The sequence below is a fragment of the Taudactylus pleione genome, unplaced genomic scaffold, assembly GCF_031769625.1.
Source record: "Taudactylus pleione unplaced genomic scaffold, aTauple2 ptg000484l, whole genome shotgun sequence".
In the NCBI taxonomy this organism is placed as follows: Eukaryota; Metazoa; Chordata; class Amphibia; order Anura; family Myobatrachidae; genus Taudactylus; species Taudactylus pleione.
Window position 1 is genome coordinate 2290206 of NW_028284886.1, and position 71039 is coordinate 2361244.

The following is a 71039-nucleotide window of genomic DNA, read 5'->3' on the forward strand; positions in this document are numbered from 1 at the left end:
TTTTGGAATATTTGCATATCATAATGAAATATCTTGGGAATAGGATCCAAGTATACACACAGAATGCATTTATGTGTTATATACACCTTATACACAGCCTGCAGGTTATTTTATACAATATTTTCAATAATTTTGTGGTTCAAGCAAAGTTTGTGTACAGAAATGAAATTCATTAATGTTTCATATACACCTTATACACACAGCCTGAAGGTCATTTTATACAATATTTTTAATAATTTGTGCTTTAGACAAAGTTTGTGTACATTGAACCATCAAAAATCAAAGGTTTCATTATCTCAGTCATGCCAAAATTATTTCGTATTTCGGAATATTTGGATATGGGAGACTCAACCTGTACAAATAATTGTTGCATTAATTAAAAAGTTTAAGCTAAGGTATTGGACTACATAGGGTACTGATCATTTGGCTTTAGATGAGACACATGACAGAAGCTACAGTCCCATCTTCTGGTTGTTATTAAACCTGTTAAGCGGAGGACCCTGACTTTTATGGCTGAAGAGTGTTATATGGGGAATATTTTGACTAATAATTGCCTTATACTAATTGTTATCTAATAATCCTTCCGAAACTATTGAAAAAAAAAAAGGTGACAAATCTTTCTGCATATTTGGAAATGTATTATTATGAAGATATTTATTTTATGGGGACAGTGCAATCTGAAATACAGACACACACACTATATATACACACATATATATATATATATATATATATATATATATATATATATATATTTCATAAGGTTCACAAAAACAGGATAGGACCCCAGGTTGCTTGATTATAATGGGTTAGGGTGACCACCTGACCACCTCTGTATAGTATTAAATATGTAGATGAACAATTAAAGAATTATGCTCATTTGTATTTGATCCAGGTGATTTATCGACAGTGATTTCTGATATAGTGGGGCCACAAGATGAATTTTGGTTGATTTAGATGTTGAATGTCTATATCTTTCTATTTCTCATGAGATCCGCAGTAGAATTGTCTTTATATTTTTGAAAAATCAGGGGCTTGGTATGAACGTACAGAAGCTCAATCTTTTTCTCAAACAGAATTGTTTTTCCTTTGATGGTAAACATTTTCAACAGTAGCATGGCACAACCATGGGATCAACCTGTGCCCCTTTCTATGCCTGTCTGCATCTCGGTTGACTGGAGCAATTTGAGGTGTATCGTTTGGGAAATTGGGCCACATGCAGCCCTATGAATGCTACATTGACAACATTTTTATGATGTGGGCAAGCTGGTTGGTGCAGGGATCCTCTGTGCCATCGGCAAAGTTTCAACTTGCAGCCCCTCCTACCCCTATACCCACTTCCCCGCCCCTCACACACACTTGACTTTCATAAAACAAAAATAATAACTCTTACTTCCTCCTGTTGGCTTGCTGGGATGTGGTCCAGATTCACCAATGTCTGATGCAGACAATGAGTGTGATCAACGTTGTCCAGACTCCACTTCTGCCCACGGGCATGGGACTGCAGCAACACCAGTCCATTATTTAAAATTGGTTGCTGCTGTCATAATATGTAATGACCATAGTAGCCAACTTTTTAAAAAAATGTTTGGGAGTGCTCTCGTTACCCCCACCCAACATATTTGTGGAGCTCAAGAAACAAATCGGAGTTGTCCCCTAGGATTGTAATCCAAGCTATTATTACTATTTGTATCCATACAGTTCCTTTATATTGCAGTGCAGCTGGAAGCTTTAAAACATACAGATTTAGCCTTGCTTTTATATTTCTTCCCTACAGTAAAAGAAAATCAGCACAGCGGCTTTTTTTTTTTTTGACAATTTGTTTTTGGCTGTAATATGAAAATCTAATTTGTGAAGTCTGTAAGGAGCCCTGTTTTCAGCTTATCCTATGTGATTTGTATATATCCTGTACTTGTAGCAGATGAGCCACCATTCTCTCCAAGGCAGATGCAGTTACCAAATCAACAACAACAACAACAACATGCTCCTGAGACACACACAAATAGCAACGAACACGTTATATATAGAAAAACAATCTTTACTGCAGTGACGTGTAACACGACGGTTCAGAGTGCTGTTTGGGAGATGCAGTTATCGCAGGTACATATACATTATATTTATATATATTTACACAATCATTCTATACATTTTTTTGGTATTATTTTGTTTTTGTTTTTTTTTACAAAAATAGGACTTTTAACCACCTTAGGGCCGGAAGGCACTGGGTAGTGTTGCCCTGCAACACAGTCCGCCTCTTCCAGTCCTGAAGGGGTTAAATCTCTTTCGGCTGGCCTGGCTTCTCCGTATTAAGGTTCTGTGACGTTCGATGCAATATTTAGCACAAGTGATGCACTAAATGGTGGTGGAGAATACAAGGTACCATAAAAGGGGGTTTGGGAATGGTTTGTGGTCTGCTAAGCTCAGCATGGGAGTATCGGATCAAAGGGAGCTCAGGGATAGTAGATTGCAGCTGGTTACATGCAAAGGGACAAAGGTAGGAGACTCCAAGCTTGGGACCAGGCTGCTATTGTGGCTGAATGCCCCCCTGTACAGTGGCATGTTCATGCGATCAGCGTTTAGGTGCTGCAACCTCGCTCCCATCTGCCCTAATTCACTTTGGCATAAGTCTTGACTTTTTGGACTGTTGGTGGTGCAACATTTCTAGATATCCCTGTTTAAGTACAGCTATGTGACCTAGTAAGTGACTTTACTACAGAAGCCTAAAATGGTGCTGTAGCCAACGAGAGACAGGGTTCAGCAGTTTGACCTCCCTTCCAGGATTTGGTGCCTGTAGAGATGCACCTAGACCCTTCATCATTAGCAGGGAGACTCAAAGTCAGTATTAGGGATCCCTAGACCATCACTTTATTGACAGGTGCTCAGACTTAGTGATCCGGCTGAGGTCTACAGCGCCTCCGCACCTGGCTGGAAAGTGCTTTCGCTTTGACGTAAGGTTTATTCACCCTGTAAACACTTTGCAGGACAGTATTGTAATACGGCTCCCAAATAAGTTAAGGCAACGAATTCTTGCTGCGTGAAGATATCGACTAGAACCAAACACTTGGCGACCAGGGCTGGACATGGCCCGTTTGCTTCTCCTTTGAAGAACCTGCTTAAACTTTAAAATACAGAGAAATCTCAATCCAAGGAAGCCAGGCAAGGGATGCAGAAAATGTCACAAAGCACCTGGCGTGGAAGGGGTTAACATGCCCCGCCCCTTGGGACCTTATAGCAGTAGGAGGAAGTGGTGGTAGAGAGGGCGTAAGGTGCTGGCGGGGGAAGCTGAAAGCGTGGGTCACAGTTTCTTTACTGTCCGATACTGTGGGTGAGAGCCTCCTGGCCGGGGTCTGGTGTTCAAGATGTCTACGCTCTTGCGGCTGGAACAGATCACGTCGCGGATGAAGCTGGCACAGTCCGAACACACGTCCTTCAGAGCAGAACCCTGAGCGTAGATGTGGGGGAACTGACCCTCTACGTTCTTCCAGGATAGGCCGCTGCAGGATCTAGACAACAGAGTAAATAGGTCACAGTGTAACCAGCCAGCATGAAGTACCATAATAACAGAAGAAATAGTCAGTGGTCCATAAAGAGTTAAGGGAAGGTAGTGGCTTTACTGGGGTTGGTGTCACCCAGCGTGCCCTCACAGGGAAGGGGCATGGCCTTGCGACACGCCCCTGTTATCACTCTGGGAGCATAGCCAGCACTCCCTGATATGCCGGGCTGCCCCCAGAGACTCTTCCCGCACTGCCGGATCCTCCTAAGTTGCCGGGAGCCGGGGATGCACCATAACATCACATTGCAGTGCTCGGCTCCCGGTCACTGAGGAGGAGCTGGCATCTTGGTGTCCGGTCACCCCCCTCGGATGGTGACACCTGGTGCGGTCCGCCCCCCCCCCCCCTACCCCCCCTATAGTGACGCCACTGGAGAAAGGTGATTTGGATAAGATATGTTACATTGGGGTGGGATAGAGCAAGAGATCATTAGTTTTGCATAAACCATGCTTATTTATTATAGCATTAGAAGTAGATTACTGTATTGATACTATATGTAATATACACAGGTGCTATAGTTAATCTGATTCATTTATACACGGTATAACTAATTATATATTCCTCTGCTGCCAGTTCCTGTCCAGGGTCATTCATTTTATATTATCTTCATTGTTCAAAATGACTTCTGCATGGGGAAGAGCACATAAATCAGGGGTATTCAAAATGCAGTCTCCAGCTGCTGTGGAACTACACATCCCAGCATGCCCTGCCACAGTGTTAGCAATCCCACTTGTTGAATACCCCTGACATACATACGGTATTCTGCAACTTTATACAGGGTCTCGTATGGATGTCACAGTATTTCTATTAAATATGTTCATTTAAAATAAATAATATTGCCCAGTTGATAATAAAGATGATTTATGGGTGACATACAGATATAACCCCCAACAGGATCTCTGCAGATGAACGGCCAACTGTTCTCCAGAGTGTTAACACCATTGATTCAACCAACTAAAAGGGAGCAGTGGTCATAGATGCCCACCAGGTGGCGCTGCTGTGTAGGGGAGAACAAACTAATCTTGCAGACTAAAGTTATATTTTCAGATTCACTTGATACAATCATCTGATTTCTCAAACATAGAAGTAGTTATATCTACAACTGCTTCATTATAAGTATTACTGCCACTGCAAGTGTTGAAAATCAAATGAGGCGATAAATAGAAGAAAAAAACAAAAAAGTTAGGCGGATGGAGTTGCCTTTACACGCGGTTGGGTTGTAATACTCTCTAGCTATAGGATATTTCTTAAGGTGGCCATACATCTGCGACGGATCGTTGCGAACGGAAATTTGCAATCGCCCACCATCGATGTTCTGCTATCCATTGCCGGATCACAGACATTTGCCATGTTAAATGTCGGCGATTTGCCGATCGCGGTCATTTTTTGATCGCGATCGTCAAATCGCCAAAATCCAACATGTTGGATTTCTGCGATCCTGCGATGCCGGGTTGCAGCAACGTGGCAATCCATCGCAGACAGATGAGGCCCATTAGTGACGTTACCCAATGTATACTTACTGGAAGGTGTCTTTCTTTTTGTGGGAATTCCCACTTGTGCTGATTACTCCCAGGGGGTTTTCAAACCCCACACTGTAGACTGGAATGTGCCCCAACTTCTTAGCAGGAAGCTTCATCTGTTGTAAGAGAGATAACTGGTGAGTGTCACTGTGACTAATCTGGTCTCCTTGCCCTAAATATGCCACCTGGGCAGCAGTTTCTAAGCAGTTATTTAGCTTCTGACCAGTTTTGGGGAGCAGTGTACCCGCCCTATTCATTGCTGAGAACACAACTTAGTGCAATAAAAAAAATGCATATACTGTACATGTCATGGGATGTAGCCACAAGGTCGACAATGACACTACAATGTTGACATCTTATGTCGACAGTGTCAAAATGTTGACAGGCAACATGTTGACATGTGAAATGTCAACATTAGCATTAAGCTCCAGGGGGATGTTAGGGTTAGGCTGTGTGTTGGTGGAGGCAGGATTAGGCTGCGTGGGGAGGATTAGGGTTAGGCTGCGTGGGGAGGATTAGGGTTAGGCTGCGTGGGGAGGATTAGGGTTAGGCTGCGTGGGGAGGATTAGGGTTAGGCTGCGTGGGGAGGATTAGGGATAGGCTACGTGGGCGGGTTAGGCTGCGTGGGAAGGGTTAGGGTTAGGCTGCGTGGGAAGGGTTAGGCTGCGTGGGAAGGGTTAGGGTGCGTGGGAAGGGTTAGGGTTAGGCTGCGTGGGAAGGGTTATGGTTAGGCTGCGTGGAAGGGGGAGGGTTAGGCTACAGGCAGGTTTAGGCTGTGGGGTGAGGGGGGTTATGGTTAGGCTGTGCGAGGAGGTTAGGGTTAGGCTGTGTGTGGGTGGAGACAGGGTTAGGCTGTGTGTGGGTGGAGACAGGGTTAGGCTGCACACAGGAGGATTAGGCTGCAGGCAGGAGGTTAGGGTTAGGATACAGAGGGGTGGTTAGTGTTAGACTGCAGGCGGGAGGGTTAGGGTGAGGCTGAGGGGGGTAGGGTTAGGCTGTGTGTGGGTGGAGACAGGGTTAGGCTGCGTGGGGAGGGTTAGGCTGCACACAGGAGGATTAGGCTGCAGGCAGGAGGTTAGGGTTAGGATGCGGAGGGCTGGTTAGTGTTAGGCTTAGGCTGAGGAGGGTTAGGGTGTGGGGGGGGGAGTTAGGGTTACACACTAAAGGGAGAGTTAGGGGTACGGATAAGGAATAGCAGAAAAATACTTAACCCGGAAGTGATGGTCACATGACCATCGGGAACCGGAAGCCGTGCTGGGTCAGCGGAAGCAGACCTGCGCAGCTAAGTCACCGCTGGGGACGATATATTGACATGGTAACATGTCAACATTTTACCACTGTCTACATGATGACTGCCGACATGTCATAGCATTATGCCAAAATCAAAACATTTTATGTAGTGCTTCATTTCAGCAACAGACATTTAGGGATATGGTAACTTTCATCATGAAGCTACTACGACATTATATTACACACACACACACACACATTATATTATACACACACACACACTGACATTATATTACACACACACACACACACACATTATATTATACACACACACACACACACTGACATTATATTACACACACATTGACATATTATACACACACACACACACTGACATTATATTATACACGCACACACTGACATTATATTACACACACACACACACTGTATATACACATACACACACACACACAGTATATACACAGTATTCCCTGCAAATATACAGCATTTTGCCTATCACTGCAATTGTGGGCTGGCTACTTGAGGGACAATCATTTTATTTGATAAAACTAACCAAATAAATAATTACTTAAGAAGTAAAAGCCGGTGACTTTATAGTGGTGGCACACAGAGAATATTATTTATATTTTATAGGCATTCTATAGGGAGGGAAAGGCAAGGATAGGAAAGATACACATTATAATGACATTTTAACAGTTACTTTAATTCAGTTATTGTAAAGCAAGAAATATAAAGGTTTATCTTGTATCTTATAATGCTATTATATGGTCCATGAACATACAGTATATAAAGGTAACAGTGCGATGTGACTACACAAGCAATCCAGAGGATAGGAAGAGAAGAAAGGTATCACTTACACTAATGTTATTTGCACGGACATCCCATTACCATGGCAAACCTCCGTAGTAATAATACACCGTGATGCCTACCGGATGCCATCTGATATTAGTACGCATTTAATTACAGAAGTGAAATAGATTGAGATCTATACCAGAAATAAGCCACCTTTCTCGCTACAGCTGTGCATAAACTGCAAGCCTCAGGCCACTGGCTGGAATGGCATGCTGGGACTTGTAGTTCCATGACAGCTGTAGAGCCACAGGTTGCCTTGGATATGCACTAACATGTGAAATCTCACCTTGACACTGCAGGAGCCGCAAGCCGACCTATGAGCAAGCAAAACGAGATCAACATTAATTTTAGCTGAAGCTCCCCCATCTGACACGGATTGTGACCTAACAGGGATTATACATTTTTAGTGGGATGATCATTTCAGAGACTGCAGCAGACGGGAACATAATTATTCTGAGACCGCAACTGTGCTACCAAAATGTATATACAGAGGAGTCCTCATGCATCCAGCCTCAATACGCCACCGAGCGTGACATGCCTGGTGTGAGTGAGTCGCCAGGTTCTGTGCTAATCTGCTAGCATGGGGTGTCTTTTAGTGCAATGTGACTAGGACGGCACTGATTAATGTGATATGTGACACTTGTATATCTGGGTGCAATGGAGACTGTATAAAAAGCAACACGGAAGTTGTTGCGGAAAAAGGCCACGGCTGCTGAATCGTGGCACTTAGTATACAGACTCAGTCGCACACAGATATACAGGTATCACGATCAAATTAAGCAGCACAGTCTCCTGGTGCGTCCTAGTCTCACGGAACCTGGCGTGGGGCTGTTTACGGCCACTGCAGCAAAGATGTGTGAGAACACATCTGTAGAGCCCATATCCAGCCCACTTCATATGTTACTAGACGTAACGTGGCCAGTGAGTCGGAGCCAGGACTGATGTGGGGAAGCAGGGCCAGCCACTACTCTCACAGTCCCGTGAGATTTGTTAACGGTGGGATCAGCAGCTCGAGGACCCCGCAGGGATTTGTGGCCCTGGCAGCTGGGAGACAAATGAAGAGATATGGGGACATGATGCATCCCCTCTGCATCTTGGTGCCATTAGTTTAGGAAAGTTGTGTATTTACAGACATATTAGTTAATTATATGCATTGTGTATCTTTCTGGTAGATTCTATGTGTAGGTTTTATTTTACAGTGTTTATATGACGGTCTCTTATGATGTGTTGTATCATGGTATCTTCCTGGTCACAGTGTAGGTGGGTGGTTTTGGGGAGGGGGTTTTTGTGCTGGCATAACACTGTGGGTGAGTGAGTGTAAAGGGGAGGTCTCTGGCTTCATGGCAGACCTACGCCAGTCTCTCATCTCCATTACTGTAATTAAGGCTGCGGCCGTTTCTCCCCACATTCTGTGTTATGGAGCTACTGTGGTCTCAGATACCCGTTTTGCAGTCTCTAGCACCTTTGTAATGAGCTACACAATCTGGTGACCACGGAGGGTTAGTCCTTCTCACCTTTTACAGAACAGACAGGTAGCCGGCCAAGAGAAGAGAGGAAACTTTGTACGGCAACAGCAGCAAACCTAAGAAAGAGAACATGGGAGTCGTTGAGGTGTCTGTGTGACCTCGGTACTTGTCAGCTGAGACTCAGGGGGGGGGGGGGGGGGGATCTATTTACTAAGCATGTAGGTGATTCTGGCTGCAGGATTTGAAAGGGCAATTTAAAAGGTCACTCAGACTCTGCCTGTTCAGAGAAGCACCTCCCTCCTAACACGCTAGCCTAGTGCCACAGCAGGGCACTGATGCACCCTGGAATGGCCCTGCTGCCCCCTACACGTGACGTCATAACATCACAGACGTTTGGGCTGGGACCAGGAAGCTGGAGTTTCTGGATCACCAATAGGACCCTTAGATCAGTATTTTTGGGAACCCACTACCTCTCACATAGCTCTTGCGGGGTCTATGCCGAAAATGTACCCAATGCTGTGCTCATCCTGCAGAATAACAACACTTTACTGAAGATCTAGAAGAACGAAAGTCTGTTTCAATGGCCGATATTGGATTTATTCTTTATATCCTGATTTAAAATTATGATAAAGTAAATTCTGTCCTCTCTCTGCTGGGAAGCGTTTCCTTATCTCCGTACCTTTCCTTTTTTCATGTTGGTGTACAGCTCTTTGCTCTGCAGGAACTTCTCCATCTCAGCCTTCACCAGCACCTTGCGCACGTTTATAACCTCCTCTACTGTCAAAGCCAATGTGTCCACTGGGTGGCTGAACTCCTGCAAGACAGAATACTAATGAGATCACGTTGCCTTTCTGTGTATCTCCGACCTGTGTTCCTGGTTTCCGTAACACAAAATAGAAGTGAAGAAGTGGCACCAAAGGGACAAAGATAATATTATAACTGTGCTGGTGTCTCAGATGCCTAAACTGGGACTGATTAAAAGCATTTATTAAAGCATTGTTGATACTAAAATACTATTACTATGCTGTGGAAAAAAAATGCCTTTTACTATTTCAATAGAAATTGTACGACTTTGGAAATATAGGGGACTGGTCAGCTAATCTCCACCAATGGTCATTAAGGGGTCTATTTACTAAGCAGTGTTAGGAGATAACGTGAAAAGTGATAAGGTACCAGCCAATCAGCTCCTGTCATTTTTCAAACACAGCCTGTGAGATGACAGTTAGAAACTGATTGGTACCTTGTCTTATTTCACTTTGTCTCCTAACACTGCTTAGTAAATAGACCCCTTAATCTTACCCGTTTGGAAGTTATCAAGTGATAAACTCAAAATGTAAGTGAACAGTATGAAAGCAGTATATTAGATGTCTGCAGATATAACCTGCGGGTTGAGTACAGGATGATGGCATTCAGGATACCAACACCGGCATCCCGACAGACACGCAGTGGTAAGTACCCTAACACTACCCCTAAACTTAACCCTCCCCGCAGCCTAACCTAACCCTACCCACAACAGCCTAACCCTAAACCGCAGCCTAATCCTAACCCTCCCCCTAACCCCAAGACTTACCGTCGGAATGCTTACGCCTGGATTCTGATTGGTGTTGGGATTCCGGCGCTGGCAGTCTGCGCCCCCGCATACCGACCGCCGGGTTCTCAACTACATCCCTAACCTACTACCCCGGATTGTATCTTTGTATGTAGTGCCACTTTTATGGCATCATGGATCTAACTCAATTTCTGTGAATGGTATATTTTTCCTCTAGCTATTATATATAGGATAATGCACACCTTACTGTACATTATATGGATATGATAGGTCACAGAGGAGCTTTGTAGCCCTAGAAAGCACAAGGCTCTAGGCAGAGCTATACGTATCCAGGGAACCAAGGTACAGTATAGAGGGTGTTTTGTTCCTTACAACAGACACGGTTTTGTAATGAACAGTGCAGTGGTGACAATAGAACTCACTCTTTATACAGATATTATTTATAGACGTTTAGAAATATTAACATCACTTGTGTATAAGTTATAAAAACATTAGACCTACATTTTCTTATATTGTTTGGTTGGAATGGGTGGTGGGTTCCTTACAAAAAGAAAAACATATACGTAACACATTGTTTGAGACCTGGGAGAGTTTTATCGAAATTGTCATTTCCAATTAGAACTCAGATATACAAGTGTTACCGTACTGCGCCGTTTCGCGACGAGGTTACTTGTTCAGGGTGACCTGGTTCAACTCGTTTAGTTATGGGGTTTTATCTAGACTGATATTCGCTACTATTCAAAATTACGGTTGTCAACTATTGTAATTTGTTATGTTTCTTGTGTTCTGCCTCTGCCTGAATGACATAGAAAGCTTTCATAAGCTGAACGTTACCTTTATTGGTTTTATTCAGGTGTTTTATGTTACCTTGATATTTATATCTCTTGGATTTGCTTCTTTTTTGATGTTGTGCTTCATTCAATAAAATATGTTTAAAAAAAATAACACAAAAAGATAAGAGGACACTTACCAGCCACCGATGCCTGGAGCTGCTGTCCGCGGTGGTTCCTGGTTCTGCCCTCTCCTGCACGGAACTGAGGGAGCTACGGCTGGGAGAGGCACTGCCGGCACTGTCACATACTGAATGACCCACTATAGGGGAAAATGAGGTTATTGCCACTAGAGATTGCACAGGAGAACTGTATAGCAGGGGCGGGGGGTTAACGGACTCAGCACTCACTCAGGTTTCGGTTCAAAACTCTGTGCGGGATGTTCATGCTGCCAGAACGTGCTCGGGACTCCGGTTCCTCTGGTCTCTGAGGGGTCCCCCGTTGTGGCTTGTGCCCCATCTCACTCTGTAGCTGCGCCAAGTCCTGCTCCGAGAAGGAACGGTCGCGTTTCAGTGGTAACGGAGCACTTATCACTCTGCGCAGCTCAGAATTGGGGGAGTCATCTTCCTGCAATAAGACATCACTATACTGAGTGTGCAGCGCACACATAGTGCTCTTAGTCACATGACACAACTCTAGCAGTTAGAGTTACACTCGGAGTGCAACAGCCGGCAGGGGGGGCGCAACTAGGTTTCCTTTTACCACCAAACACAATACCAGCTTTCCGCCTATGCAACCTGAACTTTTCCTGCAAGCTTCCACTGTAAGGTTTCTGCCTCCCGCTGTCAGGCATAAATATCCATATACGGGACTACAGCAGACAGTGCACAGTGGGGGTGATTCAGTTGATCGCAGATTCCCGATGGGTGGGAATCTGTGCATGTGCCTGATCCGATGCTGCACGCGGTCCGGAAGCAGACAGTCAGTCATAGTCTGCTGACGATTTTAGGCAGGGAGGAGGCAACGACAGCCTCCGTTTCCCAAAAACGGAAGCGTGTCGCCGCCGTTGGAGTGGGAATGGAGAGGCCAGGATCTCCATCGGCTGACTTAGATTTCCTGCAGGAGATCTGACTGGTATCGGATGGATCTCTGCATACACTCGCCCCAGAAGAGCCCACAACTCTACACGCTTCTCCTACACGCAAACACCCCTTTACCACCCAGTAATGCAAGAAGCCGGTAATTGCTCTAAGTTGCGTATTAAGGCCACGACGCAAGTGCAGTTTGCTAAAAAAAATCACAAGATCCTTCTGCATCCGGAATTTCGTGCACATAGGCCTTGATTCAGAGCCGGACGCTCTTTCAGAGCGCTCGCTCTGAATCAGGGCGTTTTTTTTTTTTTTTTTTTAATCGAGCCGGCCTCCTGGCCGCTCGCTAAGCGGTGGGTGACCACCCACAGCTTTTGCGAGCGGCCAGGTGATTGTCGCGATGGTCGCAACCATCGTGGCTTGCGACGAGACCCTTGTGGTAGGGTCTCGTTCCCGCAAGCCCCAGTGAGCTTCCTGCTGCTCACCACTGACATCACTGGTGATGTCAGTGGTGCCTCCCACAAATGGCAGGTGTTCCTTCGGGAACGCCTCCATTTGTGTAGCCACCCCCCTGCCCGCCTATAAAACGGGGCGAGCTGTCAATCACAATTGACAGCTACCCCGTTTTGGTGCGAGACCCGTAGCTATGGAGCGCCCATCGCTGGCCAGGTCTTGCGCACGCCAGAGGTGGCGCATGCGCAGGGGCAAACATCGACCCGCTTGCGAGCGCATGGCGCTTGCAAGCAGGTCTGAATCAGCCCCATAGTCCGTACCACAGCTCACACTCTATTACAACATAGCAAAAGTAGGTTTCTCAGGTACTGCTATGCTCCTTGTGGTATATCGGCCTTATCCGGTACCTCGGATAGATTCATCTCCTCCATCTCTGCCAGCGTGGGGGCTTTGAGTAGTATACGAGGCCGTGGTCGGGAGGCTCCCGATTCTGGAACGGACAGGTTAATGCAAGATGTTGACTTCTTGTCACTGGAACAGGCATCCACGATACATGGGAGTGATCCAAAGCCTATTGAAGGGTAGAATATAATAAATTATTGGAAGGCAAGTAAGAATTAAACACCTGTTGCTTAATACACTTTGCAATCAGTCAGAACAAGAGATATAAAAGGAGTGCATGGAAATAGATGCATATATGTGCCCTTATAGGGAGTTATACACATCGTGCGGTGCGCCCTCCCCCTGACTTCATCATCAGTGCACCTACCCTATAGCTGGTGCCGAAGGCAGGCCTCCAAACAGGCACATTGATACCTTCGCCCAACTGCACAGCCCGCAGTGTCGTCAACGTACCCTCACCGCACTATACCTGCATGAGAACTCCCCGATAAAGCAAGAGGCGGGCTGTGCTCTATAAGTGTAAATGTGATTGGGATGCATGTAACCCTGCATTGCCCATACTTGTGTGCGCTCAGTTCCATAGCCTGCGCAGTGCGAAAAGGGGCAAGGTACGTTTCGCCAACAGGCTTGTGTTCAACTCTGCATCAGCCCGAATGAGTCCAATGTTCTGAGGACAGACATGCTGCTAGTGACACTTCCCCCCCGACCACATGAACGATCCTTACGTAATTGCGGTTTAGTGGTCACAGCCGCAATCCACCCCAGTCACACCCCTACACTGGTCCAATCTTCACATAAAGTGTCCAGATAGGGAGATCTCAGGATCTCTGGGGTCTGTCTTGGGCCAATATTAAGATGATCAAACAAATGTAACAATAACTGGCATGACAGAACACTCTGTGAGCGAGCAGACTGATGTACTGTGGGTTTTAGGTACAGATGTGTCCTTATACATCTTTGCTGCAGTCGCAGTAAAAAAGCTTCTCTTGGACCGCCATGTCCCGTGAGTCTGTGCTAACGCGGGCGTCTTTTTTAGCCGAAAATGCATCCAAGTCGTAATTTGATATGCGACACTTGTATATCTGCGTGCGACCGAGTCTCTGGATCTGTATAGGAAGTGCTACAATGTAGCGGCCGCAGCTTTTTTTTTCATTCCAAGTGCTTCATATACAGACTCAGTCGCACACAGATATACAAGTCTCGCATATCAAATGAATCAGTACAGTCTCCTGGTGTGTCCTAGTCGCATCACATAGCAACTTAGATTAATTTTCTACAAAAAGAAAGACGCCCAATGCTAGCAGAGTAGAACGGAACATGGCGGCTCACTCACGCCAAGCAAGTCGCGCTGTGTGGCGTATTGAGGCTAAATGTATGAGGTCACAACTGTGAGATTCTGAGAACTAATAAATTACAACTAACTGAAGCAGAAATCTGATTGTGGTGGTTACTTCTCCCCACCTGTCTTGTGCATGGGGACATTTGCATGTCCATGTGCCCCCCTTGTAATGGTGACCCCCTCCCAATACAAGTACCTTTCTGTCCTCTTCTCTGGGTCTCCACAGGGCGCAGTTTGGGCTCTTGTTTAATCCCCTCCAGAATCTTTTCGTGGAGCGTTTTCTGTGTGAGGGGCAGCGGAGGTAGATTCCTTTTGGAAACCTGCAATGAAAAGGGCTGGTTAATTATCGACATAGCTTTTATTTGGCTTGCACACCACCCCCTTGCTGGGTAAAATAGTAAAGTCTGCCTTACCGGCTTCAGGGGAGGACGGGACCTTATAAAATCCAGGATTAATTCATGCGCGTCCTTCTTGACCATTGGAGGAATGTCTCCCTCTACCTAGGAAACCGTATAATACATTATAATTCAGTGCGAATCAGGGCAAGTAACCTTCTGTTTAGTGGACTTCTATGTACATAATGATAATTAAATTATAGTCCACCTAGTTATCCCCAAACTTCATTAAGCCCTTTCTTCCCTAACTAACCCGTAGTCGCACGATTTATAAAGCAACAATCTCTAGCATTCCGTGAGTTGCCTTGCTTTTTTACAACTGACAGTTGTTATTGTTGTTGTTTATTTAACTGATAGCAAAAGCAACAGGGACACCGTCAGGATGGGAGAAACCACTTAATGCATTAAAGCAGTGCTTCTCAACTGCAGTCCTCAAATACCACCTACAGCTCATGGTGTGTAGATTTCTTTAACCACTTACCTGGCATGGCCATATGGGATACGACCGCAACCAGGTGGGCTTACCGGACATGGTCGTACACCATACGACTGTGCCGCCTGCAGCATACACGGGGATAGCGCCTCCCGATCCTGCCACCCAGCAGTGATGTAGCTGTCTGTGACCGACAACATGACTTCCAAAATCACCACCTAGTATTCCTCAATGCTAAGGACACTCTGGATCGCATGTGCCGAAATCAAACATGTCAGTGGGGCAAGTAATATGCTGATGTCTGCGAGAGACCAGCTGCAGTGGGTGGGGGGACTGATGATCACTCCCACCTGCCCCATACTCCGCAGGAAGGTGAGGGGGAGAGGCTATGGCACAGGGGGAGGGGGGTAATGGGGGACATCTTTTGCCATTGGAGGTGGGGTTATGCTCAACCAAAAAAGTTTTTTCGGCTGGGGGGGGGATATATTAAAGATATACCTCTGCATATAAAGTGAGACATGGTGAGTGGTGGTACAAATACAGTGGGGGCACATTGACACTGGGGGTGGGAGCTCTGCCACTGGTTCTATTACCATTAGGAGGTGGGGAGTGATACTGTTCGGAATGTTTTGACACAGGGGAGGGGGTGCTATTTTAACTGTGGGTGGGTGGTGATTTTACAATGGAGGCCTATAAACACGGGAGGGGGGGTGGGGGGTTTGTCAGTTAAGTGGTTAATGATGCACAGGGGAGTTACTCTATTTTGCAAGGTCAGTAATTATCCCACCTGCTTCCACAGACAGAAATCCTGAAAACATGACCTGTTGGGGGTACTTGAGGACTGGTGTTGAGAACCACTGCTATAAAGTGATGGAGTATAATAAAAATAATTAAAATTATGTGCTTTGTTATAATGACACACTTCAGTGTATTTAATTGTAATAGTAAACGTTAAATGTTAAATGTCACTTAAAATGATCTCTCACAAACAAAATGGCAGCACTTTTGGCTCAATCCTTATTGGCTACATAAAATCATCACAACCAGTCAGAAGCAAATCAGTACATTGAACAAAGGAAGGTCCAGAACATGTATTAGGAGTCAGTTAATCTATGAACCCACAGCTGCCTGAGAATCATAGTTCTGCTTCAGGGACTGGGGGAGGGCGAGTCCCACAAAATCTTAGCGTCACTTATTGGCCAGTCCTAATCCGCACTCACCATGACCTTGCGCAGTTTGTAGTTCCGTGCCTTGATGTCCTGCATGAGCATCTCAAATGGGGTAAGCTGGTACTCGGTGGGCAAAGAATTAAAGGTCTTCTCCCGAACCTTCTTCAGCTGAACCCCATGTCGTAGATCTCTCATCAGCTGCACCCACAGACGTGCCTGTAAGGTGCAAGACACCAGTGCCCTGAGCATATAGTGCAACACAGCACACAATGTGTGATACACCGTGCAGAATATAAGGCTATAGACACAGCACAAGTAGTGTAGCATGACACACACTGATTGCAGGGCATTGGGTCACAGTACTCTCCAGAGTACGCCGAGGAGAGGATTGCACTCAGTGAGCTGTGTAGGTCTATGGAACCCTCACATCATTCTCAGCTATTCAGAGTCCCACAGGTGGATCTCTCAGAGCATCTTACACGCTAATTCATCCACCTGTTCTCCTGCTCAGAGCTCTCTAACAGGTGGATGTGAGAATGGTTTTAGGAACAAGCCAGTGGCTGTACAGCATATGGTACTACAAGTCCCAGCATGACCTACCAGGCTCTGAATAAAGAGGCCATTTTACAGATAGGTTTATGCTACATTAATATACATTTTTTTTGCTATTTATTGTTTTCCTATATTTATATTGTGATAATCTTACGGACTTGTAACCGATTTTCCGATTGCAATAACCTGGTTACAGAGGATGCAGCCTTGTGAGGCACTTTTTGCGGCCCCCGTTGATTACAGTGTATCGGTGGTCAGAAGCAGGACACTATGTTTTACTATATTCTGTATTGCTCATCAGGTATTTCTTATTCATTTACTATTTAAGCCCAGGTTATTGCAAGTCATGATAAGTGGGAAATGCAGAATCCGTCTTATCACATATAGGGGAATTCAATATGGAGCGAAAACTCTGTTTTTGCGTTAATTTCGCACCTATGACATCATTATCGCAGGTTTTAGTTTTACACCGTATTCAATTTCAAAGACTTTTCGCAGGTTCAAAAATAACTGTGTCAAAAAAAAAAAAATAGGGACACCCCAAAAAATTTATTTAAAAATTGAGGTGAAAAAAAAAAAATATGGGAAAAAATTGTTTAACAATAGAGAAATAGGTTCAGGGCTATTCTGCAAGTATGCGGCAGGTGTATTCTAGAATAGATTTATAGCGGCAGGTGCACAATTGCAGAATTTAAAAAAAATTACTTTAGGGACATAAAAATATGCTAGTCCCCATTTTCATGTACCCCAAATTTGATGGGACCACTTAAAAAATCGAAAAAAATAACCTAAGTGCTCTTCTGCATCACTTCTTCAATGTCGGGAAAAAAGCACCTGCCGCAGCTATTTAAATCCCCGACTTTCATTTGCAGGCTAAAACGGGGGTACCCATAATGATCCCCCATATTTTTACAGCTTTAGGGGGGGTCCTACAATTTTTTCCAGGAAAATTTCGTAGTTTATCGCAAATCCCACTTCGCCAGGTCCCGTTTTCGTTGATTTTATATTGAATACGGGGATAAAGCGGGCGCGCGCCCGATACTTTATCCCAGAAAAATCTCCGATGTGGAGCGAAAAGTCCAGCACGGACTTTTCGCTCCCATATTGAATACCCCTCATAGAGTACAGGTTCTCAAACTCGGTCCTCAGAATCATAAACAGTGCATGTTTTCCAGGTCTCCTGACAAAATCACAGGTGAAATAATTATCTCCACCTGTAGATCTTTTAAAATGTGTCAGTGAGTAATGAGTACACCTGTGCACCTGTTGGGTGACCGGCAAAACGTGAACTGTGTGGGGTCCTGAGGAACGAGTTTGAGAACCACTGACATAGAGGAATGGAGTCAGTGTGCAGGTATGGTGTGTAGTATCCGATTATTAATTTAAGGCATATTAATTTACAATTTATATAAAGGCATCACCTCTATAGAAGATCCTGTGACCGTGACAAGTCTATGTACTCTACCCTCCTTCCCCCTTACCCAGTCTGTGTTCTGCAGGTTCACAAGACCATCCGGTTCTGTCTCCTCCCCTTGCATCTTCATCAGCATCTAGGAAACCAAAACTGCTCTGTTACCCAGGGATGTTAGTTGCAAGAGTCCATCTACAGCCCCCCCCCCCCCGTGTGACCACTCACCTCTTTGGCCTCCCGGATTTTGTAGAGGAAAGCTTTAAGTTCCACTGTCTCTGCGAAAAGGGCTCTACAAACCGCCTGGTAGTGTATTGGAGCTTCCTGGGGCTCTGGCAGATGGAAGGCACAGAAGCGCAGGACTGCTGAAAAGTTGCGCACCACCCTTGGGAGGCCTTCGTCATCCTCATCCTCGATACCCTCATATCCCTCATCTGTCAAGACCCCCTCTGAGTCACTAGAAGCCATGAGGTCAATGAGCTGCTCCAGCTGAGGGCTGAGCTCTCGTTCCTCGCTCTCATCAAGGCCCCAGTCCAGGGCCCGGTATATGGCAAAACCCAGGCATTGCACCATCTGCAGAGGTGGAAAGAAGACATCAGATTATTGATTGATTATTTAAAGGTAAGATTCCTGCTGTATTCCTATTCTAATGCAGAACTCTTTTCACTTCCTCCACAATGTGTTTTTTTGTTTTTTTATTGTTACCCTATAAATCTGACTGTGAGCCCCTGTGGTACATATTTAGCCCCCCTGTCCTGTCTGACCTTACAGTACACATACTGAGACCCTCTATCCTGTCTGACATTACAGTACATTCTGAGCCCCTCTATCCTGTCTGACATTACAGTACATTCTGAGACCCTCTGTCCTGTCTGACATTACAGTACATTCTGAGACCCTCTGTCCTGTCTGACATTACAGTACACATACTGAGCCCCTCTGTCCTGTCTGACCTTACAGTACACATACTGAGACCCTCTATCCTGTCTGATGCTACAGTACATTCTGAGCCCCTCTATCCTGTCTGACATTACAGTACATTCTGAGACCCTCTGTCCTGTCTGACGTTACAGTACATTCTGAGCCCCTCTATCCTGTCTGACATTACAGTACGTGCTGAGCCTCTCTATCCTGTCTGACATTACAGTACATGCTGAGCCTCTCTATCCTGTCTGACGTTACAGTACATACTGAGCCCCTCTATCCTGTCTGACGTTACAGTACATACTGAGCCCCTCTATCCTGTCTGACGTTACAGTACATGCTGAGCCCCTCTGTCCTGTCTGATGTTACAGTACATACTGAGCCCCTCTGTCCTGTCTGTTGTTACAGTATATGCTGAGCCCCTCTGTCCTGTCTGATGTTACAGTACATGCTGAGCCCCTCTGTCCTGTCTGACGTTACAGTACACGCTGAGCCCCTCTGTCCTGTCTGATGCTACAGTACATGCTGAGCCCCTCTGTCCTGTCTGACGTTACAGTACATGCTGAGCCCCTCTGTCCTGTCTGATGCTACAGTACATGCTGAGCCCCTCTGTCCTGTCTGATGTTACAGTACATGCTGAGCCCCTCTGTCCTGTCTGACGTTACAGTACATGCTGAGCCCCTCTGTCCTGTCTGATGTTACAGTACATGCTGAGCCCCTCTGTCCTGTCTGACCTTACAGTACATGCTGAGCCTCTCTATCCTGTCTGACATTACAGTACATGCTGAGCCCCTCTGTCCTGTCTGACGTTACAGTACATGCTGAGCCCCTCTGTCCTGTCTGACGTTACAGTACACGCTGAGCCCCTCTGTCCTGTCTGATGCTACAGTACATGCTGAGCCCCTCTGTCCTGTCTGACGTTACAGTACATGCTGAGCCCCTCTGTCCTGTCTGACGTTACAGTACATGCTGAGCCCCTCTGTCCTGTCTGATGCTACAGTACATGCTGAGCCCCTCTGTCCTGTCTGACGTTACAGTACATGCTGAGCCCCTCTGTCCTGTCTGACGTTACAGTACATGCTGAGCCCCTCTGTCCTGTCTGTTGTTACAGTATATGCTGAGCCCCTCTGTCCTGTCTGACGTTACAGTATATGCTGAGCCCCTCTGTCCTGTCTGATGCTACAGTACATGCTGAGTCCCTCTGTCCTGTCTGATGTTACAGTACATGCTGAGCCCCTCTGTCCTGTCTGATGTTACAGTACATGCTGAGCCCCTCTGTCCTGTCTGATGTTACAGTACATGCTGAGCCCCTCTGTCCTGTCTGACGTTACAGTATATGCTGAGCCCCTCTGTCCTGTCTGTTGTTACAGTATATGCTGAGCCCCTCTGTCCTGTCTGTTGTTACAGTACATGCTGAGTCCCTCTGTCCTGTCTGTTGTTACAGTACATGCTGAGCCCCTCTGTCCTGTCTGTTGTTACAGTACATTCTGAGCCCCTCTGTCCTGTCTGTTGTTACAGTATATGCTGAGCCCCTCTGTCCTGTCTGACGTTACAGTACACACTGAGCACCTCTGTCCTGTCTGACGTTACAGTACACGCTGAGCCCCTCTGTCCTGTCTGTTGTTACAGTATATGCTGAGCCCCTCTGTCCTGTCTGACGTTACAGTACATACTGAGCACCTCTGTCCTGTCTGACGTTACAGTACATGCTGAGCCCCTCTGTCCTGTCTGATGTTACAGTACATTCTGAGCACCTCTGTCCTGTCTGACATTACAGTACATTCTGAGCACCTCTGTCCTGTCTGACGCTACAGTACAAACTGAGCCTGTGTTAATGTCTTCTACACTTTACAAACTGATTTACCATGTTCTTGATCCCTCTCTGTTTTATTTTATTAGACGTTTTGCATATGTAATTGCCTATGTTATTTTTGCCTGGGAAAAGTTGCATGACCAGGCAACAAAGCTCTTCAGCTATTGTGGAACTAGCAATGTGCCCAACTTGACCCCTTCCATATTGGAGATCTTTGCTCCTTAACACTAGACTAAGGGCCTGATTGAGAGTTGTAAGCAATGCCGATGTTTACGGATTTGAGTGATTATCAGTAAACCGCGCATGTGTCAATGTTCATTACCGTAGTTATATGCAGCGACTAGGGGAGGTAACGGGGAGTGGCGGCAAAGAACGCAGGAGTGTCACGACCATTTGGGGGGGGTGTCACACCCTGCGACTGTGATCCCGTACGAAAGAAATAAGGCTCTGACGTCTCGGTTCCCAACGCCAATAATGGAGGTGTGAGTGATGGTAAGGGCAGCGAGTACGCACAAGTACTAATTTAGGGCGTATTCGCTAATGATACAGAGAGCAGCGTCAACTGGCCGGGCATGCTAGGACCTGTCGTTTTATAAAAGCTGGATAGTCGCAGATTTTCTATCTAAGCCTAAAACACTAATTTATATCCCATGTACAGTAGTGTGGGTTAACTTGAATGTAGGGCATGGAAGTCAGTGATTTTAGGGGATATCCTAACCACAAAGCAATTATCCTATTTTAAATGTAACACTTATTAAACTCTCGCCTAACCGCAATATCTGCACATAAGTGCTTACTCCTGCAGAAGTAGCTCGTTAGGACAATCCGCAGGACACCACTGGGGCAAACTCAGCATGCGCTGTGTACAGTGTCTGTCCCAATGGGGGCTTTTCACCGGCATACAGTGCTGCCTAGAATTCCGTACAAAGTGTTTCGTTGATTAGAAAAAAAACTGATGTCGGTTATTATATTATTAGTGTTTTTTTTTTTTAGTTACTGTGTATTAAGTGATTTTGGTTAGAGGTGAAATGGTTTTATGGCGAGAAATGGGTAGAGTGACCCCAGCAGATGAAACTTCTCAAAATCCTACCACTGAGGAACATTGCCTAAGAAAATAATTCTACTAAAACAACACCTGGGGGGGGGGGCGCCTGTCTTTATGGCATGTTAGCAGCTGCGGCAGCAGATCCGTCCGCAGCTGAATCACCCCCCTCTGTGCGATTGACATCACAGCGTATGCGCAGTGCCACCTGGACGCAAGCACAGAGGGAAACCATTGGATACCTGTGCCCAGTAGTTTCCCTGCGTCCACCTCTTAATCAACCGCGCGCACTCCAGATTTCTCATGCAACGGCATCAGCCAAAGATTGATAAGTGCAGCTTGGGCAGCGGTTAGATAGACCACTCCTCTCTAACATACACTATAGGTACACACGGACAGTGTTTCAATCATAGGTTGGACCCTGATCACTGCAGAATACATGTGGGGATAGGTATGAATGATCGGCGGTCGAAATCTCGACGCCGGCAGGCCAAACAGCAGAGATCCCGACGGAGGTGAGTAAACTACCTAACTATACCCTCTTCCCCCCCCCCCTCAACCCTCCTTTAGGGATGCCTAACCTCTCCCCTTAGTTGCTAGCCCTAACCTCCCCCCTGGCCGCCTAAACCTAACCCCCCCCCTCATCGCACCCTAACCTTCCCCCGGGGTGCCTAACCCTAACTCCCCCTTTCCCTAGCTTAACTCTAACCCTCCCGGGGGGTGCCTTACCCTAAATCCCCCTGGAGTGCCCTAAACCAGTATTTCCGAGTACTAGGCTATGGGCCCTATGACCGTAAAAGTAAAAATAAATATAAAATGAAAATCGGTAAAATACAGTTACTTCGCTACAAAATATATAAGATTGCTAAACACTCCCAACTTCAACTTGATTCACTGAGTGTGGTCTAATAACTGTAAGAAGACCATGTATTTATATCACATCGGGGGACTGATTCCGCAGCGTACGTTATGGCGATTACGGATACAGACCGAGCGATTGTTTTCCTCTGCGCATAAGTATAAGCCGCACTGTGCTCACGCAGCGAACGCGTTGCGATTACATAAGCACAGAGGAATCTAACGCAAAGTGAGTGACACTTGGGGGGTGGTCAGAAAACCGCAGGCATGCCGGTCCGTTTGAACGCTATTTCATGGGCGTGCAAAATTTAGCCACTGCGATGGCATACGCAGCATGAGATCTCGTTGCGTGCGAGGACACTTGCGTTGTCTGCGGCTGGTCAGACTTGTTGTAATTGCTGCGTGACTGCCTGATATGCGCCAAGGCTACCGATGTTTATGCAGAAGAGCGACATTGGACGGACATGAGAAGGCGGCAGTCTTTATGCCAGCTGTGCTTTGGCAGGCATTAGCGTATTTTTCCCAACTGCAGTCTGTAGGCGACTGCAGTTGTGTCCTCTTTTGAAACAGGCCCAGATACAAGGGTTCTGATGCAGAGTGAGTAGTACGACAGTATGCCTAGCGTATCGTGCCTGATTTCTCACTGTACATGCTCAGTAAGTGAACACGCATATGTGCTGATGCAGAAACCGCGTGATGCAGTCAGGAAGCCGATGGTCGAAATGCCGACCGACGACTTCCCGACTGGCAAATCCCGGCAGGGTACTAATGGCAGGTGTCGAAATCCCGACGCCTGTCTTTAGACCTACGACGGGAGCCCGACGCCCGACATGCCGAACGAAGGTAAGCCAGGCGCGGACAGCAGCGGGGGGGTGGATTAGGTTTCAGGGCTCCCAGGGGAACTTAGGGTCAGGCCCCCCCCCCCCGGGAGGGTTAGGCACCCCTGGGGAAAGGTTAGGGTTAGGCACCCCCCCCGGGAGACTTAGGCAGGGCCGTAGCTAGGGTAGTGCGGCCGGAGCCATCGCACAGGGTACCACAGGGCAGGGGGGGCTGTTTGGGCCTTTCAAATTTCTGTTTATTATCATTCTCACTTGTAGCTTCCTCTTATTTCATCCCCAGCATCTCCTGGCCTCTCCTATCTCTTCCCTGGCCCTTCCCCATGAGGCCATGGCCCTTTTTTGGGTGCATTATGTCCCTTTGAATAATGAGGGGGGCGCCAATGCTCTTTCTGGCGCAGGGCACCAAAAAGTCTAGTTACGGCTCTGGACTTAGGTTTAGGTTGCGGGGATGGGGGGGTTAGGTTTAGGCACTAGGGGGGGAGGTTAGGGTTAGGCACCTCTAAGGGAGGGTTAGGGTTGGGGGGAGGGGTAGGGTTAGCATTACATACGTCGGGATTTGAACCGGCGGCCATGCGGCTGGCTGTAATACAGTACATACTGATTCCGAAACCGCATGTATCTAACCTTACAGCCAGAGAGGCAGAACAAGGGTAATTAGGGGTGTTTAGCCAGGGAGTGTGCATGTAAATCACCTCAGTGTCATTTGTTTATAGACCATTAACTTCTTATTCACTGCTAATGTTCCCAGATCCACCATATCTACCTGAACACATAACTCGCGTCACTTCCACTGTTTGTCAGCCATGGTACCCGGCAGCTGTTTTACAATGCAGGCACTGCCTTATTGTGTCCAAGTCATACGGCTGGTTTAGGTACCCAATTTATTGTACAAAGTAGTGTGGCTCCCTACAACCTTGCAGAGCATTACTCCAACCCCTGGCCTGCAACCTTGCAGAGCATTACTCCAACCCCTGGCCTGCAACATTGCAGAGCATTACTCCAACACCTGGCCGAGCGTTCCTACCTGGTCTGATTATACTTCTTACCTGTGTCTCTGTGAGTGATAAAAGGGGGGCGCTCTCTGGAGACCCTGTATAGAGAGGAGAGAGAACACGGATTATTGAGCTGAGATGACTATTCTCATGACCTACTTTAAGAAAAGCTGTGTACATCAATCCAAGTCAGAATTCCACCATCTTTGGCGCATCAGCTGCTGCAGGAGTACAAGTCCCAGCATGCCCTGCCAGCCACTGTTTTATTTTGGCCAATAACCAGGGATACAAATACTATGGGGTCGATCCAATTAGGTGCAAGGTGCTGTTATATCTGCAAATTAATTTTGCAATCCAATTAGCAACTGGCACTCAACCAGTTAGAGTGAATTCACATTTTTCTATTCGCACCTCCCTGAGGGTGAGAGATGGAAAGGAAAATCTTTATTTTAAGGTTAAAATGTCAGGACACCATACGGAACCACTTGGACACCCCCCTAATGACTAATTAGGCAATTGGAAGTTTCCAATTAGCTTAATTAGTCTAATAATTACATCTAAATTTTGGGGGGTAAAAAAAAATAAAAATGGCCTCAAATTACCCCAAAATCTACTTTTTCATTAGTTTAGGCACCCCAAAATTATTTGCAGTGGTTTTTAAATTGAACTATACTTCTTTGTTTTTATTATCATTTGTTTACAATTTTTCAAAGTACCCCAAAATCACCTTTTTACTATTTCTTTTTGCTTTTTATCTTTATTTATTTATTTATCTCAAAACCATAAATCAGCCATTTGACACAATTTAAAAAACCTTCAGTACTTTCCTAATCCCCACAAACAGCCTACGGTCCTACTAACCAAATTATCCATTTTGTGGGGTCCAGGATGGTCTCCCCACTTTTTCATGCACTTCTCTCACATGTCATTTGGCAGTCAATTCGCAAACCTCCACTGCGAGTACCACAAATAGGCCTTTTTTATTGGATTGGAGAATTTTCGTGTGCGGACATTCGTGGGAAGTTGTCGAGTTTCCTGAAACAAACTCGCAATTCTCACCTAATTGGATTGACCCCTAAATTTGAACCAGCAGCCAACCTGATACCTCCTGGATAGTTAGTTGTTAGGCATATTGGGACCTGTATTCTCTCCTTATGGATTCACCCTTTTCTCTTTCAGAAGATTCATGCCTTTAAATCTCTGTATATCTATAAATGGCATATGATCTAAGCTTCATGTTTAATCTGTCAGACAAAGGGCATTAGCCCTGCCAGTTTGCCGTGATTTGCACTACAGTTAGCCGTTAAATTACCAGCTTTAAATTGCTTTGCTTGATATGAATGACAAAAATATTCCACTCCCTCGTATATTGTACTTTACCACCCTGTCTGAATCAGCTTCGCAAATACCACTCAGCATTTCACCTAAATACCACTCAGAAGTTTTATTCAGCAAGATAAGCTTTATAATCATATATTGGTTTTTCCAATGGAACTAGGCAGCACAATCTGCTCACACCCCTATTTGTCAGAGCCAGGCCTGAAGAAATATAAGCCCAATGCTTTCAATCATGAAAATCGGGATGGCCCGGAGAAATTCTGGACTATTAGTAGATGTGTCTGAATACAAGTTTAAAGAAAATAAAATAAACCACTGACAGAAAATAGACTCCTCCCACAACAACAAAAGCTACTCCCACAATTCACACCCACCATATGAATAACCATACCCTAATTTTGTATAATGTTACCCTTTTCTTGACTGCACAGTGAAATTTATGATCATTGTATATAATAAAACCTCCCTGTTGCAACTTATTCAAAGGGAGACGTTTGATCATTTTAAATATTATCCCTGCTTTATGGCTGGACAGGGTTTCACCCTTTACAAGGTCAGAGGTCAATAATTCAATGCTCCTGGGCTGTGTATGGTCCATTATTATTTAAAGGCTGACATTCATGAAGGTTAATGATGCTTTTGGTATTTTAAGTAAGCCAGATGCAGCACCAAGTTTGATTAATCACACCATGAGATTGCATTTTAGCATTCCATTAGGAACTATTACCATTACTGAGGTACTGATGCCAAGTAGGGACAAATTAAGCCACAAATTATATATACCGCACGTGAAAGAAAAGCATATATATATATATATATATATATATATATATATATATATATATATAAAGTCAGAAATCCACTGCACTCGCCACTCCTAGATTTGGGGTGCAGACCTGCACTCACCATTCCCAGGACTGGGGTGCAAGTGGCCTGTGACCACATTGCTTAAATAAATAAAAACAGAAAACCCAGCACTCACCATGTTTAAACACTCACAATGATGTATAAATAAGTAAATAAATAATGGGGATTTAGTTCATGGATTGATCAATGCATTTAAGCCCGCAGCCCACATCACGGGACCCCACTTTCTTATTTATACATCATTGTGAGTGTTTAAACATGGTGAGTGCTGGGTTTTCTGTTTTTATTTTTTTTTATATATATATATATATATATATATACGCTCACATGCAGCGGATGCATCTAGTCTGCACTAGTAGAATATGCGCAAGGTTCACGTACACCCAGCAGGTTACTCACAACCAGGTCATAAGCACAAAACTGTTTTTTTTAACAATGTTTTGATAGGGGTGTAATAGGTAATGCCGCATGGCCGGCGGTTCAAATCCTGACAGCGGAAGCCAGGCGAAGATACCGCTCGCCAATAAGGTAAGTATACTAACCCTATTTTCCCCCCTAACCCTACCTTAGGGGTGCCTAACCCTAACCTCCCCCCCCCCCCCCAAGTGCCTAAACCTAACCCCCCGTCCCCGCAGCCTAAACCTAAGTCTTCCGGGGGGTGCCTAACCCTAACCTCCCTTCCCTAGCCTAAACCTAACCTAGAGGGGGGTGACTACCCCTAAGGGAATCGGTATGAATTACCAGCGGACGCAAGTCCGGCAGTTCAAATCCCAACAGCGCCTGGCCGACATGGCTGAAAATCCTGATCGTCCCTAGGTAAGTATTTACTAACCTAACCTCCCCCCACAAGCCTAACCCTAACCTTCCCCCCAGTGCATAACTCTAATCCCCCCCCTATAAGTGCCTAAACCTAACCCCCCCTTCCCCGCCGCCTAACCCTAAGTCCCCCCCAGGGGTGCCTAACCCTAACCCTCCCTTCCCCTAGCCTAACCCTAACCTCCCGGGAGCCATAAACCTAACCCCCCCCCCCCCCGCGCGGCTGTCCGCAGCGGCGCCCGGCATCACTTCGACTGGGATGCCGGGCGCCAGTCTCCCAGCGTCTGTAAAATGACAGGCGTCTAGATTTAGACGCCTGTCATTTAACCCTCGCCGGGATAAAGCAGTCGGGAAGCCAGCTGTCGGGATTACGTCCGCCGGCTTTCTGACTGCATACCCCCCTAAATCCCCCCCAGGAGCCCTGGATCCTATACCCGCAGCTGTTCGCACCCGGCGCCACAGCTTACCTTCGTTCGGTATGCCGGGCACCGGTCTCCCAGCGTAAGTCTAATGACAGGCGTTGGGATTTCGACTCCTGTCATTAGTACTTTGCCGGGATTAGACAGTCGGGAAGCCGGCGGTCGGCATTTAGACCGTCGGCTTCCTGACTACATACCTTTGATAGCAACATTTACTATATCATTATTTTGTTTTTTTATTTGATTTTAAATAACAACAAGAAAAAAAAAAAAGAAAAACACAACCCAGACCGACATATTTGCGCCTCTGTGTGGGCCAGTTGCTGCTCGCAATTCCGTGACCAGGCTCTTACTGTACTCTGCGTACGTTAGACTGTCCCTTCCCTGGACCGTCTCACCTCTCCTATTACAAGAGGGAGAACATGCCAGGTGCCAATCAATCGGCATTGCAGGCAAATTGTTTGGTGGGCATAAGCAGTACAAATCTGCAGACTGGTGTACATCCGACTTGGCATCAGGCACAGTAATACGGCTATTTCTGACTTTAGCCACCCAGCGTGGAAATTGCCAAGCTTGCCCTGCTAAAGTCTTCAATAAAGAATCACCCTGATGCCAGAACTGACACTTTGGGCCTACAGACGTCCGCTCGGGGCTTTGTCCATGAACACTACTGTCAGCGACACTACCTGATAAACTCTGGCATCAGAGAGATTTCTTAAGTTATTTGTAGTGTGTAAACACTGGCCTGCACCTCGCAGATGTTCTCAGGGAGTGGCAATGATAGGGTTAATCCCAGCATGATGTGTGCCCAGGGAATGAGCTGTGCATAAGGTGACACAACGCACCAACACCTTTCCTGAGAGGCTGTGTTTGTACTGTGTCCAGCGTTCCACACAACAGTATCCCAGAGTCCCGGAGACCAAGGGAAACACAATGTCTGGGGGGGTCACAATTTCAGATTGTGTGTGTGTGTATGTATATATATATATATATATATATATATATATATTTATTTATTACAGTCAGGTGCATAAATATTGGGACATTGACAGAATTTTCATATTTTGGCCTCTATTCACCACCACAATGGCTTTGAAATGAAACAAACAAGATGTGCTTTAACTGCAGACTTTCAAAATTAATTTGAGGGTAATTACATCCAAATCAGGTGAACGGTGTAGGAATTACAATGGTTTCTATATGTGCCTCCCACTTTTTAAGGGGCCAAAAGTAATGGGACTATCAACTCAAAAGCTATTTCATGGACAGGTGTGGGCTAGTCCCTCGTTATTTCATTATCAATTAAGCAGGTAAAAGGTCTGGAGTTGATTCTAGGTGTGACATTTGCATTTGGAATCAGTTGCTGTCGACTCTCAATATGAGATTCAAAGAGCTGTCACTATCAGTGAAGCAAGCCATCATTAGGCTGAAAAATCAAAACAAACCCATCAGAGAGATAGCAAAAACATTATCAACTGTTTGGAACATTCTTAAACAGAAAGAACGCACCGGAGAGCTCAGCAACACCAAAAGACCCGGAAGACCACGGAAAACAACTGTGGTGGATGACAGAAGAATTATTTCCCTGGTGAAGAAAAACCCCTTCACAACAGTTGGCCAAATCAAGAACACTCTCCAGGAGGTAGGTGTATATGTGTCAAAGTCAACAATCAAGAGAAGACTTCACAAGAGTGAATATAGAGTGTTCACCACAAGATGTAAACCATTGGTGAGCCACAAAAACAGGAAGACCAGATTAGAGTTTGCCAAACAACATCTAAAAAAGCCATTACAGTTCTGAAACAACATCCTATGGACAGATGAGACAAAGATCAACTTGTACCAGAGTGATGGGAAGAGAAGAGTATGGAGAAGGAAAGGAACTGCTCATGATCCAAAACATACCACCTCATCAGTGAAGCATGGTGGTGGTAGTGTCATGGCGTGGGCATGTATGGCTGCCAATGGAACTGGTTCCCTTGTATTTATTGATAATGTGACTGCTGACAAAAGCAGCAGAATGAATTCTGAAGTATTTTGGGCAATACTATATGCTCATATTCAGTCAAATGCTTCAGAACTCATTGGACGGCACTTCACAGTGCAGATGGACAGTGACCCGAAGCATACTGCAAAAGCAACCAAAGAGTTTTTTAAGACTAAAAAGTGGAATGTTATGCAATGGCCAAGTCAATCCCCTGACCTGAATCCGATTTGAGCATGCATTTCACTTGATGAAGACAAAGCTGAAGGGAAAATGCCCCAAGAACAAGCAGGAACTGAAGACATTTGCAGTAGAGGCCTGGCAGAGCATCACCAGGGATGAAACCCAGCGTCTGGTGATGTCTATGCGTTTCAGACTTCAGGCTGTAACTGCCTGCAAAGGATTTGCAACAAAGTATTAAAAAGTGAAAGTTAGATTTAGGATTGTTTAGTTTGTCCCATTACTTTTTGCCCCTTAAAAAGTGTGAGGCACATATAGAAACCGTTGTAATTCCTACACCGTTCACCTGATTTGGATGTAATTACCCTCAAATTAAATCTGAAAGTCTGCAGGTAAAGCACATCTTGTTTGTTTCATTTCAAAGCCATTGTGGTGGTGAATAGAGGCCAAAATATGAAAATTCTGTCAATGTCCCAATATTTATGCACCTGACTGTATGTTCTATATAGAAGTATGTTTGACACCACGCTATTCCCAGAGTGACAGGAGCCTCACATTATGACTCCAAAATGTCGACATAAGTTGTTGTTTTTTAATTATTTAAGCCTAACCTAAACATCAACAACAAAAGTTTACTTTTTGTGTCGACATGTTTAAATGTTGACAGTCTGAATGTGTCGTGTCAACCTAAATGCATGTCTATATATTGGTTGTCGACATTCAGAAACTGTGGACATTCTGGTGTCAACCTTCTAAATGTTGACCGGATACCTACATTTGTAGGGCGATATTACCCTTCGCCACTTTTATAACTACTGGTCTCCTATGGGACCAGCTACAATGGATTGTCATATTGCACTCTCCTGTGACAGATGAACAGAGATACACATTGGAGATTTACAGAGACGACAGCTCCCAGTGGTAACACAGTCCGGCTGGTATTCGAGTTGTCTGCCATACACTTTGCTGGATTATCTGCAAGATGAACTCTGTAGTAAGAGAACTAAATGCAAACATTATGCTTGTGTCTTGTCTGCTTCCGCCTCCATCCTAACGCTCCTGATATAAGTAAACATCCTACACAAACAGCATGAGGTTGTCAGATACACATTAAAGCATCAATAGCGAGTAATGTGTGCTCAGTCAAGGGGTATGGCTCCCACAGAACATATAACCACCCACGTGGTGGCACTTTCTCTGCCCGCTGGGCTACTGAGAAATGTGTGACCTGTCCTAGGTGATAAAAAGCAATCTGCACAGACTGGCATTGTATAGGTGGATGGTCATCCAGCCCATGAGATCTACAGATGTGTCCTCATACAATCAGCAACAATACGCCATATGGCACGAGATGCCTGGCGCGCCTGAGCCGCTCTGAGGGGTGTAGCGTACCATATTTTATTTTCAATTTATGCCACGAAACAACATTCACATGGGGAGATGGACCAAGGCTTGGAGAGTCATAAAGTGGAGGGAGATAAAGTACCAACCAATCAGCTCCTAACTGTCCTTTTTCAAACACAGCCTGTAACGTGACAGGAGCTGATTGGCTGGTACTTTAAGTCTCTCCACTTTATCACTTTCCAAAGTGCTACATACGCTGGGCTGCGACTTTAACCGCACAGGAATGAATGTTAAACATGTACAAAGTCGCAGGTGAAGCACAAAGTAACTTGGCGTGGGAAAAAGCCGCGGCTGCTGCATCGCTTCTTACAGAACCAGACTCGGTCGCACACAGATGTACAAATGTCGTACGTCAATTGATCAGATCAATCTAGCGAATGAGTTTGTAGCTGCCGGTTACTTTATTTATACGGATAAGATGCACATTTTCAGCAATAAATGACGCTCGGCTCGGGACCTGGCGCGATGAGAGAGGCCATTGAAGCCACAGTATATAAGCGCACATCAGTATTTGTTAGGTTCATACATGGTATTGGCTAAGCCAGCTGGATACAGAGGAGGCTGAACCATATGAGTCCTGTGTAGGAAAGACTATACTGCCCCCCCCCCCCCCCCCCATCACCGGGTGTAGTAGGTATTACCACCGGCCGCATGGCCAACGGTTCAAATCCCAACAGCGGAAGCCCGGCTGAGGTGAAGATCCCGATCGCTAATAAGGTAAGTATACTAACCCTATTTTCCCCCTAACCCTCCCTTAGGGATGCCTAACCCTAACCTCCCCCCCAAGTGCCTAACCCTAACCGCCCGTCCCCGCAGCCTAAACCTAAGTCTCGTGGAGGGTGCCTAAACATAAAACTCCTGGGAGGGTGCCCAACCCTAACCCCCCTTCCCCTAGCCTAAACCTAATGGGGGGGGGCGCCTAGCCCTAAGTCCCCCCAGGAGACCTAAAACCTAATCCGCCCCCCTCCCCACCCCCCCTGCGGCTGTCCGTGCCTGGCGCCCGGCTTACCTTCGTTCGGTATGTCGGGCGTCGGTCTCCGGCATAGGTTTAATGATAAGCGTCGGGTTTTCGGCGCCTATCATTAGGACTTTGCCGAGATTAGACAGTCGGGAAGCCGGCGGTCGGCATTTAGACCGTCGGCTACCTGACTACATCCCCCTTCACCCTCACCCTCCAGACAATATCTCTCTGCTCCTTTAATTCAATAATTTTGGAAATGTTAACCAAAGTAATCCCTATGTTTAAAAATGACAATATAACCTTTATTTTGGGGTGTAGTACAAAATATTGACATTCAAAATGTCGACATGGACGTTATGTCGACATGTCAACATAATGATTTTCTACTTTTAGATCACTATCCCTAAACGTAACCCCAACCTCAGCCTAACCCAAAAATTTGCACCAGCTCAGAGCTGGCAGCCTTCAGGTTTTGTCCCAGACTTTAAATACGACCCATTTTGCGCCCTCATGTGGCAATATAACCGGGCACATCCACAGCAAGAGACTTTGTGAATGAGGCCCACTGAAGTGAAAGTGGTTGAAGTTGAGGGATAATCCGTTCCACACCCGGCTGTGCTGTTCCAGGCCTTTACCTCCCCGTGTCCTAAGGCAATCCCTTTTATTTCTGTGCACATGAGCCAGCACTAGCTGGACGGCAGTATCTACACAAGTCACCACGTGCGTAGCTGGCTGGGCCACATACCACATTCTGTGGTCAGGATCTGGGTGGGTAAGGTATGGAAAGAAGCCGTTCACACAATGGTTAAATTGTTGTGTTTGTTAAGCTCAATTATACACTTCCCATAGCAGCAGGACAAGCGCATAACTATTCAGAACGGATAAACAGTACTGGAGTTAAACAGACGTGTGTTATATAGCTTTGAACGAGCGTGCAATGAAACCATAGATCTTTCTTAAGATAAGTCTGTGTATATATCCTCCAATTAGTGTATGGGCTCATTAATCATTATCAGAGCAGTAACTAGACTTTTTGGTGCCCTGTGCCAGAGAGAACATTGGAGCCCCCCCCCCCATTTTTTAAATAGGGACATAAGATAGCTCCCCTGAAAAAGGGCCATGTCCTCATGCGGAAGGGCCAGGGAAGAGATAGGAGAGGCAAGGAGATGCTGGGGATTATATAAGAGGAAGCTACAAGTGAGACTGATAATAAACAGGAAAAATGACAGGCCCAAACACCGCCCCCTGCCCTGCGGTGCCCTGTGCCATGGCACTGGTCGTACTACCCTAGTTATGGCCCTGACCATTATAAGATAAGTGTCTTTCACTATGGTAGCCAAGTTAAGACCAAGCTCACCGTTCTCCGAGAGTGCCAAAGATTTGTTAATGCACAGTCTAAACATTGTATACAGGTTCTGTACCTTCTTCATGTCTTCTGAAAGACCCTCACCCATATGCCCCTGAAGATCCAGGAGTGGAGATATAAGTGCAAGTGCAGGTGGTGATGTCAGCCTGTGAGAGGGCATTCTCTGAGAACTTCTCATCTCCCTGAAATTCTACAGGCAAGTAGGCATGAAACAGTGGAATGACAAGCTGGCCACATTGCCTTCTCTCATTTAGGGGCCTTTTATCAATAAACAAATTTGCAATGCAATCTGGGCGCGATATTACACCTCCCAGATGTACTAAATAGCACACGCAAGTACCGGGCTCTGAAAAGGCTCTGCAATGATCAAGGGTCTATTGTAAGAAGCACACACTGTGATGTGTTGTGTGGGTGTGGCCAGTGCTGTGTGGGTGTGGCCAGTGCCATGTGCTTATGATTTATGGCAACAGTGTGGACGGCTGGGTATCGTCACGCTGTCATGATGCTGGGTCTATTTTTAAGTGGAGGCCTGGGGCTGTAGTCCCATCCACCACATTGTTAACCTGGCCCTGGGGTAGGGTTGCTGACAATCTGGCTGCCTCTTTCGGGAGGAGGCAGCCAGATTGTCAGAGCAGGGGTCGGATGTGAATTTGGGGGCGGGACTGTGAAAAAAAAAACATCTACCTCAAATCTCCTGGCTAAATCGACAAGATCTCTGCACTTGCCACAATATTCACCAACATTATAGTACTCAGTACTGTCATTTATTTAGCAAGTTATTTACAAATAGGTTTCATAACCAAGCTTCACCATTTACAGCAATAAACCCTGCTCCATCTGTATACACACAAAGCATCATGGAGGGGGCATGGGGAATCAAATTTAGTATGGGGTACTTTGTGCCAGGGTAATATCTGACTCGCGTAAGGCTTAGTACCAGGTATGTGTACAGCTTGTCTATAGTCTATTATACCCCTTTTACACCAGAGCAAAAACCTGGGTTTTTGCTGGGTCTACCCGGGTCGCAGCTCAGTGTAAAAGGGTCCCTGAAACCAGGGTTGGAACCATGTCCAAAAACCCAGGTTGGACCTGTTTTTTTGGTGGAAAAGAGGTATTAGTATGCCCTATGTACTTATGTAGGCTATTATACTGTACATGGCAATACTGTTGTTTTTTAGTATGCTATACTGTTTTCACACAGCAACCTGGTGTAAATACAGGAAACTGTTGTATTATATTGAAATAAAATGTGATCTGTGTAATTAATTAACAAGCTGTCAGACTGGTTCGGGCAGCTGACGAAGAAAACGACACAATCAAAGCTAATCAAGTGCAATTATATACAAAGAGTGCACAGCAAAAGGACACACGTGCCTGGAGAAATGGAATGCATTAGGCCAACAGAGACCGGCATGATTGCTCTCCATAGGCATCTGGGCATTCATAGCCATATATAATTATTATTCCAGGCTCTGCGGTCTATAGACCTGATTACATGTGATATATTGGCTGGGTACTTAAGTGATTAATGTCCCTGAATGACACTGTAGATTCTGATGTGACATGTTAGAAAGGGCTTAATAGTGGCTTAATGACAAATATAAATAATCGGTGTGACAGCTATGTCAGATCTTCCCGGGGCCGTCCCAGATTTCAATATCTGTCCCTGGTAAAATGATGTTCCTATTTTTTGTTGTTGTATGCCGATGAAACTACACAGAACAGTCTGCGCTATTCTTTATAATTGGTGCTAGTATCTCCTTACTGTGATCTTTTGGCTGTCCAAGACATTGGCAGAATTCTAGATAGATGCGCATAACTTTGTGCACGGGCGAATATACGCATTAATTTCCCTGCGAACAACCTGGCAACATCTACGTCCAACTTGCAATCAACGCTGTTACGCTGCATCAGGCTTATTTAGGTCTTATTCTACTGAAGGACACTGCAACCAGCGTCATTAGGGGGAGATGTGTGAGACCTTCCAGAGAACCAATCAAAGGGCACGATTCAATTAAACGCGAAGTGAACAGTGCCGGGAATGAGCTTCCGGGGCTCTTCAATTCTGCGAGAAGTTAGGTCAGGGAAGGCTCATACTCGCGCCTTAAACAGGGTGTTTAGGCGCGAGAACGGGCATTTTCCGACTAAACTTCCCGGCGCGATGCTGTTTTCCCGGCGCTAAGGGCAGAAAACAGCATCACGCCTGGACGTTTGTCGGATTTCTGCTCGCATCCCCGGGGGGATGCAAGAAGAATCCTAGCCAGGCTTAGCAGCGCCTAACTGACTCCCGCCGCTATTCACTTCACGTTGAATAAAATCATGCCCAAAGTAACTACTAAATACTTGCCTAACTTTTTTTTTTTCTCCTCCCTTGGAGAAGCCCGGGGAGGAGAAGCAAGTGGGTTGCGATGGGGGCAGGACCTGAAGGTTTAAGTCATTAAGCCCTACCCCCTTCACGGTAAATTGCTGCAATTGGTGCAAATTCAAATAGGGGGTGGGGCTAAATGACGCGATTAATGAAGAATTGCATCATTAAGCCCTGCCCCCTACACAGGGACTCGCGATCGCCACTAGGAAGTGGACAGAATGCTGGAGAAATGCCTACCCTTCCGGGGGTGCGGGGGGGTTACCCGAAAAATTGTGAGCCTCCCGCGAATTCCGGGAGGGTATGCGTGTATGCTTTAAACTGACAATTAAAAGCTAATTGGTTGCTATGGGCAACTTCTCCACTTTATCTCTCTCCAAGGCTTGATACATCTCTCCCCATGGCTGAAAATATCAAATGCAATGTGTAATATCTCAGTACTACATTGGTAAATCTATGGTATCTTTCCAATGTTACTAGGAATTTGTCTCGTTAACATAAGACCATTTGCATTTTAGCTTTAGCTGTACCTTTTAAATTTGAATGAATTAAGATTCCCATCAGACAATATTATTCCCGTGATGGCACCTGCACACACGTCACCAGTACTAATTTACAGTCTCACAATCCAATGTTCTGGTACAAAATGTCAGTAGTAATAATGATCTACTATTGTTATCATCGTACTAATTTTGCTCATATTGACATTATAATAGACATGAATGAGCCACTTATGTGTCTGTTAGTTCTTAATGCAACTGTCTAATAGTCAGCACTGGATGTAGCTGTATAAAAACACTTTATTAGGATCAGAGACCGATCCTAGCTGGGATACTCATTACACTGTAATAACCCTTTTAAATCGTTGATTCGACCCGAGTTATCGCCGTACCAATCCGAGTTGCGGCTCAGTGTAAAAGGGGCCAGGGTTGGATGTATAAGGGGCCAGAGTTGAATTCCGGGTCGAGTGACCCGGCAATCCGTCCCGGGTAGCTTGTGATCTCCAAGTGCTGTCATGAAAGAACAACTGCACCTGTGGACAGTGTAAACACGCTGACCCAGGAATAATCCGGGTAAGCGCCGTGGTGTGACCTAGGTTTGGAACCATTTTTCAAATCCCTGTCAGACTCGGGTCTTTAGTATAAAAGAGGTATAACTCAACCTCCCAATCTCGGTCCTCAAAGCACACTGACTGTCCAGGTTTTGAGGATAGCTATAGCACAGGTGACTTAATCAGTACCTCAGTTATTTTGATTTAACCATCTGTGCTTAAGCATGGATATCCTCAAAACCTGGACGGCTAGTGTGCCTTGAGGACCGAGGCTGTTACTGGATTTTTGCCACTGCTGACAGTGGTTTAGCTTTGTAGAGATGTCTTCATCGCTGTATTGCTGTTTGTTATACTTATTGAATCATTGCTTGAAATGTTTATTCCGTTCTGTCTTCTATTCCTCACAACTGGGTATCTGAGTGATGGGAATCCCATGCATGATGAGTGTTAGAGCGGAGTCTGATAATCCTGGGAATACAGTGCAGGTGCCCCAAATTCAGTGCAGCACACCTGGAGGTAATGAGTCAGTGCAGTAAGTCCATCCCCTCTGATCTGTTATTATGACTAGAGTAATTGTCCTCGAAGAGCCTCAGGCCCGCTAAGTACTCTGCACCTGGGCCATGGTGAGTGCAATCCTATATTCGGAAGCTATGTAACCACATATCATATAATGGGGTAGGTATCCAGCATTCTGGGACTTGTAGTACTACAACGACTGAAGAGTCGCAGGTTGTCTAAGCCCTAAGCACAGTATGTACACCTTTATTTCCAGAACATAAAGAACTTCACTATAACGACAACATCAAGAGCTTCGCGGCATAATGCGTACATCAGCACACGTGAATAGATGTGTACGGAATTTAAGCCAAGCTCCTGTTCCCTGGTAGGAGGCCTGGACATGACTGATGCTTAGTGCTGAGTTTGCACCTTACTGCAGTGTTTGAGTCAGTAGAAATCCTGCTGAATAGATATGATCCGGTGATTATCTCCTTATTACAGTTCACTTGGGGTGGAAATGATGCAGGGCACTGTTCTTCCAGTTTGTACCTTGAACATTTAAAGTGCTGCGTTCTACATGGCACATCGAAACAGAGTGGATATTCCAGATCTGCGTTCCAACGGCGTCACCAAAGCACAATGCAGTGACATTTCATATACAGTCAGGTCCATAAATATTGGGACATTGACAGAATTTTCAGATTTTGGCCTCTATTCACCACCACAATGGTATTGAAATGAAACAAACAAGATGTGCTTTAACTGCAGACTTTCAGATTTAATCGGGTGAACGGTGTAGGAATTACAACAGTATCAATTACACCATTGTGGTGGTGAATAGAGGCCAAAATCTGAAAATTCTGTCAATGTCCCAATATTTATGGACCTGACTGTATGTGCACCACAGGTTATGTATAAAATGGAAACATCGGGACACACATGTGATCTGGAGTTTTCTCAGTCAACAAAATGCAAACTATACTTCCATCTGGGTAGCAAATAAGGTAAAATACAAGTGTTATGAGAGTGAATTTGGAAAAAGTAGCACTTTAAATATTTTGGATGGGGAACAACCAGGATCAGGGACGTAACTAGGTATTTGAAGGCCCCATAGCGACAAGTTTGTAAGGGCCCCTATGTACCACCCAATAGTGAAAAAATTTATATAAAACATGTCATTTGGACAAGGATGATTGGCCTCCCTCAGCTCTGGGCCCCATAGCACCTGCACCCCTTGCACCTATGGCAGTTACACCCATGACCAGGACACAGAAGACTCCTGGCTGTACTCTAGTTTAAGATCTGGGGTTCAGAGTCCTGCTTGGGTCTAATTTAATCTTGCATTTTGCACCTAATCCACTCCCTGCATTTCTACTATCTTCTAGATGCCACCCCTGCCGCTTCTGCAGCCAGTCCTACAGCACGCAACCGACTACAAAACTGCCAATGCCGAAACATCATTACCCCTCATCTTTCACAATTCTCCTAGGAACGTAAGTATTCGCTCTGGAACGTCAACTTCTTAAAGGAGGGTGTCTTGGTTTTGTTGAGACAGTCATTTGGAAGCTGCCAAGTGCTATATATTTACCAGTGCCCGACCACATCAGTCCTGATTTTCACAGTTGCTGCCGCCCACCCCCCTATGCTACCCTTCTCAATGACTCAGATCTCCGTGGCTCCAACCTGCCCCTTTGTGACATCTTTATAAAAATAAATAACGAATGACCACAACCAGTTTTATTATTAATTAAAAATAATATTTGCCTTTGCTATACTACCACCTTAATTTGGGCCTATGCGGCCTTTTTCGCAAATTTGGGCCTTTTTTTAGGAAGTTCCTGTAGCTGGCTTTATCAATGGACTCAAGGTGCCCACACACATAGCGATGTGATCTCAATCACACGATGTACCCGATTTCCCCCTGAACTCTCCCCTGTAGCTCCCTGGCAGTCCTGCACACGATTTGGTCTGAAAATGCTGCCAATGTGACATACGATCTATCGTGCCTCCTAACTACTCCAGTGTATCCTGACTTGGGATTGGCAGATCTGCCCTACAGCACGGCAGATCTGAAGATGCGATGTGCGACCAGCGGGGACGCGCATCGCATCATGATCTTGAGTGGGGACTCACGATTTTCTCACGATTTGGCCATATTTTACGCGATCTGTCGTTCCAATGCGTCAGAATCGGCCAGATCGGGTAAAATATCGCTATGTGTGTGGGCACCCTTAGCCTACCCCAGGCTAGCAATGAACTAGACCCAGTAGCAACATACTCCCCATATGCTATTTACATTGACTGCAATAATTGGTACAATAGTCACCCTTAAAAAATGCCTTACAGCAAAATCATCAGCAATATGGGACATAATATGTTTCACAAATACTCTACATGGTTGACATAACAGCTCCTGGAATACATTACACAGAAAGCACAATCCTATTACAGAGCAGAATATTGACACACTACCCTACGCGTTTATTGATGCACCTTCTGACGCGTTTCCTCAATACATTTCTATTTTTCTAATGTTGTTAACAAGCTTTACAGATGCACAGAGAATGGCACAATGGGCTACTGCACCTAATGCTAAATACAGTCTTCAAAAGGACATTTTGGAGATTTTATTGCTAATGTAAAACAAGAGATGGTCAAGAAATAATTTGTACAGCCACAAGTTCGCTTAATGCTGTAACCAAAAAATACACTGTCCCCTATTTCTCTGTATAGGGGTCTCTCTCTGATTGGAGACTGTGTGGATGGTAAATCTGTCGGATTTTTTGATTTTTGTTATTCGTTTTTATTTGGATCTTCAAATATATTAATCACAAAATATGGGCGGTATCCAATTAGTAGCACTGCTAACTGATTGCGGCAGGGCTATCCTATTGGAATCGGTATGAATTTCTGTCGGACACTGCCCGACATGGGTGAAAATCCCGATCGTCCCTAGGTAAGTATTTTACTAACCTAACCTCCCCCCTAACCCTAATCCTCCCTTAGGTGTGCCTAACCCTAACCTTCCCCCCCAGTGCCTAAACCTAACCCCCCCTTTCCCGCCGCCTAACCCTAAGTCCCCCCGTGGGTGCCAAACCCTAACCCTCCCTCCCCCTAGCCTAACCCTAAACTCCCAGGGGGTGCCTAAGCCTAAATCCACCCCTGGAGCCCTAAACCTAATCCCCACCCCACGCGGCTATCCGCAGTGGCGCCCGGCATCACTTCGATCGGGATGCCGGGCGTCGGTCTCCCGGCGTTGGTAAAATGACTGGCATCTAGATGTAGACGCCGGTAATTTAACCCTTGCCGGCTTCCCGACTGCATACCATCCTTTTAGCCCCGAAGTGCCGCCCAACGCCAGCACTTATCGTGGATATTTTTCGGGACCTGATGTGTCCCGAAAAATAATCCACAATAAATGCCGTTTTTTTCATCCCAAAAGAGGCGAAAACACCTAGATCTGCGAGCTTATCGTGAACTCTATGTGTTTTCGTGAGATATATCCTATTATTTAGTTAAAAATAATAGGATAGGGCGAAAAAAGACATTGACGAAAAATGGGGATAATTGGCAACAAATCCCCGCTTTTTGACGTTCGCCGGGATCCATTAGTGCCCGAACAATGCTCGGGGCTAATTGATTACTGTACTGTAATAATAACAATGATATGTACAATGTTGATATACAAAGAGAAATCAGTGATATAAATCTGATGGATTTATAACAAGGGGAATTGCTAAGTCATAGAACGAGGGTCAAGGGTTTTGAACATGACACCAAGAACTTAATTACAAATATTTTTATTTTTTAGCAACTCACTTGATATGGTTAAAAGAATCCAAAAGTAGAAATAATAAACATATAACATCTTTATATGGTGATAATGATGACGGGATTTGGGTCTTTTAAGCCCTATGACCGGTTATCTTCCCTACTACATCTAACCAGTCTTGTGCGGAATCGCCCTCCTTTATAAAAGGCGTCGTGACACGCTAGGTGACACCTTTACGCCACAATGTCAAAATATTATAATATATGAAGATGGAATAATGATGAGTAAACAGCAGAATGCTCCAATTCCAAAGTGAATGACCCCTAATTTGTTTATTGCAGTTGACGAAGAATCTCATTGCCTATCATTATCTTATCTTGAGAGTTTTGCACTGTTACCCATAAATCAGTATGAGGCAATCAGACGAGTACAGTGACATATGCTGGAAAACGTTTTGAATGACACTACTAGCCTAATTAAAAGTCTTAACTACAGTGAGATATAAGCTGTCATCAGCACGGCTGCGATGGATATGAATGATATGTATGGGCTCATTCACAATCTGCAACACACTCACACACACACACATCTGTCTCTCGTACAGTGCTGATGTGCACATTGCAGTAGGAGGTGGGTGGGGGGATGTAACTCTGGATCCTGCCATCAGGCTACGGCATGGCGAATGCTGCAGATTGTAAACAAAGATCAGGTGCAGAGCTGTGTTCCTGGCACCCACATCTACACACAACAAGAGAGAGAAGAGCACAGAGGTGCAGGGTCACTGGCAGAGATTTGGTAACATTACCCAAGCAGGTGTAGCTGTAATTTTGCAGGACTAGAGGTATGCAGGCTTATATATATCCCTCCAGTGCAGTAACATAAGATGTGCACCACAGGTAACAGTAGAGTATCCTCACTTTTGGTGCTTTAGGGCAGGTGGGGTCATTAACCTCATGTGCTATGTAAACAGTAAGCATGGGAAAAGATACTTGGAAAAAGAACAGGATAATGCTGTAACAGTATACGGGAATTAATGGGAACAATTGGTGCACCTAGGGTTCAGGAATGTGCTTTGTTTAATGTGAGATGTCACAAAATCCCACTGTTACCTCAATTGTTCTGTGTATCATATATATCACGCCTTCTAACACCTCCTTCTACTACAATGGTCTATATTTGCCAATTTAAGTCAAAGATAAGCTACCTGCTATTCCAGCTTTTGTGGCACTGCCAGGTACTAATATTCACAAAGGGTGTGCTGGTACTTGTAGTTCTGCAACCACAAGCAGTCATATTCTTTAGTTAGATATACCTCCTCCTATGCCTGAACCATTATTGTCTGATGTCCTAAGCACAATTTGGCCTTATTGGTCATTCTTTACAATATTACATCAGTTACATTATGTTCCTATTATACCCTAATAGGGTGAGATAACAATGTGGCATACTATTTGTACTGTGCCCTATGTTCTGCCCTGTAGCATCAGTGGTTAATTACACCTCCTAATTCCTATACACCATGTTCTCCCCAGTGCCCCTGTACCCTCTGGGATGTAATTACACTCCTCCTAATGCCTATGCCCCATGTTCTCCCCAGTGCCCCTGTACCCTCTGGGGTGTAATTACACTCCTGCTAATGCCTATGCCCCATATTCTCCCCAGTGTCCCTGTACCCTCTGGGGTGTAATTACACTCCTCCTAATGCCTATGCCCCATGTTCTCCCCAGTGCCCCTGTACCCTCTGGGGTGTAATTATACTCCTCCTAATGCCTATGCCCCATATTCTCCCCAGTGTCCCTGTGCCCTCTGGGGTGTAATTACACTCCTCCTAATGCCTATACACCATGTTCACCCCAGTGCCCCTGTGCCCTCTGGGGTGTAATGACACTCCTCCTAATGCCTATGCCCCATGTTCTCCCCAGTGCCCCTGTACCCTCTGGGGTGTAAATACACTCCTCCTAATGCCTATGCCCCATATTCTCCCCAGTGTCCCTGTACCCTCAGGCTCAGGGATGTAATTACACTACTCCTAATGCCTATACCCAATGTTCTCCCAGTGCCCATGTACCCTCAGTAGTTAATCATACCCCGCCTGATGCCAATGCCCCATGTCCTGCTCAGTGCCCCCTGTACCCTCAGAGGTGTAATTACACTCCTCCTAATGCCTATGCATTGTATTTCTCCCTATGCTCCCCTCCGTGCACCCTTTCCCAATGCACAGACCATCGGTACCTTGTCCTCCAGCTCTGATCCCCTCCTCTCCCTCCCTGATGTTGGAATGCAAGCGCTTAGACCCATACATCCCTAAAGTATTGTCCGCAGTCTGGATGTGAGTAAACGCCATGCAATGCCCGCACCACAGAGAATCACTCACCCCGGGGCTCCGGTACCACCGTAACCGTCCCATCCCTGTGCAGGAGAAGAGAGGCTGGATCCCGTATCCTGCTCCTGGTGGCACCCAGGGGCCCCTCCGCTAGCCCCCGGGCACACTGGTAGCACACGGCCCACGCCTGCTCCTCGTTGATGGGCTGCTCGTAGGATTTCAGCACCTGCTCCAAGGACAGCTCCCCGAGTCCCCCGGAGATCCCCCCGCCGCCGCTGCTGTTAGCTTTGGCCATCCGGGAGGATCCATCACCGGGCGCACACCGCCGGGAGGCTCTCCATCACACGGCTGCTTGCCCAGGAGAGGTCCGGTGCAGGGGAGGAGGCACCGCCTTCTGCTATCCCTCCTACCGGGCTCGTGTCATCAGCAGGGAGGGGTGAGAGAAGCCTGCAGCCTTGGGGACAGTGTGGAAGGTGTAGATGGAAAGCGCTGAAACTGTAGGGGGAAGGTTATAGGGGGACAGTGCATCTATGGAGGGAGAGCTCCACCTTCACTATGGTGAGTGGCAGACAGTGAGGGTCAGGTGCATGTGAGTGACAGACACCTGTTCTCAGGGAGTGTCAGGTGCATGTGAGTGACAGACACAGACAACACGTCCCAGGGAGTGTCAGGTGCAGAGTGACTGACACCAGGTCACAACGAGTGTGTGAGGTGCTTGTGAATGACAGACACCAGGTCCAAGGGTGGGTCAGGTGAATGTGAGTGACAGACACCGGGGCCCAGGGAGGGTCGGGTACATGTGAGTGACAGACATCGGGTCCCAGAAGGGGTTGGGTATGGGATGCCGGGGGATGCTGACTGTATCCCTCCCAGAAGAGAGGGACAGGTGCATGTGAGTTGCAGACATCAGGGAGGGTTGGATGCATGTGACTGATATGGTGAATACACACAGTCAGATTTTCCAGGTCGATTTGAACGATAACGATATCGATCATATCGTTATCATTCAAATTGACCAGAGTCTGGCCTCTTGAAACGATGGTCGATGCGCGGGCATGGATGGTCGATATCGGCCATCGCACATGCATGCAAGCCAACCTGGTTGATATCGACCCGGTTGGCCTGGTTACTATAGGGACCCGCGATCGTTAATCGCGGGTCGTTATAGTCGATGGGGGGTTGGTGCATGTGCTGGATGTTCGATATCGAATAGACATCAGGTCCCAGGGAGGGATCGGTGTGCATGTGAGTGACAGACATCAGGTCCCAGGGCGTCTCATAGGGATGTGCTTGTGAGTGACAGACACCGGGGCCCAGGGCGTCTCATAGGGATGTGCTTGTGAGTGACAGACACCAGGGCCCAGGCAGGGTCGGGTACATGTGAGTGACAGACATCAGGTCCCAGAGATGGTCGGAATAGATGCATATGACTGATAGACATCAAGGGAGGGACCGGTGTGCATGTGAGTGACAGACACCAGGTGCATGTGAGTGACAGACATCATGTCATACTTGCCAACTCTCCCTGATTGCCAGGGAGACTCCCTGAAATAGCAGCAATCTCCCTGTCTCCCTGAAGAGTCTACCAATCTCCCTGATTGCACCTTACCCCCATTATGAATATGTTCTATATAAAAACAAAGATATTTACATTCAAATGGCATCATTAGTATAATTTCCCTGCATTGGGTATAAGGCACAATGATCCCTATGGCTACATGCATTTTCTGTAATGTATCAGTGTTTTCATCAAAAATAGATCTTAGTAACTGCTTTTGAGCTATTTTACATTTGGATGTAAGTTAATTGTCTGACATGCCCCTCAGATGTAGCAGTACACGCCCACCTTACCGCTGCGCTCATAGGTGCTGCTTTCACAATCTCCCTGAAATGCTTTTTCAAAAGTAGGCAAGTATGCATCAGGTCCTAGAGAGGGACAGGTGTGCAGATTGCAGCCCAGCCCATCCCAGTGCAAAGATCACAGCACATACAGGAATAAATCAGGGTTCTACCTGCTCCCTCCCCTGGCACACACACCACCCAGTGTATACACTTTATAGTATGTATGTCTTACCATGGTGCAGCATGCCAGTATCTATCATCCAAGTCACAGCACCTGACATGTTTTGGGATATATGTCAGGGAATGGGTTAAACACGGGTTTGCGTTATCCATACAAGTTCTAACTATGACACAGGGTGTGTGCAAGTCCAGATTACAGGCGAGTATAAATAGTCACACACACACACACCCTATAAGTACATCTTTCTATAACCAAACAAATGACAATTTTGTGATTTTTGCACACAGCCTACCTATGTATTGCAGTATTTAATATCCACCTTTGTGTTGTATACTGTGCACTATACAATGCTGTACTATTATGTTGATGTTTTATAAATAAATATATAGAAGAAAGTGACACTCAGATATATGAAACACGTTGAAATAGTATTCTCATACACCTTGAGCCTTTTCAACTGTAGGAGATTTCCACCATGTCACAATGTGGGGATCGCTTTGGTGCCTGTAATAACCAATTGCTGTAACCACCGCAGTTTCTGTTGGGACTTCTCCAGGCACAGGCCTATGGCTAAGGTCAGGGTTTTACTTTCAAATACCAAACTGGTCATGATCCCAACCCTGCCCCAATCTTTCTCCTCCACCCCAAGTAAACCACAGTTATTAGCATAGTGGTTGATTGTCCCTACATTCTTGGAGCAGTCCCAGGTTATATAGATTTGTACTGTACCTGGAAAGGTCTCTGTCCCCAATAAAAGTCCTCTATGTAAAATGCAGTCCTTGTCTATATTTACTGAGGAGGAATATGCAAAATAGAAAGTTTTCTATGTACATTTAGTACAGAATAACTTGTCATAAAGAGTATTGTGGTTCTCTGAGGTCCTCTGAGACCTAGAGGTGTACTATGTGCACCAGCCCAGCAGATAGACAATGCAGGAAACCATGGGATTGAGGGTGTGCTGGTCCTAAAGATTTTGGAGTTCTTTCATTTAAGGCACGTTATATAATTGCTGCATATGATTAAATCATGCCTTCAGCATATACAGTGACTGTCATTCAGAGAACCAGAACATCTGTCTCCTATATTGCAACTGACCAGAACACAATTAAAATGTACCATTTACTTAAAAGAAAAAAAAAAACTTTCGTTTCTTAGCCATAGGATCATCTTGGATTTGCTTGTATTTATCCGAGAACTTCTAAAGTGAGGATTAAATACCTCATTTTGTGTTATGAGATTACGCTGTGCGTATAGATGGAGGCATGAGAGAATTTCCTGCTTTAAAAGGATTTTACTGTATTTATTGTACACAACTGCTACTAGGCATTGGCCAAACGCACAGTGTATCCTAGTCTGCTGCTTCAGCTGGGTCTAAGTGAGAGGCCCAGAATACTTCTAGCTCTAGCGATTATCTGTCAGTAATCGTACCCCGCCTTGGGGAGAGCGGTCAGGATGAGGAGACACTTAGGGCCTGATTCAGAGCCGGACGCTCTGACCAGAGCGCTCGCTCTGAATCAGGGCCCTCCTCCATTAAAATGGAGCGTCCTCCTGGACGCTCGTATAACTGTGGGTGACCACAGCTACGACGGAAACCCTGCGGTAGGGTTTCCCAGCCACAAGTCCAGGAGTGATTTTGGTTCTATCAGAGCCAAAATCACTCCCACTGACATCACTAGTGATGTCAGTGGGGCCGGCTTCAGACGGTAGGCGTTCCCATGGGAACGCCTCCGTCTGGCAGGCATGCCCACCAAAGGGGGCGTGCTGTCAGTCACCATCGACAGCACGCCCCCTTTGGTGCGAGACCCGGAGCGACAGCTTGGCTGTCGCAGTCCGGGTCTCGCGCATGCGCACGACGGAGCTCCCTCCGTCGTGCGCATGCGCAGTGGGGAATATCGACCCACTTGCGAGCGTACTGCTGCTTGCGAGTGGGTCTGAATGACCCCCTTAGAACCAACCATGTCACTTGTCATTTTCATGTCAGTGAGCAGCTCTCAGTCAGTTCCAACTCTTCGGAGTTTGAATGTGGAGAGACGTCTGCCTAGACATGCTAAGGTCTATTTACTAAGCTGTGTTAGGAGATAAAGTGAATGGTGATAAGGTACCAGCCATCAGCTCCTAACTGCCATGTGACTGGCTGTGTGAGAAAAATGGCCGTTAGGAGCTGATTGGCTGGTACCTTATCACAGTTCACTTTATCTCCGTCCTAACACAGCTTAGTAAATAGACCCCTAAGTCTGTTAATACCGAATGTCTTAAAAATAATCATTATAATAAGAAGCTATTACAAGATCCTGTTATTGTTCTATTACATTGCTGACAAGTTTTAGTACTATGGCCCATACATGCCTAGTCTCCGGAATTTGCGGGAGGCTCCCGATTTTTCGGGGTATCCCCCGCACCCCTGGAAGGGTAGGCATCTCTCCCACATTTCTCCCGCTCACACATCATACACACAGCTGAAGACCCGCGCAACCTCCTGTGAGTGAGACACTCGGAGGTCTGCGGACGGATTTCTCCATCAGGATAGACGGTGGTTTTGTGTGCAGTTTATATTTTATATATGCTGCTAGAGTTGGAGCTACCATCATCTGCAAACCGCTGGAGCGGCAGGACCGTCAAGAGGGGAGTGAGTACAGCGGAGAACTGAGTTCTCTCATTCCGCGTTATCACATTGGAAGCGCACATTCACAGCGCATTGTGGAACATTGTCAGCTACTTAGTTTTATTGGGCCACCCAGCTCTCAATTCACTGCTGTTCACCAGCTTTTTTCTCAGTATTGGACACACTGGGCCTAATTCAGAGCCGCTCGCTCTGACAGAGCGCTCGCTCTGAATCAGGGCCGGGCTCTTCTTTTTTTTTGGAGCTGCCTCTTGGCCGCTCGCATAGCTGTGGGTGACCACCCACAGCTATAGCGAGCGGCCATGATGATGGTCGCGATGGTCAAGACCATCTCGACCATCGGGCTTGCGACGAGACCCTTGTGGTAGGGTCTCGTTCATCGTAAGCCCCAGAGAGCTTTCGGCTCGAACAGAGCCGGAAGATCTCTACGGCAGGCGTTCTCATGGGAACGCCTCCGTTTGGGCAGCCTCCCCCCCCGGCCCGCCCACCAAAAGGAGCGAGCTGTCACTCAACATCGATAGCTCGCCCCCTTTGGTGCGAGACCCGGAGCGACGGAGTGCCCGTCGCTAGCCGGGGCTCGCGCATGCACATGACGGAGCCGGCTCCGTCGTGCGCATGCGCTGTGGGCCACCATCGACCCTCTTTGCGAGTGGGTCTGAATCGGGCCCACTGTTGCTAATTGCTGTGGAACACTGTCAGCTACATAGTTTTATTGGGCCATTCAGCTTTGAATTCATTGCTACATGAAAATATAAATTCTTTTTCTCAGTTATTCAGAACATTGCTGCTAACTGGGTCATTTTCACTTGGCTCTTTGAAGCATCAGAGCTCAGATGTTCAATCCATCAATTTGAGAATAATAGAGATATTTTACTGTGATTGTTTATTTTTTAATTGTAATTTTGTGCTTCATTTGAAGACATGTTATTTATTTAAATACATACTGTGTGTATAGAATTATTCTTATACTCCCAGGAGTTTTATTGATATTTTTGAAAGTTTATATATACTGATATGTGAGCCTTAAATAAAGGTGGTTTATAAATACACTCCCTCATATGTGTTCTTAGATGCCGCCTACTTTTTGTGTATTTCTTTATTGTTGTTGGAAGTGTGTGAAAAACTTCCTGTGGGCGTGCTGCAATCTACACAAGGAGGGGGGTCAACAGCACACCATTACTGGCGCTTGGGCCATCTATCTTTTTTAAATATCTCTCCCACATTCCTGCCCACTTCCTAGTGAAGTGGGCAGAATGGGAAGCATTTCCGCGGCGATCGCGGGTCTCCGTGTAGGGGGCGGGGCTTAATGACATGATACTTCATGAATCGCGTCATTTGGCCCTGCTTCCTATTTAAGCTTGAGCCAATCGCGGCAACTTACCTCGAGGGGCAGGGCTTAATGATGCAAATCATAAGGCTCCCCCCCCCGCCCCGTCGCCACCATCAGTCAGAATCCCGACAGTAAGTATTATAAAGCAGGGGGCGGGACTATGATGATGCAATTCAGCACGGTTTGCGTAATCGCACCCCTGGACAGCCCAATTTTGCATGCGGGTGCAGAGTGGCACGAGGGGCCGGCGCCCATTCCGGGGGACTTGCCTACTCTTGCGGGGGGCTGGGAGCGGCACCCAATTTTCAGGAGGCTCCCGGCAGTCCAGGGAGAGTATGCAAGTATACCCTAGGGACACCACTGGAAGCGCTCTCTCTGTAATTGTGGTCCAGACTAGCAGTCCGAGGGGGAGAAAACACCTTCCCCTGGGACTACCTGCCAAGCTGTGATTAGCAGGTAGCGCTTCAAATGGGAAGTCACTGCCACTGCTAGGCAAGTCCCTGCAGGTGGCAAATTTTACTGGAGGGGGGGCTGCAGCCATTAGGTAAAATCCGCTAATGGCTGTAAGCGTTTCTATTGACTCTACACTTGTGACTGAAGACATGGAACGGAGTTGTGACAGAGCGTTCTCGCATAGTCAAAACTCAATGCAGGCATGGCCCCCATGCAGAGCTGGATGTAAGAGAAGATACTCTTGTGTGGAGGTGCTCCTTTTGCACCTAGTATATGGCAGGTGCAAGTCCGCACTGATGATGGCTACCCAGGAGCGTGCACAGATGTGGTCGCATCTCAAGATGCATACAAGTCGTCATGTAGACATATATATGCATAAAGGGATTCTGAGTTGGGAACAAAGCAACAACAAAAAAGCAAGTAACTTTGCTTCTTGGTAAAACCATGCTGCACTGCAGGTGGGGCAGATGTAGCAAGTGCAGAGAGAATTAAGGTGGGTACACACCTCATCGATATATCTGCAGATCGACTGATGCAGACTGTCGGGTGCCCGCACAGTTGAGCTGTCAATCACCACCGGCACAGCCGACGTGATATTTCTGCGAACAACGTTGTGCACAGACATATCGCTCGTACACACTGGCCGATGCACACACGATATATCGGCCGTCCAATTGAACGCCCTATATGCCGGCCAGTGTGTACCCAGCTTTAGATGTGGGAGGGGCGCGTCCAAGCACAAATCTAAATTGCAGTGTAACAATAAAGCCGTCCATCATTTGTGGGCTACATTTTGCATTGCAACATGGTTTGTCCATGTGCAAAGTCACTTTGCCTTTTTCGCTTAGCTCCCAACTCAGAATCAGACCCATAATATTTTCAGCAAAGTGTGTCCAATCTACTTGCAACTCCCCATCCCAAAGTAACCCATTTACTACTTGCTTACAGTGGACCTGATGGCTTACGTACATATACGATTGTTGTGGGTCTCCGCATGTGCAGAACGGAACCTGCATGATTGCTCGCAGTCACCCCTTAGGGTTGAGCAGGGACATTGGGCAGGAAATCCACTCAGGCTTGCGGGAGCCGAGACCCTCCCGCAGGGTCTCTATACAAGCCCTATGGTCGCGATAATCGTGACATTGGCCAGGCCGCTCGCACTAGCCTGGAGGCCGAAACAAAACAAACAAAAAAACTCCCTGATTCAGAGCGAGCTGCGATCGCCTCTGAATCAGGCCCATAGGCCAGGTCCGTTGTACAAAACGGGGCCGTGCTGCCCTCGCTTTATAAACGTGTCAGACCCAGGGTCTGAGTCATCGGATGCAGACTTCCAGGACCTGGCAGAGGGCTTCCGACGGCCAGTCTGAGTAAGCTTCGGCTTACGCAGACTGACCGAGGGCAGTGACCATTGCGACGCTGCACTCAGATCGCTGATGCATGCTGGAGGGGGGGAGTTGGGGGGAGGATACGCACCACTGCTTTGCATAGCAGAGCAGCGTGTAAACAGCGGGAGAATAGATGCCGTGTGCACGACATCTATTCACAGTATAGGGGTAGCCTGGGGGCAGCCAAGCATCTCAGAGAGCTGGGCACGCCACCACAGTGATGCGAGCGGGGGTGCTGTAAGGCTCCACCCCTTTAAAAGATGCTCTGCACTATTTTGGGGCACTCGCAATGTCCCTCTTCCAGGAACATAGAAGCTGGGAGGTATGCATTCCTTCAGTGACACCATGGGAGCACCTTCATTTATAATACCTTGGTGTAATATTGTGTATACCAATCATGCAACTGCTTACTTATATTGAGAAATAATACTTTATCTGATTTCATATACTGTGTACTGCAGTGAGAAAGCAGAGTCCTCAATGTTTTCCACTGCGGTACTTGTTGTTTACACCTCGTTATTTTGCGTTACATCCCAGAATCCTTTAGCCCTGGAAGAAAAAACCTCAAGCAGTGAATGGCGCGAGTGTTCCCATCACACTGGTACAATAGCACTTTGTGCCTTCAGACCCAGCAGCGGAATATGTGAATGAGGCCAAAGTGCAGAGTCTGTGATCCTGGGCTCTAGCCGAATCTAATTTCATGTAAACGGAGCCTTCAATTCAGGTCCCATAGGACCCTGGACAAAAGCAGATCAGGAAAGTGAGCAAACAGGATTCTCTAATGCCCCGTTTATTATTTGCAGAACAATGATGAACAAAGCAGAGCCCTCCACCTTGTGTTACAATGCACTTGTTATACGGAGCAGGAAATAGAGAGGATTTTATAACCGGTCTATAAAATGAAGGAAATTCTATGGTCGCCATGTGAGATTTTATAGCTTGCGGGCGCCAGGCATGTCTAGAGGATGCCCAAGAATTGGGACAGTTAGTACAGTGTTCACCTTTCGGGCATTTTGGGGGCTGAGGGCCTGATTCAGACTCGGTCGCAAGCGCTGAGTGCTCGCAACCGGGTCGATGTTTGCCCACTGGGCATCCGCACGACAGAGCTGTCTCCATTGTGACTGTCAATCAAACTGCGAGTAAAAATTCGCTGCGAGCAACTATGGTAATGCACTGTGTGCAGACAAAAAAAAAATGGCTCCACTGCGTACAACATCACCGTAGCGTCAAACTAAGGGCACACATCCATTTGCCGATTTCTATGTGCGATTGAACGATAACGATATCGATATCATTCAATCGCACATGAATCACGCATGAATCAGGCACATTAATGTTGGTAACGACCAGCAATGTGCACTCCCGCTGGTCGTTACCGACATCAATCATCGCCCAAACATGCTGGACAACCTGACGATTCTTTATAATTCTTTAACCATCACTTGTAATCTCTCACTAGTGTGATTCCGTGGGGTGGTTCTGCTGGGTTGGCCTGGGGGCTCCGTGCCCTGTATTTGTTCCAAAGGAGTGTTAGGGACCTGCCTGATAAAGGTCACCCAGATACGGTCGGCAGGCCCATAATTATGGTCATTATTATGCTAAGACCCTCTTTCATGCAACATAGCAGTATTATTATTAGGTTTAGCATGGTTAGAGTGTGCACTTGCAATTTTTTCTCTCTTTCTGCTTGTAGCACTACTAGTCTCAGCAGGTAGCACCTCACATTGTGCTTAGGGTGTGCAATCTAGAGCCCCTCCCCCTATGCAACCTGATGATAACGCCAGGTTGAGCATGTTAGGGGATGATTGAGGTGCCTACACTGAACGACTGAACGTTCAGTATAGGCACAGCACAGATTGAAACGACTGCAGAATTACAATGTCGTAATCGTGCAGTCGTTTCAAAGTCTGCTAGTGGATGTGCCCCTTAAGACTCAAGCCCTATGTGGGTGTCGCCCAATTCTGAATTCAAATGAATGAAAGGCTAGCAGTGCACAAATGGATTTAAAGTCTATAGAAAAAAAGAGTAATGGAACATATGACCGTATCAAGTGCAAAGGTTTGCTGAGTGCCATAAAACTAAAGTTGCATAAACACTGCTTAGGCTGCACTAATGGCTGAATATGGCCTTATTAGTAGATTGTAAATGCAAACTTGTGCTTAACCCTTTATTATTTTATTGTAGAGAGGACAAAAGGATTACAGGTTTTGAATCAAAGTTTTTGTCACTTTTCACCAACATCAGATGACTAAGGGGCCTATTCATCATCACTTATTTTTACAAAAGCAGGTGAAAATACACATTTTCACCTGCAATTGTAAAAATGAAGTGTTCGGGCCATTCATCACGAAGGTAAAACAGGAGATACTTCCCTTCCTCTGGTGGATTGGCCCACTGTCCCTATACACTAGTATCACAGATATTTCCTGCTTACCTTCCTCTGGAGGAATGGCCCGCTGTCCCCATACACTAGTATCACAGATATCTCCTGCTTACCTTCCTCTGGCGGAATGGCTGCTGTCCCCATACACTAGTATCACAAATATCTCCTACTTACCTTCCCCTGGCGGAATGGCCCGCTGTCCCCATACACTAGTATCACAGATATCTCCTACTTACCTTCCCCTGGCAGAATGGCCCGCTGTCCCCATACACTAGTATCACAGATATCTCCTACTTACATTCCCCTGGCGGAATGACCCGCTGTCCCCATACACTAGTATCACAGATATCTCCTACTTACCTTCCTCTGGTGGAATGGCCCACTGTCCGTATACACTAGTATCACAGATATCTCCTGCTTACCTTCCTCTGGCGGAATGGCCCTCTGTCCCCATACACTAGTATCACAGATATCTCCTGCTTACCTTCCTCTAGCGGAATGGCCGCTGTTCCCATACACTAGTATCACAGATATCTCCTACTTACCTTCCTCTGGCGGAATGGCCCGCTGTCCCCATACACTTGTATCACAGATATCTCCTACTTACCTTCCTCTAGCGGAATGGCCGCTGTTCCCATACACTAGTATCACAGATATCTCCTACTTACCTTCCTCTGGCGGAATGGCCCGCTGTCCCCATACACTTGTATCACAGATATCTCCTACTTACCTTCCTCTGGCGGAATGGCCTGCTGTCCCCATACACTAGTATCACAGATATCTCCTACTTACCTTCCTCTGGCGGAATGGCCCGCTGTCCCCATACACTAGTATCACAGATATCTCCTGCTTACCTTCCTCTAGCGGAATGGCCGCTGTTCCCATACACTAGTATCACAGATATCTCCTACTTACCTTCCTCTGGCGGAATGGGCCGCTGTCCTCATACACTAGTATCACAGATATCTATCTCCTACTTACCTTCCTCTGGCGGAATGGCTTGCTGTCCCAATACACTAGTATTAGGACAGAATCCATCAAGCTCCGAAAATATAATTTATTTTGGTGCTTGATTGCGGTAGCATTCGCCATCTTCAGATGGTGTTTGCTACTGCTACCCGCTCCTTCCCTATGGGAAAGAGTCTCGGGATGTGAAGAGGGAGCCTTTCGGATCCCTCCGCCGGACGTCGGGCTCTTGTGTGCATGCGTGACCTGTAGGTCAAAAGAATCAAAGATTCACTGCTCCAAAAGGAGCAGTGAAGCCGCTTGCTGGGGCAGCTGAATTTTGAATCGGCTGCCTTAGCGCCGGACCAATGATGAATTGCTCCAGCATCGGCGGCAAGCTAGTGTGTTAATTATTGGGGTCAGTTCAGCCCTTGATATTTAACATCTTGAATAGGCCCCTAAGAGCTAAAATGAGTCCTTGCACAGATTGTTTTCTTTCTACAACAGAAAATATTATTCCTGATTTAGGACAATTGGGTGTCGTACAGTATGGTAAATGTATATAATGCTATGAATAATGGAAATAACAGTGGTGAAAATGATGGTGAGCTTCAAAAATACTACAGGAGGTTACTATGAAACCACAAACTCCAGCTCCGCAGATTGACAGCGCACAAAATTATTCCTCTTTTCCACCAAAAACCTGGCTCCAACCCTGGACACTGAGCTGGGTTTTACCCCTTTCACACCGGCGGCGGGACCCGGGTCTTTCGTGACCCGGGTCTTCCAGTGTAAAGCTGGATACAAACCTGAAAGATATGTCTGCAGATGATGGTTGTTCATACACACTCACCAACCATCACTGCCATGTGGCCTGGTGTCCCGCTGGCCGGGGATCACTTTACACCCCCCTCGATGGCGGCCTGTGCACACACACAGCACAATGTGCAGATATAACTGTGTTGTCATGTGTTGATCCCAGCACTGGAAGTCCTGCAGTCCCCGGTGGGACACATTTCACCATACTGTTGCCAGTGGCGGGTGATATTTGGTGACAAGCGACGTAACAAGCCGCACCATGGCTGGCTCCGCCCGAGGCGTTTGGCGTCAGAGAAGTCAGTTCGGCAGCGGGAAGAGGCAGACGTTGCAGGAAAAGCTGCGGCGGCCGTGGAAGAGGCCAGAAGACGCCGAGCTTAAGACAGAAGAGCTCCGGCGGAGGTGGCAAAAGATTGCGGCTGAGGTCAGGTAGGCTATACCAATAATTCCTACCTAGACTACCAGGTTGTCGGGCACTAGGTGAGAAAGGGGTAAAACCTGGCTCAGTGTCCAGGGTTGGAGCCGGGTTTTTGGTGGAAAAGGGAATAATTATGTGCGCTATCAATCTGCTGAGCTGGAGTTCGGAGTTTCATAGTAACCCCCTGTAGTATTTCTGAAGCTCACTAATCCTAGCATCCATATACATTAGGGGGAGGCGCCAATTCTTCCCTTGTCCTGGCGCTAAAAATCCCCTAGTTACGCCACTGTTCCACCCAGATTCTGGCCTGCAGAATGGCAGCCGATATAAAGCGGCCGGGGATGGGCCAGCGGCGGAGGACAGGTGCGCTATACCATTAATTCCTACCTTGACCACCAGGTTGTCAGGCACTAGGCCCATGTGGTAATTAAGGGGGGGGGTGCCGTTTATTCCCATTCCCTGGATGCTAAACCCCCTAGTTACGCCACTGTCCGACCCGGATTATATTTCAAGGACCCTTTTACATTGAGATGTGACCTGGGTAAAACCGGCAATAACCCGGGTTATTGCGTAAGTGAAAGACGGGTAAAGTGATAAGGTACCAGCCAATCAGCTCCTAACTGTCATTTTTCAAACACAGCCTGTGAGATGGCAGTTAGGAGCTGATTGGCTGGTACCTTAGCACCATTCACTTTATCTCCTAACACAGCTTAGTAAATAGACCCCTCAATTGTTTATTGTTATCAATTAACAAAATGCAAAGTGAATGAACAGAAGAGAAATCTAAATCAAATCAATATTTGGTGTGACCCTTTGCCTTTAAAACAGCATAAATCACAGGGCAAAACAAAACAATATTTCTACAGTGTATATATAGGGTAGCAGGCTGGTGGAATTATTAGCTTGCTGCCTCACAGCACTGAGGTCTTGGGTTTGATTCCCAACATGGCCCTATAGGCAAATGGGTCACATGATTGTCTGCATTGCCTACTCGGCGTTCGGCTAAATGACCTGTGGATGTCGGAAGCAGCTGGGTGTCAAAAGAAGCATCACGTCTCCCGGTGATGGTGTAACCGGCGCAGCTGGGGCACTGATGCAGAGACTCACTTGAACTGGAACCATGAACCGGTGGCCCTCCGACCTTCACGGCAGCGGCTTGCTGAATGTTTTCTTAAATTAGGACCATGGTGGGTGGAGTAGTGTCATATAATGGGGCAATGATAAGGGGGGGTGTGGGGTCCTGCCATGTACTGTGGGCTTCATATAAAGAGTGAGGGAGGTGGGTAAACTGAGGGCTTGTGATGGACTGGACGGGTAATAACTCATGTGGTGGTGTGGTATATGTTTTAAGATGCCGGCGTCCACAGTACCGACCACCGGCTTCCCGACTCCTCAATCCCGGCTAGGGTTAAATGACAGGCATCTAAAATCTAGACGCCTGTCATTACCCCTATGCCGGGAGACCGGCGCCGCGAGTGGACAGCCACGGGGGGGAGGGTTAGGTTTAGGGCTCCCAGGGGGGACTTAGGGACAGGCACTCCCCCAGGAGGGTTAGGCTAGGGGAAGGGGGTTAGGGTTAGGCAGCCCCCAGGGGACTGAGGTTTAGGCAGCGGGGAAGGGGGGGTTAGGTTTAGGCACTTAGAGGGGGGATTAGAGTTAGGCACTTGGGGGGGAGGTTAGGGTTAGGCACCCCTAAGGAGGGTTAGGGGGGTAGGTTAGTACTTACCTGGGGCCGATCGGGATTTCCAGGGCTGCCGGGATCTCTTTCTCTGTCGGCCTGATGCTGCTGGGATTCGTACTGCCGGCCATCGGTATTACATACCGATCCGGTGGTGCTGGAGGCCTGTCATGCTGTCAGGGCTGATTACTGGATAATGTGTGGGGCTGGGTGTCTGGCATGGACTGGAGGGGGTATGTTTAGCTGCTGCCCAACACAATAACATCACAGGGTTGTTGTTTTCTTTCATTTTAAGTTATCTGTTCGAGGTCAGCCCTGGCCTGATAGTGGATGTTCCCATGATTAGACTCCTTCCACTTTCTAGTGGCCGCTGTCTCTCCCTAGAGATGAGCCACCTATTTAAGTGAGACACGTGACTCATCCACCCTCAGGGGAGCAGGGTTGAGGCTGTGTGACTGGCCTCTGCACCGCTAAGAAATGGACAACAGAGGCGCTGTCAGTGTGCAGCTGGATTAGAGAGGAGGAATCAAACTGCTAGGTGAGAAAACCTGCTCAGCCAACTGGCCAGAACTTGCCCAGGGGGAGGAGGGAACGCATGAATGTAATTAACATCAGAAGCTACTTATCCCTCCCCAAGTGTGCCTCTGACCCCCCCTCCCCAAGTGTGCCTCTTACCCCCCTCCCCAAGTGTGCCTCTTACCCCCCTTCCCCAAGTGTGAATCTGACCCCCCTCCCCATGTGTGCCTCTGAACCCCCTCCCCATGTGTGCCTCTGACACCCTCCCTTATGTGTTCCTTTGCCCATCTCTCCCCATGTGTTTCTTTGACCATCTCTCCCCATGTGTTTCTTTGGGGCCCATTTATTAATGATCGCATTTTGCAATGCGATCAGGACATGCAGTACCGCCCCTGATCGCATTGCAAAATGCGATCCTATCTGCCGGATGTATTATCCGGGACATGCAGGGAGACGGGCTCCGAAAAGAGCCCGTCCCTGCGATGTCTCCGGAGGGCAGTCGGGGCTTCTGCGCATGCGCAGTCCCGCGGACTGCACATGAGCGGCGCCCATTGCCGGCGGGGGGATCTGGCAGATCCCTCCACCGGCTGATATGCGGTAAGTGCCCATAGGAAACAGCGGCTAACGCTATCTTTAGATAGCGTTAGCCGCTGGGGCCAATATCGTGAATGCTTCGCATTCCTGATATTGATACATTTGGCAGCATCGCATCCCCCATAGAAACCTATGGGGGAGGCGGCTTCCGGCGGCAATGGAGGGATCGCAGCATGTATCGGAGATACCTGTTGCGGTCCCTCCTTCATACATTCGGGGGATACTAAGTATTTGAGGTAAACCCCCGAAAACAGGTGTTTTCGGGGAATTTACCTCAAATGCACTTTGATAAATGGGCCCCTTTGACCCTTCCCCATCTCTGACAATTCTGCTGCCACCATCCCTAACAGTCACTTTGACTCCACTCCCCATGGCTGGTGGCTGATGATGAAAAGTAGCACGGATGAACGGAGGCGAGACTCATCTGTTACCTTTAGGTAAAGTTAGAAGTACAATTTTTGTCATGTGGGAAGAAGGACTGATGGAAAGTGAGGAGGTCTGCCTGGCATGAGGCGGGGAGCGTCATAGCCTGTGTGCCCACTGGGTCTGAGGGGGGCCCTGTCTGTTTCATCTGCACTGGGCCCCAGCAATTTCTGATGGCAGCCCTGTAAATAACTGTTAAAAAGTAATAAATAAATATTCTCCTTATATAGCCTAATAAATAGGTATCCTGTGAATGAGCTGAATGTTTATCCGGGGCATCAGGAACACATCTTAGTGAAGGAAAAACATGGAATGAATCAACTCCTCCACTTCAGAGATTTTGTACTTTATTAAATGGTCTGCTAATTGTCAGCATAAAGGCGGCTCTAGGGTAATAAAACCTGATTCATGGACTACAAAGGAAGCTGTGAGCTGATAGCTGGTGAATCTAGATCACCTCAGACATGAATACCACGATAGAGCATATTTGTGTTGAAAAGACTGATACACTATATTACTGGTAGATTACACGCCATGTTTTCCAACATGACCTGTCTCAGTCCATGCACAATGCTGCCGTCCTTCCTACTTACATTCCTACTGCAGTAACCTGGGCTGAAGTCAGTCATTGATGCAAAAACAACATTCACTTCACCACAAGCTGCAGCAAAGGTACATCAGCGGGAAGGCAGGAGCAGGCCATTGTGTACCCGGAGAAATGGGTCATGTATGGAAATATGAGATCAAGATTATTGTCCTTTTTCAGTGCCTATGTAATTAAGTATTTTAGCAGTCAACAACTGTTTCTGTGGATTGATGCATTAAAGGCCTCATTCAGAGGCGGTCGGAGGATGCAAGCGGTCGCCTCTGTTTCGATCGTTAGGCTGTGGATTTACACCCACAGCTCTAACGACCGCTCCGGTGATGGTCACGAAGGTCAGAGACCATCGCGACCATCGGGGCTTACGACGAGACCCTAGGGTAGGGTCTCACTTGTCGTAAGCCCCGGAGAGCTTCTGGCTCTGTCAGAGCCGGAAGCTCTCCACTGACATCACTAGTGATGTCAGTGGGGCCTCCCCCAAACGGTAGGCGTTCCCATGGGAAAGCCTCCGTTTGGGCTGCCACCCCCCCGGCCCGCCTTCCAAACGGGGCGAGCTGTCAATCAACATCGACAGCTCGCCCCCTTTGGAAAGAGACCCGCTACGACCGGCGCTGTTGGACGTAGCGGGTCTCCCGCATGCGCACGAGGCAGCCGGCTCCCTCGTGCGCATGCGCACTGGCCAAACATCGAGGCGGCCGTGCGGTCGTAGACCGTACGGCCGCCTCTGAATAAGATCCTAAGTACGGGAGGGGGAAGGCCGGGCTATTTTCTATAAGGGTACCATAGAGATATCTGCGGTTTAAAAAGTAGACCCCATTCTATAGGGTTTGCAAAAATACCCAATTTACCAAGCTCCAAAAAGCTTAGATGGTGTTACCCATTGTGGCCCACAGGCTACATATTCGCGATTCCCTCTCTGGCAGCCCATACGTGCACCTGTGTTACCACCGGGAATCACGCCGGGTCTGAATGCGGCTGTACAGCGATAGCATAAGTGATCACATCACGATTTACTCTTCTTATCAGAGTCAAAGTCCCGGAAAGATAATGTTGATAAATTGCAAAGCAAAATAATTTCTTATTGCCGCTATCGGGAGGGAGGAGGATTGTGGGAGGGGGTAATAAATCGATCCATAATTGAGTTCTAAGGATTCAGAGCCGCACTGATGTGGATGTTCTCGAGGTCAAGCAATTTTTTGCGAGAATCCCTAAAATCTACAGTAACTCCTATGGTGCATGCATTACACTGTGTGACCGCACCTAGGTGCAGCTGCCAATGAGACGACCAGTAACAGGAATGTCTTGGAAAAGTGCTGAGAGCTCAATGGTGGTGACTGGCAGATGCACGGAGATGGTCCGTCTTGTTGGAAGGGGTGTGCTCCTGCGCTGCCCCCATCCAGCACTGTACACGGAGGAGTGATTCAGTGGTCACCAGGAGACTAAGGGGTATATTTACTAGAGTGCAGGTTTTTAGAAGTGGCGATGTTGCCCATAGCAACCAAACTGATTCTAACTGCTAGAAAGTGCTAGATAAATTATAAGCATAAGCTGATTGGTTGCTATGGGCAACAACTCCATTTCTAAAAACCCGCACCTTAGTAAATATACCCCCTAAGAGAGGTCTGACCTCTGACATGCCTTACTGCACCAGCGCGGCATCTCCGTCTTTATTCCCCAGCGCCAGGACAGGTCGGACCAGGAGACTCGCACCACCAAAGAGCCCTATAGTGCTGTGCTGTATGCCCGCAAGTCCACTATGCCACCGCCGTTGTACACTACACCACCAGTGCTGCCATCCACCCGTGTCAGAACCGTGATCACGCCCGATGCACTGTAACACCCAGCAGTACCCCAAGCTCCAGGCTGCCACAAGCAGTGTATTACATCTGTTACACAGTCTGTGTAATTCCCTGTGTCACCGGCTACCTGTTGCTCTGCCTGATATATAATACATCTGATAACTGGCTAGCATACCACATGTGTACTATCCCCCACCAGCACCAACTACAGCGTTATACATTCAATCGGAATGGGTATGTATTGCCGGCTGTCGGGATGCGTCCTGTCACAATACCGACAGCGGTATCCCGATGGTTTGTATCCCGGTAAGTATACTTACCCTCCCTTCTTAGCCTAACTCCACCCAGCTCCCTAACACTCCCCGTTGGTGTCTAAACCTAAGTTTCCCCCCTTCGTGCTTAAATCTAACCATCCCCGCTTAGTGCCTAACCCTATCCCCCCACCCCCCCCAGTGGTTCCTGACCCTAACCCTCCCCCCTAGGGGTGCCCAACCTTAACCTCCCCTCCCAAAACCTACCGCTAACCGCAATAACTTACCTAGACCTAACCCTCCCCCTCCGCGGCTAACACTAAGGGCGCCTCAGCTTACCTTCGGTTGGGCACGCGTCCTCCCGGATTCCGGCGTCATGATTAAGATAGGCATCGGTATTTCAACGCCTAACTTAAGTCCCTTGTTGGGATTGAGAGCCGCCGGTCTCATAACTACATCCCATTCAATCAATATCACTCACACTCTGGGCCTGATTCAGATCCGTTCACTCGCTGCGGGACTCACTACAAAACGGGGCGGCTGTCGATTGTGATTGACAGCTCGCCCCGTTTTGTAGGCGTGCAGGGGGGGTGGCTGGACAAACGGAGGCATTCCTGAAGGAACGCCTGCCATTTGTGGGCGGCCCTACTGACATCACCAGTGATGTCAGTAGTGAACTTCCTGCTCTATTAGAGCAGGAAGTTCACTGGGGCTTGCAGGTGGACGAGACCCTACCACAAGGATAATCGCGACCATCGCCAGGCCGCCCGCTAAAGCTGTGGGTGGTCACCTATAGCTTAGCGAGCGGCTTGGAGGCTGGTGAAAAAAAAAAACGGCCCGGCCTGATTCAGACCCGGACGCTATGCTGCGCTCGCTCACATTGAGCGATTTTTCGCAATCTGTGCATGCGTATGAGTCGCAATACACGTGCGACAAACAGTCATTGCGATGGGAAAGTGCTCGGCCGTAGCCTGTAGTCGGGCAACTATTCTGAGTGACATATAGTGCCGTTTGTGGGTGGTGACAGGGGAAGGTGCTTGTAAACGGAGGTGTGGATGTGTGAATGCAGGCTTGGCCGACCGTCAGAACGGCGTTTAATGGGTGTGCATAATTAGCAAAGTAGCGTCATTACACACGTGACTGGGTTGTATTTTAGCCTGAACTGCTCGCAATGTTGTGGTGGGAAAAGGCTACCACAAGCGCTGCGAGCAGCTCTGATGGCTCTCCATGTTCCCAATTAATCCTACAACTGCCGGAGATGACGTGTGTTGCGAGTGGCAAAGGGGCGTCTTTGTACAGGTGCGAGCGCATAGTGCGGCCGCTCGCTATTACTTAGTGGGTGGCTTTACGCGACGCAGTGCGAGCACATGATTTAAATAGCCGGCCCCTTTTAGCCAGCGAGCGGCCGCAAATAGCGTCCGGGACTGAATCAGGCCCCCTGTACGGTTATACTATACTCTGGTGTATCAATTTATCACATTCCGCTTTACACTGCATAATAACACCCCAGCACGCTATCTGCGCATATTACTATGCCAATATGTTTTATGGGCGTGTTATGGGAGTGCTACTGGAGAGTCGCTAAAATGTTACAGAAAAAAACACAGACGATTAATTGCTCACATTGGAAGCCATACTGACACGGTAAATCTGTACCCGCCATAGGGCTTGGGGAAAGTTCCCATGGTGCGACCGATGATGGCAGATAAGACACACCAGGCGGTATTACAGCGTCTACAGATGCTTAAAGTGGGCGTCTCAGTCCTTGCACAGTCAGACATACGCTGTGTAGAGACATTTGCATAAAGTCGCAGACGGGCAGTCGCCTAATGACGCAGATGTGTCCGTATCTGCACACACCATTGGATCAGGCCCTAAGGGCCTGATTCAGAGCCGCTCGTAAGCGGCCGCTCGTTCGCTCCGAGCGATGTTTGCCCAACTGCGCATGCGTACAGATCGTAAGACGCATGCGCGAACCAGTCAGTGCGGCCGAAAATCGTTTGTTCGCTAAATAGCGAATGCCTGCTATTTTGAGTGACAGGAGGAGGCGTATGTGGGTGGTAACAGGGGAAGGTGCTTGAAAACGGGGAGTGGAAATCAGAACGCAGGCGTGCTTAAAGGTCAAAACGGGCGTTTTATGGGTGTGCATAATTAAAGCAGCAGCGTCATTGACCACGTCACTGGGTTATTTTATAGCCAGAACTGCTCGCAAATTTGTGGTAGCAAACACCAGCCACAAGAATAGCGAGCAGTTCATACCCTTGTCAATGTACTCAATTAATCTAATAAATAGCGGACATGACGTATGGTGCGAGCGGCCAGGGGGCGTCTTTTTCAAAATTACAACCGCAAATTTTGTTCGCTCGTTCAGACATAGAGGCGTCAACAGACCGCAAAGAGCGAACGGTTCATTTGAATAGCCACCCCTTTTTGTTGAACGAACGACCGCAAATAGCGACCGGCTCTGAATCAGGCCCTAAGGCTCTTATTTTAACCAATATAAATAGGGGCCAGCAAAGCGAACGTCATTCTGTGTGGTCGTGCGCCATTTTTGTGTGGGTCACATCAAAATCATCTCAAACAGTAACAGACAAACCCTATAACATGGATAATGATGATTGGAAATGGGACATACGTGTAATATTTAGGGTGCGTGCATGTTGGGACCAGCCTGTGCTGCGCTCTCCACTTCAGCCGCGTTTCATTCAAACACCACTGAATGCAACCGAACGGGGCACAAATCCGCCTAATCAGCAAAGCTCCAACACTGTCAAGACCCCTATTATCATTGGATCCTCTTCTATTGTTTATTTAAATGTCCTTTAATCTCTACTCTAAAACAATTTGGAGTTGTCATTAGTCGCGTCCTATCTTATCTTTATTTTGTTGTGAGACAGCGGCTACTAATTATCCCTGAGTGATATCATACAGGATGTGGCATCGCTTGGCCATTACCTCACTTAGTTATTATAATAATGAAGGTGCCATGTGCGATAGGTCACATTGTGTTCTTTGTAACGAGTGGATGAGGTAATGACAATAACACAAGACTTGTATGATGCAATCAGTGATGAGACCGACTATGCAACTGCCTGTACATCCAAACCTAAATGCTTCCAAGAGTGGGTTTCTTTAGTCAATACAACTGTGGAACATGAGCGGTATTTGGGCCTGATTCAGTAAGGATCGCTATTGCGATGGTATGCTAATGCCTGCCACAGCTCAGCCGGCCTAGAGACGCCCACTGCTGCTTTTTCACATCCATACTACCTCGCACTCCTGCGTATACATCGGTACCATCAACGCACATCAGCCCCTTACGCAACATTCACATCTGGGCCCTGATTCAGAGCCGCTCGCAAGTGCTGTGCGCTCACAAGCGGGCCGATGTTTATGCACTGCGCATGCACCACGTCTGGCGTGCGCGAGTCCCACCGAGTGACTGAAGTTCAGTTGCCACGGGGCTCGCAACAAGATGGGGCGACTGTCGATGGTGAGTGACAGCTCGCCCCATTTTGTGGGCGGGTAGGGGGGGTGCCTGTCCCTTAGGAACACCTGGTGTTTGTAGGGAGGTATTACTGACATAACTACTGATGTCAGTAGTGGACTTCCTGCTCTATTAGAGCAAGAAGTCCACTCGGCCTTGCGGCAGCCTACACCCTGCCGTAGGGTCTTGTCGCAAGGTCGATGGTTGCGAAAAATCGGTCTCCTGACCGCTCGCACAAGCTGTTTGTTGTCTCCCACAGCTTTGCAAGCGGCCGAAGATCAAAACAAAACACGTTCACAATCCCAGCGTGCGGGCAGCGAGCAGCTCTGAATCAGGGCCCAAGTCTGATCAGCAGCAGACACTGCAAGTCTCGTTGCATGCAGTGAGTACTCTAGCTGTGTATGCAATCACAGTGGCTAATTTATGCGCGCCCCTGAAACGGCGTTCAAACGGACAGACACGCCTGCATTTCTCGCACCACTCCCCCAAGTCCCCAGCCTGTCACTGACTCTGCGATGGATTCCTCAGTGCGTCTGTAATCGCAGTGCGACCACAGTGGTTAACAATTGCTCGATCTGTGTATATAATTTCAATTGCGTACACTGCAGAATCAGCCCCTCTGTATCTTTCCCATAAGGCAGACTCTAAATTTGATCGTATTTGGACAAAATGGATAGAGTAGAAATATGCATCCCCTCGAAACTTTAGCGTTTTTTAAAGTGTTATTATATGCAATGTTCTCTTCTCAGCAGTCTTCTTTTTTACGAGTTATATTAGATTCTGTGTATGTATGTGTGTGTATGTATATGTATATATATATATATATATATATAATATATATATTGGGACATTGACAGAATTTTCATATTTTGTCCTCTATTCACCACCACAATGGCTTTGAAATGAAACAAACAAGATGTGCTTTAACTGCAGACTTTCAGATTTAATTTGAGGGTAATTACATCCAAATCAGGTGAACGGTGTAGGAATTACAACGTTTTCTATATGTGCCTCCCACTTTTTAAGGGGCCAAAAGTAATGGGACAAACTAAACAATCCTAAATCTAACTTTTACTTTTTAATACTTTGTTGCAAATCCTTTGCAGGCAATTACAGCCTGAAGTCTGGAACGCATAGACATCACCAGACGCTGGGTTTCATCCCTGGTGATGCTCTGCCAGGACTCTACTACAAATGTCTTCAGTTCCTGCTTGCTCTTGGGGCATTTTCCCTTCAGTTTTGTTTTCATCAAGTGAAATGCATGCTCAATCGGATTCAGGTCAGGGGATTGACTTGGCCATTGCATAACATTCCACTTTTTAGCCTTAAAAAAAATATTTGGATCTGACCTCCCAATATCCATATATAAAAAATCCGTGTTGCGTCATTTGGTGAATGCTGCGAGGGCTACTGTACCATGTTATTGGAGGTCTTCGACTTGTCCTCCCATCTCTCGATGGTTCCAGAGAATGGATCAATATATGTATATGGAAGACCTCTCATTGACTAAATCCTCTCCTCTAGATTTTACTGACATTTGGTATTGCTGGCTGAATTTTAAAGAGACTGCTGAATACAAAATAAATATTTAAGTGTTTCTTAGGATATTGCGACATCCCCTTTTATTTTTCCCTATTATTTTGTTATCTTTCTTTCTATATATTATTTTCTTTCTTTCTTAATTTTTTATGTATCTTGTTTTATTAGCTATTTTGATTTTTGCTTTTATATTGTGGTGTTTTTTGTTTTTGCTTGTTTTTCATTTTCTTTTAGTTAGTAATATTTGAAAGCACGTTCAAAATTAAGTGATTTGAGATTTATTCTTTCTTGCTCCTATATCTCATGTTGTATGAATATATTTGTTGACTGATTTCATATTGTTCTTTGATCTTATTTGCTGTTTTTGTGGGCCGCTGTAGGCCATATATGTAATGTGCTGTTTCCATTCTCAATAAAAACAGATTACATAAAAAAAAATAAAAAAAATATTTGGTTGCTTTTGCAGTATGCTTCGGGTCATTGTCCATCTGCACTGTGAAGCACCGTCCAATGAGTTCTGAAGCATTTGACTGAATATGAGCATATAATATTGCCCGAAACACTTCAGAATTCATTCTGCTGCTTTTGTCAGCAGTCACATCATCAATAAATACAAGGGAACCAGTTCCATTGGCAGCCATACATGCCCACGCCATGACACTACAACCACCATGCTTCTCCGCTGAGGTGGTATGTTTTGGATCATGAGCAGTCCCTCTCCTTCTCCATACTCTTCTCTTCCCATCACTCTGGTACAAGTTGATCTTTGTCTCATCTGTCCATAGGATGTTGTTCCAGAACTGTAATGGCTTTTTAGATGTTGTTTGGCAAACTCTAATCTGGTATTCCTGTTTTTGTGGCTCACCAATGGTTTACATCTTATGGTGAACCCTCTATATCTTCTCTTGATTGTTGACTTTGACACATATACACCTACCTCCTGGAGAGTGTTCTTGATTTGGCCACCTGTTGTGAAGGGGTTTTTCTTCACCAGGGAAATAATTCTTCTGTCATCCACCACAGTTCTTTTCCGTGGTCTTCCGGGTCTTTTGGTGTTGCTGAGCTCTCCGGTGCGTTCTTTCTTTTTAAGAATGTTCCAAAGAGTTGATATGGCCACACCTAATGTTTTTGCTATCTCTCTGATGGGTTTGTTTTGATTTTTCAGCCTAATGATTGCTTGCTTCACTGATAGTGACAGCTCTTTGGATCTCATATTGAGAGTCGACAGCAACTGATTCCAAATGCAAATGTCACACCTAGAATCGACTCCAGACCTTTTACCTGCTTAATTGATAATGAAATAACGAGGGAATAGCCCACACCTGTCCATGAAATAGCTTTTGAGTTGATAGTCCCATTACTTTTGGCCCCTTAAAAAGTGGGAGGTACATATAGAAACCGTTGTAATTCTTACACCGTTCACCTGATTTGGATGTAATTACCCTCAAATTAAATCTGAAAGTCTGCAGTTAAAGCACATCTTGTTTGTTTAATTTCAAAGCCATTGTGGTGGTGAATAGAGGCCAAAATATGAAAATTCTGTCAATGTCCCAATATTTATTCACCTGACTGTATATACACATACACACTGTGTGTGTGTGTGTGTGTGTATATACAGTGTATATATATATATATATATATATATATAATATATATATATTTCTGTTTATATATCTTGTGACAATCATAACTCTACAACAGAGAGAAGAGCGGTGGGATTGTACACTAAAAGATGTCAGCAAGCTTCTGGTTGCTGTGGGTTACAGCATTTATTTTTTATTTGCGCCACTTTTAAATTATTCCCTTTAATATCATTTTTTTTTATTTTACAAGCTACAATGCCTGTAAATGACACTTGCAGTTTCTTCACTGCTCAACATTTCTAAATGTTTCATTAAGTCAAAGCCGTGGGATATGCCCCCCAGCTAATTGATTGCGCCGCATGGGGAAATGCTATGCAACTAAAACGCATTTTCCAGGTGTGGTAAACCAGGGGTTAACGAGCGCTAACCCATTTATTCTGCACAAGGTGCGGATTAAATACGTTTTCCCCGCGTGTTAAACCCCAGAGGGTGCGGTACCTTTTCTTGTGGACTTTTCCTGGCAGCTTCTGAAGCTGTGACGAAAAGTGCACCTCTGTGGTCTAACGCGATGGATAAATTCTGCTAATGGAATTTTCCATGGGTGTCCGGCTAATTGAATTTCAGCCTTGGCGTCCTACTCCGATTTATTCCACGTATCCACTTGCAGATAGTGGAACGACAGTACGATTACATCATTGTCGTTCCTCATCCCCTGTAGTGCCTACACCGAACGATATGTCGTTAAGTGCAGGTACCCTCCCTCATCCCTGAACATGGCCAATCTGTCATTATCGGCAGATTGTCCGTCATGTTCAGGCGATGATTGATGTCAAAAACAACCAGTGGGAGCGCGCATCGCTGGTCTTTTCAGACATTAAACTGCCCGATTTATGCACGATTATTCAGCGATTTAACGATAACGATGTCGTTATCGTTCAGTCGCTCATTTATATCTGCAAGTGGATAGGCGGCTTTAGACCCATTGCAGCCTCAGCACTCCCATCCATGCTATTCCACTTCAATTTGTACTCCGTATTACAGACAGGAAATGTAAGTTGCTCATATTGCAGTAATGACCATCAGGCGGGCCTGGAGCCCCAAGCTCCTTCTTGCCTAAAGGCCTTATTCAGCAAGGAACGCAGCTGCTAATATGCACGCATTCGGCTGATTATTGCTACTGCGCATGTGTCGCAGTGCGCGTTCGCAAACTAGCCATTGCGAACAGGACTGCGATCGCAGTGACTACGCAGACCCATCGCAGAGTGATTGACAGGAAGTGCCGTTTGTTGGTGGTGACGGGGGGGTCACCCAAACGCAGGCGTGCCAGTGCGTTTGATCGCCGTTGCAAGTGCATGTATAAATTACCCACTGCGATGCCCTATGCAGCCTGAGGTCTGATAGTGTGCGATGGAGTTAGCAATTTCTGAGTAAGGTCAGAGCTTGTGCCAGTGTGCGTGAGGCTGCGATGGTACTCGGTGTTACTGATGGTTTCGCAATCTTGCTATACAGTACGGATGTGCGTAAGGGAAGGTGGGCATGCTTATGTAGTGCGGCAGCATTGCGATCACAATTAGCATACCATCGCAGTTGAACTGCGTGTGTAATCTCTATTGCATTCGCAGTTGCGTTCCATAGGGGATCAAGCCCTAAGTAATATGTTTGTTATAGTTTGTAACACTAGACTTGTTTAAAATGTTGTTACAGATAGGTTACTTTTATCTAGAACTTCTTCAGAGAGACTAATAGCAGACAAGTTATGGCTTCAACGGCTGCTGAATAGCAAATCACATCCATAGCTGTATAGATGCATATTACATCCTTCCAAAGAATAGCATGACCCATGAGGAATGAACATGAGCGAGTTCTATACGGGGGTGGCTGAGGGCACTCCCAAAGAGCTATATTTACAGTTCACACAAAACAGACAGGAGACATGAAAAAGTCAAATCTACCTCCTCCGTCACCTGCTGCATACAATTAATGCTTTAGATGCCTTAGAGAAGATGGCTCTAGTGTGCTCTGGAATGCTGACATGTTTAATACATAATGGAGATGGATAATCTTGATAATTAGTATAATGATAACACTAGCTGAACAATATCAAGCTATAAATGAAATTTAATTTTCAGCAGAATTTTATCCTATCAGAACTGCAGCAAAGACGTACCTCCCAGCTATCCCAAAT

At 46.6% G+C, this 71039-nt stretch overlaps 1 protein-coding gene across 1 annotated transcript; it reads right to left on the reverse strand.

Annotated features, from left to right (window-relative positions):
* Positions 1-2161: 2161 nt before the first annotated feature.
* On the reverse strand, positions 2162-44505 carry SPIRE2 (spire type actin nucleation factor 2). The gene is made up of 15 exons (XM_088449418.1): positions 44062-44505; positions 24721-24764; positions 18427-18771; positions 18272-18340; positions 16290-16454; positions 14655-14741; positions 14438-14561; positions 12908-13071; positions 11370-11586; positions 11160-11281; positions 9320-9454; positions 8689-8756; positions 7461-7488; positions 5072-5187; positions 2162-3503 (listed from the first exon to the last, which is right to left on the reverse strand). Exons 1-15 carry the CDS (start codon positions 44303-44305, stop codon positions 3296-3298), a joined length of 2136 nt encoding a protein of 711 aa, XP_088305544.1. The 5' UTR covers positions 44306-44505; the 3' UTR covers positions 2162-3295.
* Between the last annotated feature and the right edge of the window lie 26534 nt (positions 44506-71039).

Bases quoted from the DNA above. Each gene is read 5' to 3' on its own strand.
- SPIRE2 (XM_088449418.1), bottom strand. From the start codon at position 44,305: ATGGCCAAAGCTAACAGCAGCGGCGGCGGGGGGATCTCCGGGGGACTC. The intron at 7,489-8,688 runs GTGAGAAGGACT...GCTTGCTCATAG, and splicing joins ACCTGTCTGTTCTGTAAAAG to GTCGGCTTGCGGCTCCTGCA. The intron at 5,188-7,460 runs GTGAGATTTCAC...CTCTTACAACAG, and splicing joins GCGGCTCCTGCAGTGTCAAG to ATGAAGCTTCCTGCTAAGAA.